This window comes from Ascidiella aspersa, chromosome 3, assembly GCF_963924565.1.
Source record: "Ascidiella aspersa chromosome 3, kaAscAspe10.2, whole genome shotgun sequence".
Taxonomy (NCBI): Eukaryota; Metazoa; Chordata; class Ascidiacea; order Phlebobranchia; family Ascidiidae; genus Ascidiella; species Ascidiella aspersa.
In genome coordinates, this window is record NC_139449.1 from 15985212 (window position 1) to 16057300 (window position 72089).

Consider the following 72089-nt stretch of genomic DNA (forward strand, 5'->3'; position numbering starts at 1 on the left):
TGATGTAATAATCATTATTGTGATGTAATAAATATGGTTCTTGTCACAACTGAGTAGTTTTTTGCTTTTGATTTCTGTCTTTAATGAGTCTGAAGATAAACAATTGAAACTTGAATTATAGGCTTAAGTTTTCACTTAAAGTTCTTTAGTAAACTTAAGTGTGTATCTTTGATTGATACCGGGAACTCAATAGCAAGCCTACATTGTTAAAATAAAATTCTGACTCGCACCTTTCTTCCTGGCAGCTCACTGTTTGAACGTTTACTATCATTACAAGTTAATTTTTTAAGCTAATTAATTCGCATTCTAGCAATAGTGTTTTTATTTCTGATTGTCGTCTTCGCGACCCCCAGAGAAAAGGCAAACGACCCACCCGGGGGTTGTGACCCCCAGGTTGAAAACCACTGCTTTAGGGGGTGGGTGTCTAATGTATATTAGGGATTCTATCATTTTTGAAAGGCTAACAGAGGATGAACTTCAGCTGGATGAAAGTATTTGGGTCAAAATGCAAGTAGGCAAGTTTGAACTTGTAGTTGGTTTGTGCTACAGAAGTCCAACAAATCACAATGGCCATTACTTGATGAACATTAGTGAGAAATGTGACAAATATAAAAATGTTATTGTATGTGGAGATTTTAATTTTAGAAATATTAACTGGGATTTGTATCATTAAGATGCAGAAGGTCAAGACTTTTTGGATATGGTGTTGGATAATTATCTGTTTCAACATGTAAAGTCACCCACAAGGGGAGACAGTATTTTAGATCTTGTTTTTTCTAAGGAGGAAAATATTATTCAGAATATTCAGGTTCACGACACATTTAGTAATAGTGATCACAATATGATATCCTTCCAAATACCTGTTTGCACTATGAAAAGTGTTTCAAATAATAAATTTAGAAACTATAAAGTTGCTAAATTTCCTCAACAACTGTTGAACTCAAATGGAATTTGTTCTGCCAAAAGATAAATGAACTTATGAGTTGTTTGTTCCCCTTAGGAATAAGAAGTCTACTCATAAACCAAGATGGTGCAACAAACAGATTGAAAGAGCGAGAAACAAGAAGCTACGGAAATGGAAAATATACAGACATACCCATTGTCAACTTGATTATAATCAGTATAAAAGAGCCACTAATAATCTAACTAATATGATTCGAAAATATAAATTTAACCTCGAGAAAAAAATAGCCATGAATATCAAAGAAGCCCCCAAGGATTTCTTCAAGTATGCTCAAAGTAAATTAACCATAAAAGAATCGATAGGGTCCCTCTTCAACAATCAAGGATATGAAACTAGTGATGAGTCCATGGCAAATATATTCAACGAATTCGTCTCATCTGTTTTCACAGATGATGGATCAGAGGAGCCCCCCAATTCTTCACTAAAAATTAGCGAAGAAAAGCTTAGATCAGAACTTAAATCTTTAAATGTTAGCAAAGCCCCTGGAGCGGATGGCATACACCCTTACATGTTAAAGGAATTAAGTGACATCATAACACCTCCTTTACTCAACATTATCAATCATAGCATAGAAACAGGTGAAGTAGTCAAAGATTGAGGGTCTGCTAATATTTACCCCATACACAAAAGGGGCCTAAGAATATGAAGGAGAACTAACAACCTATTAGTTTGACATCTTGTGTAAGTAAAATTGTGGAAAAATTCTTTAAAGAAGCCATTTGTGACCACCTAACGAAACATAATATTTTAAATACATCCCAACATGGCTCTGTATTTGGAAAGTCTTGTTTAACTAACCTCCTCACACATTTGGAGCATGACACTTCCCATATCGACGAAGGTCACTCAGTTGATACAATATACTTAGACTTCTCTAAAGCTTTTGACAAAGTTTCACATAAATGTTTAATAGTCAAACTGAGAGAATCTGGCATTGAAGGACAGGTTTTAAACTGGATTGCTAATTGGTTAAAAAAACGACGTCAAAAAGTTGTTATTAATGGAAAAAACTCCACAAATGGAAAAAAGTGTTGAGTGGAGTCCCTCAAGGCTCTGTTTTAGGCTCAATTCTATTTACTATCTTTATAAATGATTTGGATACTAAAGCCACAACACACCAATGTTTTCTAAAACGGACAAAATTTGTGAAGAGTTCACTTTTTAGCATTACACTCACTATATAGAAAAAAATGTTTGGGTAACAACCAGGGCGCCATTCCGGCAATATGCATAGTTACTAGTTAGTTTGCAAATTTAACTTGTGATGTTTTGTCTTGTATTTTTTATAGTTGTTTTATTTGTTAAATATATATTAGCAACAGTATGGATAAGAGGAAAATAAGTGATCAAGAAAATATTGTACAAACAAAAAAGATTCGTCATGAGGAAAAAGGTGAGCAACAGTAGTGATTTGTATTATTTTGAGCAAAATACAATAAACCATCTTTAATACTACCAGTCTCAATCTATAAAAATCATTACTCAAACAAAATGTTGGCACAAACCAAATAGTTGAAATCAAGGCTGGGGAGCCGGAACTCCGGAATCAGACTTTTTTGCTTGAGCTAGGACAATTTTTTTTCCATTTGCGGAGCGTTGGAGCTATTTTTAATATTTTTGTTGAGCTGGCGACATTTTTATTCAGTCGGAACCATTCTAGAAATGTATAGAGTGGAAGGTATTAAATTTTTATTGCTTTAGCTTAAAAGAATATTAAATTTCTCAAATAAAAATCACTAAACAGTTTAATGTGACAAATGTAATTTATGTGCCTGTGCTAAAGGTCCTAAAGCAATTTTAAGAATACATCTATGTAGCCGAAGTTGGAGCCAGAGCCTTGTTTTTGTGTTTGGTGGCTCTTGAGCTGGAGACTGAAATAATGCTGTTTTACTGTGGCTCCCCAGCCCTGGTTAAATTTACTTTAATTAAAGCCTGTATATTAATTAAAAACTAAATTTTAATTTTTTGCCCTGACTAAAATTGTTCTTCTGGATAGATAGTAGTATAAATCTTTAATTAACCGAAATATCAATAGGCTTTGTGAGAAAAAGGAAAATCACACCATTTTTGATAACAAATATTGATGGTTTTTCTGCATGATTTGTTTTCACCTCTACAGAAAAATAACTATTTGGCTAAAAACTATTTTTTGTATTTAGACGAAACAAATCTCCTGTACGGATTATCTTCTTCTGAATTTTCTCAGTGGAAACGTCCATCATTAGAATGTCTTGATCCTTCAACAGATGTAATCATATTCCAGCAACTAGATGTAGACCATTACTTGGATGACAAGCAAGTTGCTGGCATGCCAATAATTGAAAGTGGAACTGCCCCTGTTGTGAGAATGTTTGGTCTTACAACAAAGGGACACAGTGTTGTTTGCCATGTACATGGGTTTTTGCCATATTTTTTTGTCAAAGCAATGACTGGTTTCAAGGTAGGCGTTATACTTTTCTGCAGCACACTTTGTGCCTTGCAAGATTGTCAAGTTTTCAGTTGAACATTATGTAAGTTTGCCAAATGACCTATTTGCTTTACAAATTGGCATTTATTGAAACATGCAAGACATACAAGATGTACACTATCCATGAGAGAACTGATAATTTTAAAGTATTTACATACTACCATTTTAATGGACTAACATGTAGCTAGCATGGTTGTAAAGTTAGGCAGTTTGGCAAAATTCAATGCTATGTAAAAAGTTAGCCATTATTTGCTTTTATTTTTTAGTCTTCCACTGGCTAAAAAGTTTGACATCTCCTGGTATGCATTTGTTCGCACAAAATTTTGGGCCCGTGCACAATTTTTTTAAAAAAAGTTTAAAGCAAAAATTTAAATGTTACAAATTCAACCTCCAGTCGTCTCAGTGCCCCAATTAGTGTTAGTGAGCTACATACAGAAAAAAGTGCCCAAGTTACTTTTATTTTTAACTACATATTGCCCTCATTGGAACTACATACCGCCAGAGAGAAGTATAAATAAGTTAGTCTACCTACATGTGTTTTTAAGCTTAAAAATTAAAAAAAGCACTTTGCAAGTTAAAACTTTCAAGCTTACTGTTTTGTTAAAACTTTACAACACAAAACTAATACACAACCAAAAACTATGTTGTCTGTTATGTCTGAAATCGGTCGACTAAATGAAAAGCCTGAATTTATGTCATTGTAAAAAGGGAAGACACAAGCCACATGCTTTATTTTAATCAAAATCAAAAAGCTGTGGACTCCTAAACACCAGTTCCCAACGTTCCATTTCTATGTAAGTTTGCTGAAGCTGCATGCTATAGCTGATAATTTAAAAACGTGATTGTTGTTGTTGTATTTGATGACGATTATGTGATATGTCGCATCGCTAAGAAGATCTCAAAAAGTTTTTCTTGCCTATTTGGCAGTTAAAAGTTTAATAATTTGGGCACTTTTATGTTTAATAAATTGGGCACTTTGGTGTTTAATAGTTTGGGCACTTTGAAAATACTGGATTAACTTAATAATTTAATTCTATAAATGTTGATCTTAAGGAAATACACTGTGAAGAGTTTCGACAATGCCTGAATGACTTGGTATTAAAAGAAATGCGTGGCAATAAGGAAGTAACAAAAGCTGTCTTCAAGGTGGAATGTTTTCAAAAACAAAGTAAGCTGCTGTTTAACTTTGTATACTCATTTTGTATAAAGCTGTAAATTAGCAGCGTTTAGTTTGGCACAGGCTGATTTGGACAACTAGATTTATTTTAGCTTTTTAAGATTAGACCATTTCAGTTTTTCTCAAATTAGATTAGAAATAGAATTACTGGATTTTTGAAAAACAAAATTTCAATTAGAATTGGAACTAGTTAGGAAGAATCTGTTTTTTTGTGGGCTAAGTTTTATACATTTTAGGATGGCCTATGCTTTTTAAACTCAAAAAATCACTTCCATGTAATTCTGACCTAAGGTTTTAGTTTGAATTTTTTGTGTTGAGAGAGTCTAAAAATTCTAAAGGACAAAGTAGCGTTTTTGCTACAATCCGAATTACATAAGAACCAGATTTAGAGCACACAAGCAATTTAGAAATTGGATTAGAATTATTCCAGTGAGAGCCACATAGACAAATTAGGACACTGGGTTCTGAACCATCTTTTTGCAGGCTCTGATATAGACTTGAAAAATCAATCATTGTCCCTTGTAAAAGACTTGATTATCCATTATATATATTTAAATAAATTTACATTTAATCCTAAAAAGTTTCAATTTCATGTTTTACTTGAACAATCATTAAGACTGTAGTACATACTCCCTTTCAAATAATATGATTCTCCCTTCAAATAATATGACTCCCTTCAAATAATATATGATATGGTCGACAATACAAAAACTAAATATAAAGGGAGGGTAAATGATGGATCTTTAAGTTTTTCACATGGCAGACTCATGTAGTTTATTTTAAGTATTGAAGGATCACACTGGTTTAGAATGTTAACCATTTGCAAGATAATTTTCTGCTTTGCCTAATCAACTTGAACTTATACATTATTGTGCAACTAGAATCAAGTCTAAATACATTTAGATTACCCTTCAGCAATCTTTAAATGTGACAAAACTATAAACCTTACTAACAGAAACGTAATGTGAACTGAATAGCACAAATCCATGCAAATTTGTTTTAATGTCAATGCTACTTTTCTTAATATTACCAGCATGATTTTTTATCTCTTCAGCAATACCATAATAAGTATTTAGACCATTTCTGAGTCTTTCTTTAAATGACTTAATATTTGTGGTTACATCTAATTACCTTTAATGCTTACCCCAGTGCACATTTATTCAATAGGTAGTTTTAAATAGATTGCATAATGTATTTTTTTCTTATTTGTTTTAATATAATTATTAGTACTAGACCTAATTTAACACTACCTTGGTATTTACCTGAAATGATGTTTTATAGACTCCCTTTTAAACTGAGCGTAGATAGGTTTACTAGTTTTCTGATTTATAAATAGTTAGGCATTACCTTACCTTCAAAAAGAGCCCAAAATTGTAGAAATCCAATGGGAAATGGGTGAGATATTAGCAAAAACACGAAATATATATTGCCACAAAGTGACAAAATCATGGCAATTTCAAAGTGTGATATCTTAAAAAGTATTTGACCGATTTTTATAAAATTTGAAACTTATGGTTATTTTGTCATTTGAAAAGGGTCAGGTTAGAAATGTCATTTAAATTGGTTGATTTAATATGAAATCACTCTAAACTTACTTAATTTTAACAATATGTCATGGATTATTGCTTAATATAAAAATAAATACTTGATTATTGTTCCAGATATGTATGGATTCAGTAGCAGTGGGTTGGGTACATATTTAAAAATCACAGTTGCTGTTCCAAGGCTTGTTGCAACTACCAAAAGAATGTTGGAAACTGGATTTCGAACTAGTACTTATCCTGAACACTGCTACCAAGCATTTGAATCTTTTATAGATTTTGAAATCAGGTACATTTCTATATAATATATATATATATGTTTTAAATAGTTTAAACAAAATTGAACAATACTCCAAAATAGTTGTATAAAGGACTTTTTTTAATAAGTGGCGATCACTGTGGTGAAACATTTATACTGCTTGCTTAAAATTCAGTGTTATGTCATCGATTTTCGGGCAAGCAGGGCTACTCTCGTTAATTAAACAAAATAGTAATAATTTAGAAAAAAAATATTGGATTTAACTATTCTGGATTTGTTAATGTGATTCAAAACCGTATTTTAGAAATACGTAGATATTCTTCTTACATTGCTAGTCATTACCCATATTTTTATCATCTAGAATATTTTAGTAATACAGTCCTTTTTTACTATTATATATTTTTAAAACATGCTATTTGCTTCAACAGATTTATGACTGACACCAACATGGTAGGGTGTAATTGGATTGAACTCAATGCAGGAAAATATCACATTCGAGAAGAAAACAACAAAACTTCCTCTGCACAAATTGAAATGGATATTATTTGGGACTCTTTTATTAGTCATGCGCCAGATGGCGACTGGCAAAAAATTGCTCCACTGAGAATTTTAAGTTTTGACATTGAATGCGCTGGAAGAAAAGGTTTGTCAACTCCAAAAGCAACTACTTTACAATTATATGACATTTTAAGTTATATTATTTCAATTTTGTGTAGGTATATTTCCTGTGCCAGAAGTAGACCCTGTAATTCAAATTGCATCAATGGTAAAATGCCAGGGCAGCAAGGAAGATGCATTCATCCGTGTCATATTCACTTTGAACAGCTGCTCAACGATTGTTGGTTCACAAGTTTATTCATTCAAGAATGAAAGTGACTTGTTACAGGTCAAAAAAAAACTTTTGTTTATTGGTTTAATATTTAAATAATTTTGTTGTTGAGATCAACTTTGCTAGTTTAAAATCATGTTGTAAGTTATTTAAAGAAAAGTCTACAACATTTGGACCACGCACCTATTTATGTAGCCCTAACAGGTTATATCAAGTAATTAAACCAACAAATTGTATTTTGTTGTTTTAACAGGTTTATTGGTATTGAAGGCATGTATTATTTCACATTACGTTCGCCAATTGATCAAACTGCCATTTAATTTAATTTATCCTACTGCGGCTACCTATTGTTACATCTAGTTTGTTTTTAGCTATTTTTTATAAAATAAGTTCTGCTTTGTTACTTTAAAATGGCAAGCTGAAGGCATATAAAATACTAAATTTTGGAAAAGAATTAGTTCAGCTTGTGATACTGGCTTCCTGGCAATTTAGTTATGCTTTGCAGTTTGTTGTGCACTATAAAGATAACTTTGGTTTTTATTTTATCCATAATGGCAAAACAGACTTGCTGCTGGTTAGTAACTTTTATTCCATACAAGTGTTCTGTCAATACTTCCTTAATTAAGAGATAACTATTGAATTTGACAAACAAATTTTTGACATGTTCTTGTTGACTGCACAACAATTTTGTTATCCACAGTATACTTTCAGAATTCAGTCTGGCATACTTTTTTGAATTATCTTGTGAAAGTACTACAGTAGTATATTTAGTATAATATTTTATCAACTTTTTTGCAGGCATTTTGTGATTTTATCACTGTAGTGGATCCTGATATTGTCACAGGCTATAATATTCAAAACTTTGATTTGCCTTATCTTATTAACAGAGCAAGTCACCTTAAAGTTGTAAAATTCCCATTCTTAGGAAGGTTAGTCATTGTGTGCCAATCATACATCAGCCAAATAACCAAGACTTGACCTTTTTTTTCAGAATTAAGTCAAGTGTAACAAAAATTAAGGAAACTAAGTTCCAGTCAAAACAAATGGGAAGTCGCGACCTTAAGCAAATTAACATGGAAGGAAGAGTTCAGTTCGATGTACTTATGGTAATAATTTTATTATATGAGGTCTCTAAGAGATACAGTCCACAGCAATGTTTAACATGGAACCCCGCAGCCCACATGGGACCCACATTGTACTCTCTTTTTTTTGGTTTGTTTCTATGTTTAGTACCATCTAACTGTTGTTTTTTTATGTTGTCTCATTTATGTAACGAAATGGGCGCAATAGAGAAAGGTTAAGAAGTACTACTCTACAAATATTTAAGCCCTAAATTTAAAAATTTTATCTTGGAAACTGCTCATGATAGAAGGCCTTGTCTTTTATTTTTATATTATGTGAAGTTCCTCAATTTGTAAAAGTCTAAAAACATTGGTTTTGGTCTTTAAAATTAAGCATGGAACAACCCTTGTATTGCCAACACACAGGCGTTGTTACGGGAGCAAAAGTTGCGATCATATACTCTTAATGCTGTAAGCTTCCATTTTCTTGGCGAACAAAAGGAAGACGTTCATCACTCGATTATCACGGAGCTACAGAATGGAAATGCACAAGTGAGATGCACTGTCTGATTTATGAAGAGCTAGCAACTTTTATAAATGTATTACAATTAAATAAATATAAATGTGTTTTCAAACAAATGCAGTTCCTAAAAGTACATTTGAGAAACCACTGTTTTTATATATATCTACATAATAAAAGAGAAAGTTTGTGAGACGTAAGATGTAAGATGTGTGTATGTGTGTGGCAAGATGTTCGCACAGTCGGTGATGATTATAATATGAAATTCGAGCAGCATTGACGTTGCGCCGCTTTAGTTCAGTGGTAGAGAACTGGTTTCGTGAACCAAAGGTCGTGAGTTTCAGTGATTTGTCACTTACCAAGATTGTGTTTAAGCACGTATCCCAGGCCCCAAGCGTTAGTTAATTTAATATAGGTATATTTAGAAGTTTTTGTGTTTGGCGGAGTTTAAGTAAAAGATAGTCCAAAAAAAATAAAAGTAATTATATTTCCTTAGTAAGGTAAAATTTTAATGTTTCCAACTAAGACTATTATGTTTAGGAACTTATTGATGCCTGTTTACGCGTAAAATTTAGGTAGAGTTCACAAATTTACGAAGAATTGAATTTTTATTTTTAAGCCGTTTATTAGCGATAGTGATTGAAGCCAAAGCCTAATGACTTCTTACAATGTGTTTACCCACGCAATACTTCGCAGAGTTCGCGAAATATTGCGTTTATTGCAGTAGTTAACAGTAAGCATTTGTTTTTTCAATGAGGATTTTTCTCACGTTTGACGCAGTTTAGCGCCGGGATTGCGTATTTGCTTAACATGACGCTATCAAGCAAGTCTAAGCAATTGCTGCTGCAACCTAAAGTTTTACGTTTGGGAGTTATTCTCAAGTGACAAATGTCACGGGTTTTCGTTACTTAAAAGATGTATTGCATGCTTAGCCAAGTGTTGTGCGCTATAGTTAACCGACTTCACATCACATGATTTGAAATTTCTATTTAGTGACACTCAGTTCAAACGTTTAGGCATAAGCAAATTTGTTATGACATTTAAAAAAATATGTTTGCATTATTTATGTCATATACGAAGATCTTACGAATAACCGGTAAATATTCTTTTTAACCTTGGCAACGCCGGGTATTTCGTCTAGTATTATATTTTAACAGTAATTGATAAAAATTACTAAAATAAAGTGTGTATAAGCCTTATTGGTTAAAGGAGAATGATAACCGACTTGACTAGGTTAACCAATACATTTTACACAGTCAAGACGGCGCCTTGCTGTATATTGCTTAAAAGATGCCCTCCTACCAATTCGCCTGCTTGACAAGCTCATGTTTATCATCAATTATATGGAGATGGCCCGTGTAACTGGAGTTCCACTCTCCTACCTTCTCACAAGGGGTCAAAGCATCAAAGTTATTTCACAACTCCTGCGTAAGGTAAAACTATGGAATACTTCCTGTAATTGGATTTACTCCTCCGAAGTTAAAAGTTGTGACATTTGTAATAACTGATTAAGTTATACATTATAGTAGCCACATGTTTGACCAAAATTACAATAATGGGTCTTCATTTGGTTCATGTCTCAACTGCAAATGCATGTCTCAGACGACAAGTGCCGACCTCCTGATGCCAGTGATTCCGACCAGCAACAATGATGAGTTTACTGGTGCCACGGTTATTGAGCCAATCAAGGGTTACTACAATATACCAATAGCTACCCTCGACTTCTCATCACTGTACCCTTCGATTATGCAGGCACACAATCTGTGTTACACTACGCTACTGAGAAAGGTATCGTACTTTTTTGCTTAATGCCGTTCTATTTTTTTGAACAATGTAAAACCACTAAAAATGTACACATTTCTTTTGCAGAATTGTAAGGAACGTGAGAAATTGTCTTCAAACGATTACATTAAAACGCCATCCGGTGACTACTTTGTAAAGTCAAGTGTAAGGAAGGGGCTTCTTCCAGAGATCCTGGACAGTTTACTGACTGCTCGAAGAAAGTACGCCCTGATTTGATAAGTTATTTGTATTTTGCTCTTAAAAGTGGGAAGTTAGGTGTCAAAAACTGTTGTGTATCGTTTGATATCCTTATGAGTAACTGACGTCGTGTATGTTGTTGGAGAAAAAAGGTACATTGCTTCGGGCCGTTGACCCTGTAGGTTTATAATATTTATAATTCGCTAACGTTACTGCGTCAAAACTATCACATAAAAATACCTTTGGAGTTCGGAGGAAGATTGAGTGATGTACAATGATCTAGGTGTTTTTTACATAGCGATTTTCATTACGGTGTAACGCACCAAACTTCCCAAAATAAAATGTTAAAAAAACTATTCCTCTGCCTAGATATACAGCTGCTCAACGATTGTTGATTCACAAGTTAGGAAAAGGACAATAACACAGACGCGTATTGTTTTTGTTGTGTAAAATAGGCCATGAGCTTACGGGGGATGGTGCCCCCCAAAAAAAAAAAATTAAATAATAATTGTCAACAAAAAAAAAATTTTTTCATAAGGCATGATATATTAGATCGATTTAGGGTTATATGGGGGGTTCTGAGTCCGAAAATGCCATTACTTTTTCTGAGTTGGCTCTAGTTTTTGAGATATGGCCTTTTCCTATATACCATGAAAAATGTATGCTAGTGAGCAACGAGTTAATAAAAGCTGAAGCCATGTGAAGCAGCTATTTAATTTTGCCTTAATGTTGAGATGTCTGGTACAAATGTCTCGCTTGGGAGGTAAAACAGGCCTTAGAATACTCTCTCTCTCTCCCATAAAGCAGTAACATACGTGAGCCTAAGAATCGCCATGATGATTGATATTTTTACATGAATGACGTGCCAGGTTGGACCGAAACAAGAAGAAGTCATGCCACTACCCCAACATTGACTCTGCTTTACGGTCAGTTGCACACTGCCCTGAAATTCCTGTTCCCGTTTTTATGTCCCTGCCAGATTTGATTTCGGATAAAGCTACGATGTTGGATGTAGTGGAAGACGAAGATGGCAATACTAGCAACTGCAGTGACACCGACTCTTCAACATCTTCATAAATGCAATGTAAACCGAAGCCTTTTACTCAAGATCAGCTAAACGACCTAGTTCGTGATTTAGGTTTATCTAAAGAAGTGTCTGAAGTCCTGTCTTCTCGCCTCTGTAACATTTTTGATTCGGCAACAAACATAACGTTTTACCGGGTCAGAGGAGAAATGTTAATGCAGTTTTTATCCTAAGAAGATTGTTTCTGTATTGTAATAACATCGAAGGACTTCGTTTATCTATGGGTCTACTTGAATATAAACCAGAAGAATGAAGGTTATTCATTCACAGCTCCAAAAAAGTTTGAAATGTGTGCTACTTCACAACGGAAATAAGTTTGCCTGTGTTCCAATTGGCCTCATAATCGTTTTAAAGGAGCACTATCAATCTACCAAAGTGTAAAGATGCTCCTGAAGAATTTCTTATAGTGAGCATAACTGGAAGATATGCATAGATTTGAAAATGGTCAACTTTGTCTTAGGACATCAAGGTGGCTACACCAAGTATCCCTGCTTTATTTGTTACTGGGATAGTCGGGTCGCTGTTCAACACTGGATTAAAAAGTAATGGCCTAGAAATGTGAATAGCTTGTGCATGGAGAACTGTTTTTTTTTCACAAATTGTCGTCTTTCTTGTGTAGGCTTAGGCATACTGGTGGACGGTGGTATAGGAAGATTAGTCTCACAAATTGCAATATGTTAGGAGACTCAAGGAGAGTCTGATAAAAATACGAATAAATGGAGCAGTTTTTGTATTTAATATGTGGAAAAGAATAGATATATGTAGCACTTCTTCATCTAGGTAATCACATTGTGTCTTTATCTTTCGCTCATTCTTTGTTCTACGTACAACCGAAAATTTTACTTTTTTTAGAGCTTCGATTAGTTTTTTTGAGCTACGTGCGAAAAAAGTATCTCGATTAGTTTTATTTCAGCTACGAAGGGCCAAAACTGCCAAAATGAAGTTATTCCAGCTACAGTGCAAATAAAAAAGTGCCCTAAATACACTTTTTCGAGCTCCGAAGGAATAGAAAAGTTCCCAGATTACGTTTCATCTGAGATACGTTATGCAAAAGTGCCTAAATTAAACCAAAAAACAAATACATTATGCTATGGGCTCTTCGTGACTATTGCATCCAATTGAAATTAGCTACAGGCGTTAAATTTGTATCTGGTATATTTTTGTTTCAGTGCAAAGGCAATGATGAAAGTGGAGACCGACCCCTTTAAACGCAGCGTGTTGGACGGTCGCCAGCTGGCGTTAAAGATCAGCTGCAACTCTGTGTACGGCTTTACCGGGGCCCAGGTCGGAAAGCTGCCGTGCTTGGAAATTTCTGGGGTAAACTATTAATAAAACGATTCTTCGTCAACCAAATATTTGTTAGGTATTTACGACGGTTAACTCTACCTTTTGGTTTCTTGACACCTTAGAAAAACAAACGCGACAGGGAGGCACTTTGTGCATTATGGACATCTAGAGCCATGTATCTTTTAGAGTGTTAGTTATACAGTACACATTACTAAACTTGTACCGATCTAGAAATCATTCAAGAAACGACATTCTTCGTTGTCACGAAGTTCATATTACGTTCGTGCCAGTTTTGCTTTAAATGCATCTTTGTGGTAGTAGTGAACAAATCCTATAAAGTTTAACAAGAACAGGTCAAAACAATGTCCCAATATTTTACTCCCAAAGAAACTAGTTTTATCTATTTGGCAGACGCTCTTGCTGATTGGTAGACACCCGCCCGATTATCGAGTGCAAATTTTAATTCCATATTAACCCCGATAAATGTGTAACAACTTGAAAAAGGCTTCACCGCTGTATTCCTAGTTAGGCGTGTATATCATGATTGACAGACTTACATAACTTAAGATTCGATTTATGAATTGGTTACAAATCCTAGTACTTTGGTTACAATCCTAGTACATTTTTTTCACAGAGTGTGACTGCCTTCGGTCGACTAATGATTGACCAGACCAAGCAGCACGTCGAGTCGCAATACACAGTTGATAATGGTTACGAACACAACGCTAAAGTGATATACGGAGACACGGACTCTGTGATGGTAAAGTTCGGAGTTTCCACAGTAGCTGAGAGCATGAAGTTGGGGCATGAAGCTGCCAAGTTCGTGTCTGAAAAGTTCGTTCAACCCATTAAGCTCGAATTCGAGAAGGTATTTTATTTAATTAACGGTTTTAACTTGTACAAACCTGTTCGATTTCCACTTTAAAAATACTATTTGTTTTTTTTATAGCTATTACAGATATAGTCGACAAAATACCTTTATCAGCGTTTTTAGCAATGTTTGTGACCAAACGGAAACCAGCTACTACTCGTTCTTAACAATATATGCTCGAAAACACACAATGCAACCACTTTGACACAGGTGTATTTCCCTTATTTGCTGATCAACAAGAAGAGATATGCTGGTCTTTATTTTTCATCAAGTGCTGAAAAGCACGACAAGATGGACTGCAAAGGAATTGAGACCGTACGAAGAGACAACGCGCCACTGACTGCCAACCTGATTAACACGTGCTTGCAGAAACTTCTTATCGACAGGTTTAGTTTTTTAATTTTGCAAATGTACACGTTGTCCAAAATAGATGTTTTTTTTTATCCGTTAAGTTATACTCAATCTTCCACTTACTAAAAAATCGTTACTACTTGATGACTGTGTTGATTGCTGTAATAAGACTTGTCATTTTTCCATTGCATTTTGGCAGAGATCCCGATGGCGCGGTTGACCACGCGAAACAAGTGATCTCAGATTTGTTGTGCAACAGGATCGATATATCACAGTTGATTATCACTAAAGAACTTACCAAGACTAAGGAGGAGTACGCAGCGAAGCAGGTAAGTTAAATATGGTTATTCAATATTCATTGAATATTATGAATAAATCGTTATTTTTGGTCCGAAAAACTTGTTTGAAATACTATAATCGTGTTTTGTTGAATCATAACTTTAGAAACTTTTGTTTTGTTGAATCGTAACTTAAAAAAAATCAAAATGTTAGAATTAAATGACCAAACGGACCACTGGTGTAAAACGATGTTGTTGTTGGGATAAACGTGTGTCATGTATAATATTGAGAATATTTGTTTAGTTCTAAAGAGTTCATCAAAGCATATTAACACAGCGTTTATAATCTAATTAAGCTACAAACAACGCGAGGTTAATCTGGGCAGATGTGGCGGCCACTCTTATAGCAGTGTGGTATCCAGGGGTGGTGACCTTAACCTAATGAAACCAAAATGAAACGCAAAATGCTATCTGTCGTTCCTTGTTTACACCTGGGTCGACCGTATACTGGACATTTTTCTCCGTGGAACTCCTTTCTATATTCGTTCAGGTGGGCTAATCGTCAAGTGTGCATTCGATAATTAATCAGTGAATACAATAGTTTACTCTGTACGCGGAAGAAATTTTGCAATTAAACAGGAGTTTATGTGTACAAAATAAAAAAGACAGTAACAATTTACAACACTAAATCAAGCCATGATCCCTTTTTCTCGCTTAAAACGTCTAAGCGCAGTTAATGGCTGTCGAGTTTGCGCTAATATCCGGTGTTGGTGTAACAACGGCCTATTTACCTGAAGCAAAAAAGTGGTCAAACTTTGACTGTCATGCGCCTTTCAGAGTCCCCATCTTTGTGAAATGATAGTAACCTCAAAAATTATTCTCTATAAGCATGTTCTAATACCGCAAGTGTGTGCAGTTGATGCAATTAGTTTGCCGTCAAACGCAGTTTGCATTTTAGCTGACTTGGCGCACAGCGGCGGTACAGGTTTTGCGGTAATCGTGGCATTATACTTCGGTGAAACGATCTTGTATTGCAGCTGGCGAAATAATTTAGCGTAGTGCCGTGCTTAGAACTTAGGAAACTGTGTTGCTGATAGTGTAATTGTGGATGTACCAAAATCGATCACACAGATTTTGCGTTCGTTGATTAGGTTTTCAACTGAAGTGCACTAAGCGGTTTCACAGCTGGCGCCTGACAAGTGTCGACGACGCACCTATTCGCTTTGGGTCTATAGGTTCGCTTTCTCTGGACGTTAATTGACCGTTTATTTTTAGGGTATCCCTTTTTTATGACGCCAATAACGTCAGCAGAAAAATAGGGTAATTCCCTAATTTATAATTCCGGCACCCCCTCTGGACTTCTGGATGCGCCCCTTACTCTTAGGGCCTACCTACACAGCGCACGCGCTAGCGCAAATACGCAGGCATACAAACAATCTACAAATAAATACAGTTTGTATTTTTTTTTTTTAACTAAAGACAGGTTTATTATCATGTATACCGGCCATGTTCAAATGGCGGATCGCGATCCGGTTCCGGATCTTTTAAACGTTTTGTGCGGATCTTCTAATGTAGTCTTGAAAAAATAAACTTTCTACAGTGTCTTATGTGAATACCAATTGTCAGTGTTGATGAATTTTGTAAAAAATCCGGCATAGAACGAGACTCACAAATGCTAATCTTTGTGAGCGTTTGAGGATATCAGTAAGCGACAGAAAGTCTTAATTCGATGCTATTGTAAAACCTGAAGTCTAAAACAGGGGTCGGCAACTGCGGGGGCCGGATGCGCCCAGCCAATGTAATTCATTCGGTCCACCGCCTCTTTGACAAACTGGATACGAGTCCATTTCAAATACTTTTTGACTATTTTAACTAAACGTAAGTGCGAACAATTTTCGCGCTTTGCGCGAATGATCTTTCTACGTCCAACTTGTTTACGTTTTGATGCTGTCTTTTGAACTAGATCAGCGCTTCGTTGCCCTTAACGGAAAACGTATTCAAAAATATTTGACATTTTTTAACATTTTTTATTTTATGTAATAAAAACGAAATTTAAAAGAAATGCCGGTATACCTAAAAAAAAAATCGCGCTCGCTTCGCTCGCCACGTGCAACCCTACTTGCAAAGGTTAACAAAAACTAAACAAGGTTAACTATGAAAGTTATCGCGTTTCTTCAAAGTAGTTTTATTACACTTTTCATTAGTAGTATGGATGACGACGTTTGGGCTCGAGTTTTAAACCAAACAAACGCCTTTATTCGCGCTTTGCGCCAACATTTTACTGCCTCGTTAAATGTAATTAAACACACTTTTAAGTAAAAAAAAAGATCCGAGGTCCGCCTGATTAAAAGTTGTTCTAACATTTTAATAACACAACTCTCAGTAAGTTGTTTCTAACATTTTAATAACAATTCTCAACATTTTGTGCGGCCAACAAAGATCTTTCTGAGTTTGGTGTTGAACCGCTACTAGAAAAAGGTTGCCGACCCCTGGTCTACACCAACTCATTTTTTCTCACTGAAACAATATTGGTGCTGTAGCACACTTCACTTTTGACTTTTACAAAGTTATCAATATTTTGTAGGGTACATTTACATAAATAAAGCACCATAAAAATTAAAGCGTGTCCAATATGTTTACTATTCGCATTTGGTGGATCATCATATTGTCAGGTTTGACTGTGGTGGATCATGGCAGAAATCATTTGAACAGCCCTGATGTATACTATTATACAATAGTTGTTCCACCCCCAAAAGTAACTATTTGCAATATTTATCTCAACTACATATTATATAAGAATGACTAAAAAAAGTTTAAAACAATGTTTACACATCTTTACGGTTACGCCTGGGGCATTAAATATGACCTTTTTGAAAGATTGTGGAAGGCGACAACCTTCTGAAATGATATATTTAAAAGTTATTTTTTGATACAATCGTGTTTTCTATTAATATTTGTCAGGCCCACGTGGAGCTTGCAGAACGGATGAAAAAAAGGGATGCGGGTAGCGCCCCACAGCTCGGTGATCGGGTACCATTTGTGATAGTTTGTGGCGCAAAAGGGCAGGCTGCCTATCTGAAGTAAGTGAAATACATTTCATAAAAGTTATCTTTGTTTTTTAATCAGGGTGTTTTGATTTTGGCATCAACATTTTAGTTTCACATATACTGATTTTTTTGATTTTTTTCACATTTACTGATTTATTTACTCAAGTAAGATTTAATATATTTTATGTACAATATTAATAAAGCCGGCTGCCACAACTTTAAACTTGGATGTTGCGATTAATACATTAGCTGTAAAAATTATAAAAAATAAATATGTCCTTATTAATTTTTTAAGCGCAATTGTCTTAATTAAAGTAAGAGCACGCAATAATCTTCTTTCTAAATGCAGACTTTACTACCTAGAAAAACCCATTGAGTTTTACGACAAAACGCAACGCAGCTTATAAAACGATACCGATTTTCAAAGGACTCTGTATTCTCTATATTTCGTTTATTTAAAAGCTTTTTGGAAGGACCCGCGGGAACATGGCATTTCAGTTGTTATGAAATTACTTATTGCGCAAAAAATTGTTGCCAAAAAAACATTTTAGGAACAAGCCATGGACGGTATTTTACTGCAGCTAACAGCATCGTTTGTCGTATAACAAATATAATATACGAATGTTAATTGCAACCAAAAAGGTTACGCTTAAGAAGCGCACTGTTTCGAACAAAAATCATTCACTAAGGTATGAAAAACAAGATGCCACCCATCTGTCGAAATGCACATTTGAAGTTTTTAATACTTTTCTGGCTGATTTTTGTTGGAAACGGTGCGCTTCTTGTGCTTATTAAATTTTATGGTTATATCGTCGGCGGAATGTGTTTTGTTGGAGGGCAAGATTCTGTTGTTGAAAAAAACATACAGATTAAAAAATAAACTAGACGGATAGTAAGAACAAAATTACAATGTTTTTTGTTCTTTTACATTTTCTTTAAACGGAAAAACTAAGGTCAAAGCCGTCTGCCATCCTTTAAGCCTTAGATGCGAATTCTTCAAAGATTCGTTCACGTAGGCGACCACGATTTGTAGGCGCTCACCAACCACAAACTCTCTCTTGTGTGCGAATTCGGAAAGATTTGTAGCGTGTTTTTCAGTTATTGTATTCGCAACACGCGACTTGCATCTCGATGGCGTCCGTCGTTTTGCGTGTGAGGTCTATTAAACTACGCACTACCAAAAGATTGTGATTTTTAGCGCCTACGATATGTACGCGTTTTACACTTAGCAGTAACCAGTCTCACCCATCGAATTATAATTTCTTTAACTGTCCTAGTAACTGCCGAATGTCTTTCTAGGTCGGAGGATCCAATTTACGTTTTGGAAAACAACTTGCAAATTGACACCGAACATTACTTAAAGCACCAGCTTTCTCTGCCTTTACTGAGGATCTTCGAGCCCGTCTTGGGAGAGACCAAAGCACAGTCGGTTTTATTAAGTATGTGTCGTGACCTCATTTCATTAAAGTTTATGATCTGGACGTAAACATCAACTTTTTACTTAAAATATTATATTTAACTCTGTCCATAGACAATCCTGTAAGACTGTGGACAGGTAGAGTACTTCACTTAAAAAATACACCAATTTGTGCCAAGTCTGATATGATAGTACAAAACTGCAACGTTTTTATTTCAAGTTATGTATTATTATCGTGGGTACGGTTATTAAAGGAGTGCCATTGTAAACTAGAAAATGCTATATGTACTCCTATATGTACTGTTAGCCACATCGATTGAAAAACACGGTTATGTGTGTTGTGATACATAGAAAGCATGTTTGCGTCTAAAACGAAGGTTATATTCACGGTGATACGTCTTGTGCGACTGATGGCGTTAACGCCGTCAACAAAATTATGTCGCATTAGCTTAATGTGGCAGAAATAGTATGTTGTTGCTGACAACTTACATTTTTGGCATATAGTAAGATTCCTTAACTGTCCTTGGGAATCCCTTGTATCTTCGTTAGAAGAACACTGCTAATCACTATGCTTCACAGAGGGGGATCACACTCGAGTGAAGAAGGTAGTTGCGTCTAAGGTTGGAGGTCTTATGGCGTTTGCAAAGAAGAGAAGTACTTGCATTGGATGTAAAGCTATCTTGCCACATGATGGTGCGGTGTGTAAGCATTGCGAGCCGAGGGAGTCTCAGATCTACCAGAAAGAGGTTTGTGGACCGTCTAGAGCAGAGGTTCCCAACGTGGGCGGTACCGCCCCCCTGTGGGCGTTGGCGAGTTCCAAGGGGGCGTTTTGAGTCTTTTCATGATTTGGGGGGCGCTGAACGCACATAAGGGGGCGTTACATGAAAGTACTTATATCAAAATTTTATGAAAAGTTCACATAAAAATAGTAACAAACAGCACTGTAGGACGTAGGTAACTTTTAACCTTAAATGGCAACTTCCGTACTGCGAACTTGTAGTAGTTTCCCGACCATTGTTACGTAATAATTGGCTTCCTTATGTAAAGCTGTTGGTTGTTGTTGCGTTTCACCGTTTTATACGCGGCAAAATGTTTGTATATTTAAAGCAGGGGTCGCCAATCTACGGCCCTCTACCCGCCGACTGTTTGACAACTAGACACGAGTCCATTTTAAATACTTTTTGATTATTTTAACTTAGTACGGGCGAAAAATTTTCGCGCTGCGCGAATGATCTTTCTACGTCCAGTTTGTTTACGTTTTGATGCTGTCTTTGGACTAGATCAGCGCTTCTTTACCGTTGGGACGTGGAAGGCTGCCAAGTGTGTCGCGGACAAACGGAAAACGTATTCAAAAATATTAGACATATATTTTTTAACATTTTTTATTTTTTCACCAATGTAATAAAAACTAGCAGGAAATTAAAATGAAATGCCGTTATACCCCCAAAATATGGCGCTCGCTTCGCTCGCCAGGTGCGCCCGGACTTCAAAACATTAACAAACAGTATTACACTTTTCATTATTAGTATGGATAAAAAAATTCGAGGCCCGCCTGATTCACAGTTGTTCTAACATTTTTCTTAGTTAACATTTTGCGCGGCCCACAGTGACATTTATGAGTTTGGTTGGTTCCCGCGACTAGAAAAGGATTTAAAGTCTTGGTGCAGAAAGATATGATTTTTTCCTGGTAATAACATAACCTGGTGAAATAATGTATGTATAAATTCCAATAGTGAATGTATGTTAGACAGCCTTAACTATGACTGAAAGCTTATCGAAACGAAAGTGAAGACAATATGATGTTAGACAACGATTAGTATTATAACACTCTACTGTAAAGCAAGAAGAGGTGGGCGATATGAAATAATACTGAGCCCAAGGGGGCACTAGTGTAAAAAAGGTTGGGAAACACTGGTCTAGAGCAGTGTTTCTTAAACTGGGGGGCGTGTGAGGTTCACAAGAGGGGTGCGAGAAATTGGCAAACTCTGTATGAATTATGATTAAACATTATGACGAAGTGATATTTCCCTGCTACTAATACTCGAATTAAACATTTAGTATCCAAAAAACATTACATCCTTCGCATTAATGCAACTTACATGGAAATAAATTGCTGTTCTGCTTTATCTCTTTTGATTTTGAAACAAGGTGGGGTGCTAGTTTTGTTAAAATTGTAAAAGAGGGCGTGTCTCAAAAAGTTTAAGAACCTCTGGTCTAGAGGACGTTAAAGCTTTAAACCAGGGTGTTTTAAACTGAGGGGCGACCCCGCCCCTGAAGAGCTTACCCAGGAAAGGGGGCACTATCTCATGTCCCCTAAACTATCTTTTTGCCACATTTTATTATAAAGACGTATTTTTTGCCCTTTGTTGCCTATTTAAAAACTAGTTCGCCCGAGATCTGCAGGCTTCTTTGTAATTAGTTGTTTTCTGACTTGTAACATCATCTTTAGAAAATGTCATGCCCCCAGGCCATGCCCAAATATTACGTCTGTAACTTACCCCTATACAGTTCATAATTATGATATAACAAACAACTTATAACGTGATATAGATGCTGATTTACATAATACCATTGCCAAAATAATGTTTGGCTAAAGAAAGCCAACGATGTTTATATTGATGGGGGTGCGGCCTAAAAAGTTTAAGAATCCCTCCTTAGACAGACCGACATCATGTATTTAATGTTGGATATGTCAGGTCTGAACCTAAAAAAAACAATTGATAATCATGTTTGTGGTAAAATGATGAGTATACCATACAACGGTCATGTTTAAGTGGCGGATCGCGATCCGGTTCCGGATCTTTTTAACGTTTTGTGCGGATCTTCTAATGTAGTCTTGAAAAAATATAATACTTACTTTTTGACTATTTTAACTATACGCCTGACCAAAAAACGTTTGAATAATATACTTTAAAACATCTCCTGTGCATATTTTAAAATGTGTTTCAGGTTATTTAAAAAAAAATTCGAATTGATAAAGTTATCAAATTCATTCGAATTGATAAAGTTAACCTACTATTTTAGATTGCCAAACTCTCAGTTTTAGAAGAGAAATTTTCTCGTCTGTGGACGCAGTGTCAACGATGTCAGGGTTCCTTGCACGAAGATGTAATATGTACCAGGTAAACGAACTGATTTTCATCGACATTTTATTAATATGTTCATTATTATGCTTTTTTATTATGCTTTTTTATTATGCATATATTTCTTTGCAGTCGTGACTGCCCGATCTTTTACATGAGAAAGAAGGTGCGACTTGACCTTGGGGCTCAAAGCGGAATCATGAAAAGATTTGGTGTTCCATCGTGGTGAAAATTTAAAATCTCGTGCTTTGATACATCTTGTTACTCTCAACTTTATTAAAAAAAATGGAGAAGTCGTCCAAGTTTGTTACTGAAACTTTAAGTTTTAGCGTAGAAAGTTAAAAAAAAATAACGAAACCTAAAACTATAATTTGAGTGCATGCTAGCCGCATTATATGAAGACTTTAAATTGCCATAAATATGAACTAAAAGTATAAAAACCCAAAATAGCCATTTTAACAGGACAGTTTTTGTTGAATTAAGTTATTTCTGCAGATTTTGTTAAACAAGTCTCTGATATACTTACATATACCAAATTTTGCTATCGGCAGTTAATAACATTGTAACTAGAAATATAGATGTCACACAACCCAAAAAATTTAACATTTGAAAGTACTCGAGGCACCTTCCTTTCCGCTTGTAGGTATATTTTTGGGCACTGTAAAAACAGCAGTTTTATGAGCGCTGTTAAACAGCAGTAATCACCATCATGATGTTGGCATTAAATCGTCCTTTTCACGCTCCCAATCTCTAAGCTTCCAACATGTTATCAACGACGTAACTAAATGGTCATGTCATGCCTACATTTTCCCCAAAAGTTCTCTAATACTGCTTGCCTAATAGGGTTCAGCCTTTCTTTCAAGCCATTGTCGAAAAAAGCTTTCTGATTTATTCTAATGAGCCTTTGAACTGGCATCAGTTTTCTCAGCCCTAAATGTTTCTTTCAGATATGCAAAACCTATTCCGCCTGGATCCATAGTTTTCAGTTTCACAATATTTTTCAATTGGCTAAGCCTGATATGAACCGGGTGCGGGTATACCGTTTCAAGATCAATTAAACATATTTGCTTTACAGGTTAACATTATAACTCCCAATTTATTTATTTTCTTGTGGAGGCCAAACTTTTACAAAATTGTGATTTACGTCCTGGCGGCTGTCCAAAAAGCATGTGTGTTTTTTTTTAGCTTAACGGGAATTTTAAGAGAGGAGATATCACTTTAAAAAATCTCCAGAGATTTTCCAGTTACCTGAATAATATACCAGTTCACAAGTAGCCTACTTCCATCGTTTTGTATGTTAAGCCATGAGCCTGAATAGCCTCTAAATCGAATTTTGTTCGTATTGTAACTCGGTGGTTCCAAACGGGGATGCGCAAGGGTGCAAAAATACTGTAATATAAACATTTAATAAATTAAATACATAACCAGTCCAAGACACAAATCGATTCATAATTAGAGTAAGTCAACTTCAAATGAAGTCCTTGTCATAAAAATAAAGCGTTAAACTATTAAAATTGGTAAACTAGTCAGATTATATGAGCATTAAATAAATTAAAAAACAACCAAGACGCAACATTACCTAGTCAATTTTTACATGCAAAAATTAGAATAAATAACCTAATTTCGGTAAAAAAATGATCAATGAAAACATCTTGCTTTTATTGTCATTTCACCCAAAAGAAAGTCAAGTCAAGTTATTTTAAAACAGTGACTTTTTCATTTAAGTGCACTTACGTCAAGTTATTGATTTAAATTATTACAACACTTCCAAAAACAATGAAATTTTTAAGGATTCAATGTTTTGCTCTATTGTCTTTCTTCTTTAAAATTTATGTTAATTGGGTTTATTGGTTCAAAATTATGAACGGGTCCTATTTTTTCGCTATAAAATAGTGTGGCATTAAGTTATTTGAAGGTTTCTACGCCTATAGCGACAGTAAGCCCGTTTATATGCACCTTTCGCGGGCAGATTAGATTAAGGTTCATCCGGATTAAAAAGTAATCCGCTCCAGCGTCGCAATTACATGGCGCGAAATTCAAGCCAGCTTAAGTGTACAAACTGCACTGATATGCATTATTACGTAATATTCCAGTAAACCTCTGACGCACAACCGATTTTTCGGTTTAGGCTACTCCTCGCGGTAGCAATCTATTGCTGCTTGTTCGTTTTTATTAACCTAAAATTAAAAAATAAACAAGAATTACTTGAGTTAGGTTTGCCGATTTAGTACGTTTTTGACTGTATAGTGGTTCAGTTTACCTGGCACGCAGAATGTAAGTGCAGGAAAGTTAAGCTTATGTGTGCTGGTCAACGCTGTATACAAGACAGAGTGGACAAAAGAAGGTTATAAGATGTACCAAACATGACAAACTGTATTTGGCGCTGGCCTAGAATCCTACCACAGCGTTGAGACAATTATGAAAGCAATGTACAATATTTAGGTGAGGGTGGGCCAAGTATTATTTAAACCTACCCAAACCCGCATCTTAACCCAAATAATGTTCGATTTTGTGGATTCTAGACCAGCGCCTCTGTCACAAATTAGTATCTAACGAGTGTATGTAATATTCTTTCCTTACGCCAGGGGTTCCCAACCTTTTACCAGGGGTTCCCAACCTTTTACTTTTGTAGTGTGAAGCGCGAAAGAAATTGCGTTTATTTGGTTTGTATTGGTTAAACCTTAATTTTCGAGACACACAAAAGCTGCTCGTGCTCGATATATTGGTTTTCATCGAGCTAATTTTGACAAACATGTTGTAAAAATTGAAACATTGCGTTAATCGTGTTTCAAAAGGGGTGATGGCACACAATGCAAAGGCTATATACTGCAAATAACATTACAAATTGGCGCAATAAAGTCGGAGTTCCCCCCCAATTAGTGATGCGCAAAAAGTTGTTCGTAGTTTGCGCAAAGCGCAAAATTTTTTGTAGTTTTGTTGTTAAAATTGGCAAAACACAGTTTGTGGAGAGGGTGGCATGCTGCACAACTTAGATCTTCTTCAACCATATCATACTGTTCTGAATAAACACCGCCCCAAAGTTCGCAAATCGCTAAATTATGATCGTGTTTCTTCAGTTACTTTTCTAAACATGTGTAATTTTGATGTTATGCATAAGACAGCATACAAGCAGATTTAGTAACTAAAGCAACATGGAACTGCTAAAAAATGATAAAAAGTTAAATATTGGAATAGAACTTGCGCCCCCCTAAGATTTGCTTGGCGCCCCCGGTTAAGAACCACTGTTGTAGAACAACTATTTTGATCGAATCATATTTTTGCCTATTTTTAGCTTACAACTAGCATTATTCAATGCTATTTGTAAATTAAGCTATAAATCAGTAGATGATATCTATCAAGAGCAATCGTTTGACATAATTAACGCCCACTGTTCAACAGCGTTGTACGCTTTACAAAGAAACCGTGCTCCTTGTCGACAATTGCTATGACCTGTCTTTTGAAGATCGTAATGGTACGAAACAACAGGAATAATTACGTAACAATGAATAGGCTTTAAGGAATTTTTTTGTAAAAAAACAGATAACAAAATATAAAGTTGTGAATCCAGGTTTTTGTGAAAAAAACGGAAGGTACTCGCGTACCACCTGGAAAACCGTCGCGTACCACTGTGGACGCACGGCGCCTTTGGACTAAATCAATTTCAATAAAACAGGCAAAGTCACACTAAAAACAGAACTAAACATTGGCACAACGCAATTTTGTTTGTTATTACGTCAGTAGTTCAAAATTTTATTTGTCACAATTTGACTCATGGTCTATTGTCAAAGGTGCTTAATTCTTTCATCAAAAACAGTCTCGCACCATACGAATACTTTCGTTACAATTATATATTAGTTAGGCCTTTATTATTTGGGCAACCTAGAACTTTGACATCATTATAAAATGGGTGCGCAAGACCTTTATCGATAGTGACCCCAAACTTGATTACTACAACAGGGCTTTTTGCCCTACATCCAAAAAATCGAAAGGGTACACTGCTATACAAAGTTTGAGAACCTCTGTTTTATACTTATAGTGACAAGTATGATTTCACACTTAACTCAAAATTTGACCTCTGTCAGCTTTTATAGATTTTTGTTCGTTTACGCTTTGTTAAATTTCGATAAACGTACAATCGTACATTAACAATACGGAAGATTTCGGTGGAGCTCTTCAACGTACTTCTCCCCTCCTTGCACGTTTAACAGCATTTGTGAGGTTTCATCAATAATGTTATATAAAAGTGTCCTGGTATCTTTCGGTAACATGCACAGGGGACTGCTTTCGGGGTCTTGGGGGTTGCTCTGGCTACCGTGATTGCGATAGAAGGGTCCGGAAATAAAACGTTTGTTTAGTAAACATGTAAGTCTTTTAAGGGGGAGGCGCAAAAATGTAAGTATGCTTTTCATTTGCCCATGTGTGTCGTTGACCAAATGCTCGTAGTTTACTATATAGCAGCGGGGCTTTCCTTTAAATGAAAATCCGTTGCAAAAATGGTACCAGTTTGCAATAACAGATTTAAAGGATTTTGCTTTCATCGATGCGTAGTGGTTCCAATCTAAATATACATAAAGTTAAGTTTCGCACCAAATATTTAAACTTGATTTGCATGAACCAAGTAAAAAGGGTAATAACCGCTGTGAAAATATGCCTCACAATTAGCATTTCGAAATATTTTAATAAAAGCGAAATTCGTTAGGAAATTATACATTGTACAATAACAATGGTTCTCAACCGGGGTGCCGCGGCACTCTATACGGCTGCCATTTTTAACGCTCAAGGGTTCCCAGATGTATTTACAATTCTTTTAGGATTCGTATTTTTGCTCTATTGGTAAGCTTCTTGACAATTTTTTGTGTACGATAAAAGTACCAATAATAATTAAAAAGGTTTTATCAACCTTGTTGTACAGTTAATGTTCTGTTTTAATCTCGTTTATTGTAACGTTACAGTTAACCGCGTCCGCTCGCAAACTATTTGCAATTTTTGTAAAGTGCTGCAAGCCAAAAAGTTTGCGAAACACTGTGAAACACTGTAAAAAATCGATAGTGACATTTATCGTCTCTATTTTTAATAGCCACTTGTATTGTTAAAATGTGCAACGATACGGTGAAAATTGTCAAAGTAGGCCTACACGAAAAAGGCAATTTAAGTATTATCGTAAACAGTAACTAAAGGTTTTATTTTTCAGTAAGTACCTTTTACACAAAATAAGAATTTTGACCGGTCAAGGTAACGATAGTCGTTTGGCTTAAAATAAAAAAAATCACGAAACACTATTATGTCCCCGACCAATTTACAAGCATCCTAGGTATTCTTATTACAATTATTGAGGCAAAAGCACTTTACTGAACAACCGGTACTGTCCAGATTAAACAGGTTATTTAACAGTTTTAATACTATGTCGCCCTAAACGTGTGATGAAAAAATGCAACTTGGCCTACTGGCGTTTTCGCTGTCCATGTATGACGTCAAATCCAAATTATTTTTGGTCTATTTAAACCCAATAAATTTTTAGTCGCGAAATGATTTTTTTGTTTAGACCAGGGATCGGCAACATACGGCTCTTGTATTAACGAAAAAGTCGTTTTTAAGACGTCACCATTAGCCTACTCTTGTTTTCAACAAATGGCTCAGACATGGCTCAACTTTGAACTTTCTTGTTACGTTTTAGTGTTTGCGTTAAGTTTACTCAATGGGCTGTATATAATTGCAAACACAAATTAATAGGCCAGCATTTTAGGGCCACTTACTATTTCCCATAAAGTCAGCCTTGGTTGCGGTTCCTGTATGACTACCACCCATACGCCGGTTAAACTCGGAGAGAATTGAACGGTAGGGATTGCGTAAAACCAGTACTACGTCATCAAAAGTGCATCCAACCTCCCTTGCATGTTCGATGTCATGCACCTTGATCCCAAAAGCCATGGTGTCATTGCATGAGCTGCGAATATTTATTAAACTGAACTCTGCGAATTGCTGGTTTAATTTAACCTTGATAAAATTAAAACGGTGACGTAGTAGAACAAATAAACCTAAATGTAGCATTTAGTTTGTCACAAAAGGTAACATCCACTAATTATCCCCAGTTGAATTCCTGCGCAATTTGCTGCCAAGGTCTTGCCGAAGTATGTAAGTCAGCAGTTCCCAAACTGGGGTCCGCGGACCAACTGGGGTTCGTTCAGCAGTTTCAGAGGGTCAGCAAGAAAAAATAGTATTAAAGTTTTTCAAGATTAGACTTTAGCGATTGTTTTTAAACATCATCTGTCATCATTATTAGTCTTTAGTTATGCTTTATTATTCGATCATATAGCGTGTTTTACGATGTCTCTTGTGACATCATAAGCATCTATTATGCTTTACTACCTCCTATCAGCAAATCATAGGGGCCGCGAAATATCTAAATACTTGCAACGGGACCACCAGGCAAAATATTTAGAAAAGTTTGGGAACCTCTGATGTAAGTTATATGTGACAAATAACTCAAAATGGGTTTTTACACTTCATTTTAAACCGAAAAGCTCAATGGCGTAATTTTACGGTACTCTTGTTCAATCAAGTTCTTGATTTAACGCAACACATTATTTTTTGCAGTAATGTGTGCAACTTGGTTATGTGTTTAAGAGTACCGTTAGTGCGAGCAATAAAGTTCATTAACGGAATTGGCGTTATGTCAAGTGCCATCAAGGTTCATGTTCGGAATATACTAACCATGCGGTTCTGTTATAAAGCAATTTATTTTTATCTGGTTTGTTTTTCTGCAACTTAAGAGTTGTATCGCGGTCGTTGTAAGGCATGTGGAGATAAACATTTGTTTTATAAACATTTGTTTGTATTGTGTTTCATTCAAGTAATATTTTTCATGGAGCACAGCCTTTTTACATTTACCCCTAAATGTAGACATACTGAATGTCGCATAATAGTTGGTTTTCTATATAGGCATACAAAAAGAGGATATTTAAACTTCGCAATTTGGCATTTAAAACGGTATTCATTTTGTGCGTTACCAACAATTCAACACTCACGCGAGTGTTATTTAAAGACTACAAACTACATGTACTTGTTTTAAATTAATTGCGCTGTGACTCCCGTGTTAACGTAAAACCGTATTTGTGTTGCTTGGTGCGTTTTGTTCCGAAGTAAACTTGTGTTACATCAACACGTTGTTTATGATAATATGGAACTGTGCGCTTTTGTAATAAACGCTTTAAAAGCAAATACAGAAGGCCCACAAGTGACCAAAGCCGAAAGTAATAGAAACTCGACTATGATGAACAACCGAAAGCCTTATGGCTCGAAGGGAGTCGATCATTACTTTTATTTCCAATCGTGGAGTACAATAAGGGCTACCAAAATGTCCCGAATTATCACATACCAAGCTTCGCCGGGAAATCCCCCCTTAAAGAGTTTTGGGTCCATGTAAAGACTTCCGGACCAAATTCCAGTTGTCACGTGGAATAGGTGTCGTAGCCAAGTGTTTCCAGACCCAGGAAAGCTTGCCAGTGCCACTTTGCGGTTGTAAAACTCATCACCTTTTAAGTGCGAGGAAGTGCTACTCTTGAAGTACGTCTCGTTGCAAACTGAAGAAAAAAACAAGAACATGTAGCATCATAAGTAATAATTAGTGGATAATTTGGAATTTATTGTATTGTGTATTTATCAAATATGTTACGATTTATGATTTGTCACTTTTTCACGCCTTTTACCAAACACTCGCTGTCATTCTGAGAACAGAGCATTCGGCTGTTTCACACATGAATAATGTTATATCGTGACACATATTTTCGTTATAGATAAAAGTATTTCACCTGCGTGAACGCGTTATTGTTGCAGTTCCCGGCTGCCAAAAAGGTTTCGGGTTATAAATCATTTCCGCTTTCTCGTGTCGCCTTCTCTCTTTCATGCAAACTTTCAACTTGTATATGCGAAGCTTATATCAATATATAACCAGTCTTGTCTAGTCAATACAGTGAGTGGTTGTGCTTGCCGGCATTTGCCGGCTCGCCCATAATAGCCAACACAAACTGTGTGGATTTGTAATCAGACTACAGCAAATACCTTGTAATAGTGTGGTTGATTGGTCGAGGCAAATTAGTATAATGAGACTTGCAATTAAACAACTCATGCTTCAAACACACCGTTGGAAATAACCACTGTCAAACAATTTAAGGTTCGTGTACTGTAGTATAGCCTATACTTAAATTGATACTATAAACAATATTTAATTAAAATATTATTTCAAAGCAGAGGCTCTCAAACGGTGCGTCATTTAAATCTTCCAAGGACGTTACACAATGATTCAATCAGCAGCTATCAGGAAAGGTAAGAACAGCGCCTTTGGCAATTTACAATCCATGTTTTACGATAACTGCGAAAAGCGAAAATACATATCCCATACCGTATGTGAAACTTCGATTTTCCGAACGTGTAGCGCCATAATAGTTTAACGTTTCGAGCAAAAGAAAAATATCATGCCATTTTAAACGCATTCTTAGCATTATTTAGAACTCTTACCAAGGTGATACGATATGCGTAGCATTGATGTTTTGGCTATATGTTTTTTCTTACATTTTCTGATTTTCACATCATTGGCAGAACTGTCTCGCAACCACCAGTGTGACACAAGACTATGTCAGGTGTGCCTCGTGTATTTGGATAGGTTTTTTTACAAATGGTACTGTTTAAAATTCTGCACTATTAATAATGTACGTTTTTGACCGTCGAACAATATTTCTGGTAAAACTTACTTTCCCAGATTTAAAAACTCTTTTTCAAACTATTTTACCTGTAATCTCAAAATGCTGTAATTTGGAAATACTTTTTTTTTTGTAAACAACACATTTTTTTCAGGCCTACGGCAACAGGGAGCTACAAACTTTGCCACCAATATACAAACCATAACCCAAATGTATTGCATTGAAACAGGGCTTCTTCATTTTTGTCTGACACACGCCGTGCCTTTTTTGAGACCATTTTTTGAATCCTTGACTGTTACGGTAAAAGGCGCATTTTCGAGCTGCTTTGTAACACCAACCGCTATTTGCTTACTTTAAGGGGAACGTAATAAACAATGTTCAAATATATTATGTAAACAACCTTTACTTGGCAACAAAAGCTTTTCTTTATTAGATAATTATGTGGACTTCTTTGATAGTCACTATGTAATTCAGTCACCCCACCCCTAAACCCTACTCTACCCTTCATGTTAGAAGAAAAATGCATAAAATAATTATCGCCAATTATTGTGTCAAACAATTCTGTCTTAAAGTAAATCATAACATCCCTAAAATGTATGTTTTAAGAGTTTTGTTCAATATTCCTAAGAGCGTGTGAATTACGAGAATAATCATCTTACCGCGATTAGGAAGCCGTTCTTTCCATGTCTGTCCAAGATTTGTCCATTCAACATTTTTAGACTGAAGCTTTTTAACAAACTTTTGCTTTTGTTTTTGTTGATTTCGCAATGCATTGCGCCATTTTTGAGTTATTTTGTGTTGTACGCCCACTTCACTTTCTTTGCGAAGCAATGTTATATATCCACCATTCATACTTTTATTACTATTCTGACTTATAATAATTCCAGATTTTGTATTATTTCTGGTCGAATTTATAGTCTCATAGTAGTTAAATGGCAATAACTTAGAAGTTCTTGGATCTTGATAGAATTTTATAATGCAGCAAGAGACCAGATAAAACAAAATTCCCCATGCGAATATTTTACCTTTTTGCAAACAAAGGTAACTACGAAATTTGCGAAGCATATCGCAAAAAACTGTATTTTGCATTTAAGGATAACCTAAACTTAACTTTGAACAACTTGGCGAGGCCATATCACCTCCTGTAAAAGACAAAAATACAGGAATATAATGATAAATCAATGATTCTTAATGTTTTTCTTGTAAACAATAAATATAAAGAAAATAGTTGAATAACTCACAAATAAATCTCGAAAAGACTTTAAAACCGTAGAGCCCTTATTTTAAAGAAGAAACACTAGAAACCTAGATAAATTAAAAGAATAGATTCAGGTATAAAAACTAGCGCTTTAAGCAACAAATAACTTATCCCCAAAATCAGTACAGCATATTTTTGAATGGAATTGTCCCTTGACAGCGAGCGCTAACTAAGGGTCCCGACGGGTTTATGACAAAACCATCGCATATTTCGAATTACTGTAAATCGGGAAGGGTCCGAGAAATGTGTTTATCAAAAATGAAAACGTCATAATTTATCACCTCACAGACATGCTCTTAAAAGTAAATTTTATTTTCATAAAGGAATGCAATCGTTAGTTTTATAGCTAAGCGTTTTGTAGAAATTCTTTATTTCTTTTAGTACGGAAACTCTTTTCAGTACTCTTTCTATAGCTTTCTCACTTACGACTGTAAATTAAAACATGAGAACTTGGAGGTGTTAACAGTTTTTACGCAAGAAGCACCTAAAAACTAAGAATTGTTATATATCATTTTCTTTTTATAGTCAACCGGAAAATACCATATCGGCAGCAGAGCCTATTTGTGGCGCACAACAGCTATGAAGCTAAAACTGCAGCAAAAAAGATAGGGCAAATAACCAATAACTTTATTACTTCGTAAAGATTGTACGTAAATATAAGATTCCAGCAGTAAGACTAAAAATGCAATTACATGAACGTTGGAAAAAAACAAGTAAATATAAGACCAAAACTAGACTAACAACTTAAGTCGTTACGCGACCAACATTAGAATATGGCCTAAACTCGTCAGAAGTCAAAATAGGAGTTAAACAACTTGTTACCTAGCCCCTCTTTCCATTACTAACTGCACACTTAATTTACACCCTTAAACCAACTTTAAACTCCACTCATTCCCAAACCCCTCCAATCCTAACAAACGGCAAACAATGCGGAGCCCTAACAAAGATGCCAGAACGGTCGGGGACAAAACTCTTGCGTCTAACTACCCATGCACTATCTATCTATCCCTACGGTTTTAGATGTTATTTAAGGAACTTGCACGTTTATTTTATTCAGGTTGTTTTTGGACTTAACGGCGAAATTAGGTCTATTCAGTCGTAGATATTTTTGTGCATTTGGTTTCAGTATTGCTCTAATTCCTGTGTTGTATTTTCAAGTGTGCGTTTTAGAACTTCTATAAACGTTCCCTAAAACTAAAAATTACATAAAACAGCTTGCAATGATTTTGGATTAATTTAAAGCGTCTAGGTCAGGATTAAAAGCATGTAGTTTTTCTATTTTTGTACCCGCGTACTGCTTTGTCTAACCAAACCATTAATACTATATTTGATATTGCAAAATGGTTTTGCAGATCAATTACCATTATTTGGCTAATCTGCTTATTCGTTTCATTAGTTCATCTGATTGACTAGTATAACCTCTAAAGCAGTGCTTTTCAAACTTTTTGCTGGAGTGGAACCCTATGGAAACATTTCACAGGCTCGAGGAACCCCAGTGCAATAATTCTACTGGCTCGAGGAACCCCAGTGTAATAAACCTATCTCAATTAGCTACACAATTTAGAAATTGCGAAACCCCTGGCCTGTACTAGCGGAATCCTTAGGTTACGCGGAACCCTGGTTGAAAACCACTGCTCTAAAGAAAAATCAGCAAGTAACGAACTTACGGGTACCGGTATGTCGCAACTCGCAATCGTATTGTTTTGCCCGGGGCATTTTATCAACACGAATGTCAACTTTGCTTTTAAAAGTAGGCGCTTCTGCATTTATTTGTTCAATTAACTCGTTTTCGTACATTGTTACACAATAATAGCTGTTGGACGATTAATACTCTAGTGACCACAGAAAATACGATAACTGTGTTTAGGAAAATATGACGTGGCCATGGCATACGTCTCTAGTATGAGTAATTAAGCCTATTTAGTATTTGTAACATATTTTAGCCCAAAGGCGGCCTGTATCTGATCGCACCCTCGTAAATGAAATGTTTGGCAACCTTAAGGATAAAGGCGTTTTATAATGTGTAGTTTTTCTATTGAAAGTAGCCTAAAAACACCTCTGCAATCTTAAACTGTAACAAAACGATCTGTGTGCTGTTCTTAAAGTTACTTCTATGACGTTAAGATGTGGTTTTGCGACGTCACATTTTGACTGACTTTGTGACATCGCCAATCTTAATGCCCTTTTAGCAAAATCATGGATCCTCGACTGGCCCGCGGCAAGGTTGGGTTTTTCCCCCTGAGGGGGGGGGGGGGGCGCCAAGCAATTCTGAGGGGGGCGCGAGCTCGACTTCAATATTTTAACTTTTTGCAGTGATTTTAATGGTTTCGTTTGGGTTAGGCATAATTCCTACATACAAACTCTGTTTTTTGGCAACTTTAACATTAAAACTGCAAAAAATTTTTGCGCTGCGCGCGAATCTTCTAATTTCCTTTCAGACAATCCACGGTATTACCGCCCTATTAAATTAACTTATAGACAAACGATAAAAGCTATCGCCCTTTCGACTATTTTTCATCCATATTTTATATATGATAACAGGCTATAGCAACAGGGGGAGTCGAACTTTTTTTGCGCGAAACTATATTGTTTTTGCAATATTGCTGTTGTATTGTGTGTAGTTACATCTTTTGAAACACGATAACGCAATGTTTAATTTTTGCGCTTGACGTTTTTTGAGCTCGACACCATACAACTCTTACAACTGTGGAGTAAATGCCCCTCGCATTTTTGTCAAAATCAGCTTGATAAAATGAATGTGTCGAGCTCGCGCAATTTGTTGTGTGCCCAATGCGAAACGCCTCGTCGGTTGCAGTGTAGCCAATTCGACCAAATAAAACTCAAAATGTTTCGCGTTTCGCGCGACCAACAACACCCTTCACTATTTTCCTGTTTTATTAGTGATATTTAATTGCAAAATGTCGAAATATTTTCATAAGGGGGCGCAAGGCATGAGAAAATTACCAAAGGGGGGCACGGCTGAAAAAAGGTGAAGAACCACTGGTTCTAGGTAAAAATTTGTCAAAATTATTTCAAGTCAAAAACAATTAAAAATGCACATAAATCGTTTACAAAATTAAAAAAACTATTATCAGCTTTTTTATAATTGACTTTATGTTAAAATGTTATTAACAAAAGTTTTTTTTTGAGTTATATTCAACGACATCATAATTGTGTTATGTATACGTGGGCTTCCAGAATTATCCACCCTGTCCAAGTTTATCGCATTAGGCTCAGCTACGTTTTTTATTATACAGTTGTTTATTTCTGATTTGGACAAATGTATTGAACAGTATTAGCTGTCTGTTTTCTCTTGACAACATTTTCTAAAATAACCAGCGTCTTTGTTCTCTTCGGCAATTTTTAGTTATTTGACCTTTTGAAATGGCAAAAATATTAACTAAGGATTTTAATAATTTTGCATAAACCCGAAAAAATAGCTGATTTGTGTTCGACCGAGAGTCAGTAAAACATCAAAATCGTGTTATTGACGACGCCACGACACTAATGCTGTTGTTAAAAATTATCAATATATTTATAATAGGTCAAAATTTTGTCAAAAAAATATATTTTTAGGTCAAAAAATTTTTTTAGGTTAAAAAATAATCGCCCTACTGATGATGCTTTTATTAGCGAATTATATTTATCTCTTAACATCCAAACATCCAAACATTCTTTATTATCATTGATGTGCAACCGGAATTTTTTGTTTTTCACCATTCGGATTTTGTTATTCAAAAGAAAATACTGATTCTTGCCGATTTGAGTGAAAAAGTACTTTCAAATCCTTGTTAAATTCGCGACACTCGTTCTCAAACTTACGCTTCTGGGCAAATCCATGGGAAAATATCTTTGTAAATTCTAAATATAATTTCAACCCAAAACAAAGAATCTAAAAACACAAAGAAAACAAAGAGCCAAAGAATAACTAACAATCGTTATAAATTGACGTAGTAGACAAGTAGTGGGGGATTGTGGCAGAATGTGGCCGCGGCCACATTATAATGTAACACCTGAAACTGTCTGCGGGCCGCTCAAAATCTCGTCCCGCGGGCCGTATGTTGCCCGCCCCTGGTGTAGACAATACAAAGACTGTGTAAAAATTTCAACTTTATTTCGTCACAACTTTTGGAGATATTGCCCAAAACCAATTCCGGCGCGCCAAGTTCGCCCAGGTGTCGCGGCATAGATTTACGAAACGTGTCTGCTAGCACAGGGGTCCGCAATTCCTTTTGGCGCGACCCCTAATTACTAGTACCGAGGTCTCGCGACCCAAATTCTTCGAGATGGTTTTAACAAAATAGCTTTGCTAAAAAATAGCAACTATTGTGTTTCTATTTATTATGACAAATCTATGTTATGTGTTTTGTTAATTTTAAAAGAGAAAGGGTTCTGTAACACAACTGAAAAGATGCCTTGAGTTTTACTACTTGTGATGTCTCATTCGGATGACAAATATGATTTAGCAACCAATATGTGTTCTTGGGGTAGGGGCCCCACCAACTCAAACCCCTTTAACCCCCGTCCGCTACTTGGTTTAGTGCAATAATTACTGGCAAGGTGTGTAATGATTTTTTGGTGCTGCAGGGCTAAACTGGGTGCAACTCACCAAAAATGCACGACGTCTCGCAATCGTTTAACACTATAAGCTCAACATTATAAGGCGCGGATCTAAGGATTTTTCAGGGGACAATATACATTTTAAGACAGAAATCGGCAACCTTTACCAAGTCGCGGGCCAAACCAAACTCAGCAAGTTCTCAGCGTTTTAAATTTCCACTAACATTTTTGTTATAAAAACGTGTGGCCTTTAAGCACTTTAATATATATTCAGTGATATGTTTTGATTGTTTGGTTTAAATTGGCAAACTCTTTAATAATAAGGAGACGTGACGTATTGTAAACCAAAATGCAACATGTTAACCAAGGTCGTTAAACACCCTGCTTTGTCCAGCCTAACTCAATGCGCCAAGCGCAACCAGATTGCCTGCATCTGGCTTCAGAAGTAGAGAAACGACCAATGTCTGTTTGTGCTTGTAATTATAGCGTGTTCGCCTGGTAAAGTGTTAAATATTTCACCTCGATACTATTTTCCTTCCCTGGCCATTCTGGCAAATCCAGTCGGCATTTCGACTTAGCTAATCCCCATCGCAGTCGCTCTTGTGCTATATGGTGTCACGCTACTGCTGGATGAAAAACAACAGTCAACGATGCGCTCCTTACTGGCAACACATGTTTTTACTGCGCTGTAAGCCATTTTATTGAAAGCGAGCTATACTGAATTATGTGAATGTACAATAAATCTATAAGCGACCTGACAGTATGCTACGACAGTTTGTTTAGTTTGGATTTAGTGGAGTTCAGATAGTACGGTGGTCATGTCTCCCTGTTGAAATATACACAGTTACCAAAACTTTTCATTTAAAAAGATTGACGACCCTTGACGACACGAAAAATATATTTCCGCAAACATAAAGAATCGCGTAAAGCGTTTTATAATAGCTTGTTTATATCGTTAAAGTTCGTTAAAAACTGCATCCCGGTAACATGGTTAAGCAGTTTATGTTGGCCAAAATTTTAATATTGGTAGAGACATTAATGCTCATTACATACCGCGTTTAGGCTACCAAATAAAATTATTTATCTTATTGAAGTTTTGCATATTTTAATTTTAAGAGAACAACGTGCACACGACGCTTTGGTTACAGAAAACGGGCTAAAAAGGCCACAGGTCTACGAGACCTTAAACTCGGTAGGATTCAATTATAGAATTAAACTAGAAAGCTTCATCCAAAAGCCAAATGGACGCAGCACTTTCTGCTGCCATACAGAAGACTAGGCAAGGGACCTCGCAGATAAATTGAACCAACTCCCCGGCGTTAAATTTGCCGAGGCCTACGAGGATTCGACCACTAAGGTCAAATTAAGTTATATTCCAGCCCGTATTAAGTCGGAGCATGTCCGCGAATATTTTTCCAAGAAATTCGCCACATGTACAAGCATGAGGGAAACCCCCGACTCCATCAAAATTCACTGCGGCAAGCTAATCTTAGATCTAGACCGCAATCAACTAACTGAAAGCCCCATCCCAAACGAAGTCCAATTGGGCATTCATAAAGTTGGCGTATTCTACCAAGAACAACCAGAGTGCTGCAGGTATTGCAGGAAAATTGGGCACATATTAGAAGGGTGCCCCAAATTACAAAAGAAAAAAGAAGACATCTCAGAAAGGGAGAGAGTACAAAAAGAAGAAGAGGAAAGAAAAGAAGAAATGGAAAAAAGAAGAGAGAGAGTATGCTTCTTGACATAGAAGACATCCTCAGTAAAAGCAAGAAGTCGTAAGACTCCGCCAACCGTTTACGAGATCCGGCAACTTTGTCGAAAATTTCACCAGCCGACAAGTCATCGCCAGCAGGCCGAAAGCCCCCTAAAGGAACAGGTGTCGTCCGTTCTCCTTCTACAGCGGCCTCTGCAGAGACCGAACGAATATGAAGAAGACAGAACAGAGAAAGAAGAGGGAAATCAGGATCTCATGCTGATAGAAGGGGCGGATCTAGGGGGGGGGGGGCCTAAAACTAAAAAAATATGTACATTTCTTTACTTAATAGGCAGCTTATTTTCGCGGTTCCCTTGGTAGTATGGCCTATTTTCGCCAAAATAACACATATTTTTAAGCTTTGTAGTGGTGTACGAGCTTATGGCGCCATATAATGAATATTTCAAAAAAATGGTAAAATTCGTTTTGCGCACTCGCGCAAAGCGGCGCTTTACAGATTTGCAGAGACGGCTTTAGTGACCGTACGCTGACCTCGACTATATAACAACTAACTTAAATCCAAGTACAATTAAAAGCTTTTTTGTTGTTAAGGCAAATCTGTATCAGAACCAGCCTGCCGATATACTTCATCCGGCCCGCCGCCTCTTTAAAAAATTAGACACGAGTCCATATTTTAAATACTTTTTGACTATTTTAAGTGTGCAAATGCGAAAAATTTTCGCGCTTCGCGCTAATGATCTTTCTACATCCAGTGTGCTTACGTTTTGTTGCTCTTTTTGAACTAGATCAGCGCTTCTTTACTGTTGCGCCGTGGAAAGCTGCCAAGTGCGTTGAGGACAAACGAAAAACGTATTCAAACATAATCGAAAAATATTTTTTAACAATTTTTTTTTTAAATGTAACAAAAACAAGAAATTTAAAAGAAATACCGGTATACCAAAAAAATCGCGCTCGCTTCGCTCGCCAGGTGTGCCCAAAATAGTTAACAAACACTAAAATACATTAACTATAAAATCTATCGCGTTTTCTCAAAGTAGTTTTATTACACTTTTTTAATAGTAGTAGGGGGGTGACGACGTGTGGACTCGAATTTTAAACCAAGTATATGCTTTATAAGCGAATTTGCTACTAGCATTTACTGCCTCCTTAAAAGTAATTATAAACACGTTTTTAAAGTGCAAAAAAACCCGAGGCCCACCTGATTCCCAATTGTTATAAAGTTGTAATAACACAAAATCTCATTTAACATATGTTGGGCGGTCCGCAGAGACCTTTCTGAGTTTGGTTTTGGCCCGCGACTACTACACAAAGGTTGCCGACCCTTGTGTAAGGATTTGAATAACCTATCCAATGTTAGGATTAACTCTGCATAGAGTTTTTTCTCATTTCAGCAACCTTATTTGGCAAAACCCAACTACAGTAACTTAAAAATTGAAAGAAGTGTCATGAAAGAACCACAGCTGACCGCAGCAGACAACGCTATGATTTATTGCGACGTGGCCTCGGCGCTTTTTCGGTGGCATGTGCGGTTGCTCTCGCCTTTTCGGGAAAAAGCAAGATGTGTAGACAATAGACATGGTAGCGTCTTTCAGCGATATTCTTCATACCGGGTCAAACTAGGAAACCGGCCCACTGTAGAGGCTTACTTTTTCGTGCTTTCAAAAGGTCCGTTTTTCGCGTTATTTTGCAGGAGTTAGTTTATTCGGCCAGCCGATGTTATTTTTACCTGAATTATGACGTCACGCAATGGTATACTTTTGTGACGTCATTTCTGAAAAAATTGTGACGTCATATCTGAAAAAATTCATGGCCCTCCCCAAACTGAAATCCTAGATCCGCGCCTGGCTGATAGGGAGCCATAATAACGCATCTCTAATAGTTAATAGTACCCCCGATCCAGGGGAAAAAAGCGCACTTGCGATTTCTCGTGAGGAAGAGCAACTTTGAGGAGGAGCAAGCCTGCAAGCACTCGCTCAAGGAGTGCTTGCAATGTAACGGCGTGGGCGATCACACCCCTGGTTGCACACACTACCAGGAGGGCAACTCCTTCCCTAGCAACTTTACCACAGTGTTTCAATAATAATGTTTCACACCCAAAAACTCAACCCACAACTTTTAAAGTAAACTAAAATGGAGACCACCTAAAAATTGCAACTTTTAATGTTAACGGACTAACCGATAAGACCAAACGCACGCCATTCTTTCCTACCTAAAAAAATCATCTATAGATATTTATCTTTTGCAGGAGACCCACTCGACACCACAGGTTGAGTCAACCTGGACTGGTGAGTGGGCTCCTGGTGTTGCTTATTTTAATTCAGCTCCCTCTGGAGGATCTTCCTCCGGAGGCGTCGCCATTTTATTTCCATCGTCCCCACTTATCCTTTTAGATACTTTTTCGGATCTCGCTGGAAAAATTATCTCTTGTAAAATTAACACTATTACCCACACCATTCATATAACCAATGTTTATGCCCCATCCGGTATAAACAACCGCCTAGCAAACAATCATTTTTTCGAAAACCTTTACCCCTATGTAACCTTCCCCCATCCCACCATCCTTGCTGGAGACTTTAACTGTGTCCTCCAGCCTAACCTTGACAAACATCCCCCAAAACAGACCAGCCCCATTAACAAACCCCTAGTTGCCCTCATAGAAACTCTTGCCCTCACTGACACTTTCCGCACCCTTAACCCATATGCTAAAACTTTCACCCGCCGCACCCATAACTCCCAATCCCGCCTTGACCGTTTTTATGTTACCTCCAATATTATCCCCGTTAACCATACCTTCACCCCTACCCCATTCTCAGATCATGACCTTGTCACCCTCACCCTTAATGTTCCCATATGCCCCCCCAGAGGCTTCGGTCTCTGAAAAACAACACCATAACCATAGCCCACCCGGAATTCCAAGCCCCACTTGCCACAAAATTAATTCGCCTCCAACCATTCAGCGAGATTATGACCCACTTAAGTTTTGGATTTTAGTCAAAGCCCAAGTTGCACACCTCCATAAAAAAATCGCTAAAAAATTAAAAAAAGAAAAAACTCGGGAAATAACCCAAAAACATTTGGAATTTGACAAATTACGGGAACGAATGAATCCCATTAACTACCCCCAAACCTTTGCTATATTCCAAAAATTAAAACGTGAGTTAAATCATTATTATCTCGAAAAATCCAAACAAGACCTCTTAAAGGCAAAAGTGTATAATGAATATTTTAAAAAAATGGTAAAATTCGTTTTGCGCACTCGCGCAAAGCGGCGCTTTACAGATTTGCAGAGACGGCTTTAGTGACCGTACGCTGACCTCGACTATATAACAACTAACTTAAATCCAAGTAATAAGAATATCAAAGCCCATACAGAAGTAGGTATCATTTTGGACGTTTCGAATAACTCTTTTATTCATTTTCAACATTTTAGATGTTGAAAATGAATAAAGAGTTATTCGAAACGTCCAAAATGATACCTACTGTTGTATGGGCTTTGATATTCTTATTACGTCTTACTACAACCTCCAACCATTATGCTCCAAAATCCAAGTACAATTAAAAGCTTTTTTGTTGTTAAGGCAAATCTGTATCAGAACCAGCCTGCCAATATACTTCATCCGGCCCGCCGCCTCTTTAAAAAATTAGACACGAGTCCATATTTTAAATACTTTTTGACTATTTTTAGTGTGTAAATGCGAAAAATGTTCGCGCTTCGCGCTAATGATCTTTCTACATCCAGTGTGTTTACGTTTTGTTGCTCTTTTTGAACTAGATCAGCGCTTCTTTACTGTTGCGCCGTGGAAAGCTGCCAAGTGCGTCGAGGACAAACGAAAAACGTATTCAAACATAATCGAAAAATATTTTTTAACAATTTTTTTTTTAAATGTAACAAAAACAAGAAATTTAAAAGAAATACCGGTATACCAAAAAAATCGCGCTCGCTTCGCTCGCCAGGTGTGCCCCAAATAGTTAACAAACACTAAAATACATTAACTATAAAATCTATCGTTTGAATATGGCCTAAATTTATCGAAATAGGTCCTAAGTTCATCGGAATAAGGCCTAAAGTCATCGAAATAAGGCCCAAATTCATCGGAATAAGGCCTAAATTCATCGGATTAAGGCCTAAATTCATCGGAATAGGCATTAGTCCTATTTTGGCCTTATTCCGAAATGTGTTTTATTCTGACATTGGTGTTGTTCTTATCTCGTTCTTAAGGCTGGAGTCTAGGCCCACCGCTAACAACTTAATTTGACCATAGCCGAAGTTATCATTGTATAAAAAGTTATATTCTAGAGGAGTGGATCTTAAACTGGGGTCCGCAGTCCATTTGGGGTCCGCGAGACAATTTTCTGGGACCGCGAAGCACCTAACAAAAAAATCAACACGACGCTCCTAAAAAAGAAAACTTTTTTGTGCAATAAAATTTTCAGGCAACTTACTTTTCCAAACCAAGCTCATTAGTTGTTCATTGACGTTATTGCACGCTTGAAGTGGAATTGTCCATTGTGACGTGTAGTGTTGCGTTGTGCTAGTGAGAATTACGTTTTTATAGCTTGCTGCGCTGCTACTGTGGGCTGTACGGTCACTGTATTAAAATTGTTCGTGTCAAATAAAGTGATTCGTTAATTAGAGGTTAACATAACTGATAGCAAAGAAGCAAGTGCACCCGTCCCATTGATACAATTAAAAACAACGTGTTATTTTGAGTTTATTTGTGTATCTTTTTAAGGACCTTGAGCAATTAAAAATTGCTGGGGGACCGTTGCGTAATTTTTTAACAAAAGTTTAAGAACCACTGTTCTAGAGATTTTACCGCACCTTGTTTATTTTGAGGCCGTTAAACCCGTGAACTTGTGACGTCTATGCGTGTTTGTTACTACACAAAGCTACTATGCGAAAACAATCCTATAACAAACCTAAGTGAGCTACCTTAACTTTGTTTAGCTCAGCCAGATTGTTACAATACCTAAAAATCGTGAATGTTTCGAATAATAATTGCGGTGGTGTGCGAGCATGTCTTAAGGTAACCAGCCTTTTTTATGCAGAGGACTGTTACAAAAACATGTTAGAATATGATTTAAGTATTACGGTTGGACTAATCTTCATGTTTCATGCTAAATTACATATAAGACTAATATATGAAAAAATACAAAAGTGGTTATGAAAAGCAAGAACATAGAAAAGAGAAAAAGTGCGATTGGTAAGCGAGGAGAAGTTTTTGGCGGAACTAGATACCAAGTCTAACCAGTGCCTACATAAAAAAAGTAAAAAGAATGCTAAAACTTTGCTTCAGTATTTTACCCAGATGATCTAGAAAAATCACTGCCTGATCCGGGATGATTCATTTTTCTTCACTGCTAAAAGAACGCCATTTTAACGTCGAAAGTAGCAAACAAGCTCAAATATTTAAATTTGTTAGCTAAAATGAGTTCATGTATGCGTTTTCTAATGTCAGTCCTTAAAAGAGTAAAGAACGAAGTGCGTTGGTATATGCGGTCATGCGGTTCAAAATAGGTTGCATTCAATAGCTCCAATTAAAAAAAAACAAGATTTTGGAAAAAAATTCACAGGTTTTCCATAGCTATGCTTTATCTAAAGCTAGAAAACATGTTAATTAAAACTTTTTGATAGGTGAATAAAATACTGTTATTTTATATTAATTGTGGCTGGAACAGTAAACAGAACGAAAATAGACCCATAGGCCCCTGACAGCCCCAGGTCCATGAAAACCTTAATGCGGTCCTGCCCCCACTCGCACTCCACCCAAACTTGTCACTTATGCCGATGATGTAACTCTCACCCTATCCCACCCCAATTCCTTACCCGTCGTCTTTGACACCCTGTCCACATTTGAATAAGTATCTGGCCTAGCCCTAAACCCTCGTAAAAGAAAGGCCACCTACACAAAGTTCCTACCTCCCGCTTCTTATAACCTCCCCCAAATTGACTGGAACCCCCTTACAATCTCACCCCTGAACATTCCCATTGGAGACAACACCCAGATCACCCAGGCATGGCAGACTGCATACAAAAAATTAAAAAACAAGGCCTCACAAATCACACACCGAACTTTCCCTTGACCCCAATTGCCTATTTTGCCACACCCGCTACGAATCAGATGCACACCTTTTCCATTACTGTCCCCAAATTCAACCCCTCTTAGCTCACGTTAAAAATCTTCATTTTATGTTTACCTCCGTCCCTACAACCTTTTTTGATTCCCACTCCCACATTTATTTTACCGCCCCCCCCTCAACCCCTGCTCCCCAACAATGACCTCATTACCCTCCTGAATACCATACTCCACCATACCATGTGGAAAACCTGCATCAAGAAAGTCCTTATCCCAGACCCATAACCCACCCCACCCCAACACCTAATATCCTTTTTTTAAACTCGATTCGATCCCGGTGCCAAATTGAACATCCCAAACCCAATTCTCAGTATCTTGACCTGTTCGTAAAACTAACTTCCCTCCTTTAGTGCCAACTGACCCTCTCCTCTCCCACCAAGCTAAAATTGACCCATTCCCATGTTTAACCAAAACCGTAGGTTCTCTCACCACTCCTGTTTAACTCTTATGTTTGGTTTATTGCTGATTTTCTTTGCCACTCTATTTCATTTAATTTAAACATTTGTTTATACTAGGATAATGTAACCCTAGCAAAACTTCATTTTGCAAAGCGCCATTTTGCTTTTCGTCGGTCATTTAGAAAAAAAGAGAAAAGCAAATTCAAAAAAAAAAAAAAAATATATATATATAGACTGCTTTTAAAATATATTGGCTTTCGCGACCCAAACTTAATGGTCCCGCCACCCAAATTTGGGTCGCGACCCCGTATTTGCGGACCCCTGTACTAGCAGACAGTGTGTTTTAAGTTTAATTTTTGTGCAGTTTAAGCCGAGAAATTTAAACGATAGCGGGTTTTCAGTGCTTTAAAAATTAGTAGGGATAACTGTAAGGTTTAGTACGTACGCCGTACACCTTTTGAAATTTCAGTCCTGGTTAGTGGTTACCAAAGAGATTAGGTTATAATCTCTTTGGTGGTTACCAATGAGATTGCCTACTTTTGCCACTGGGTGCGACTTAACTGGCTCAGTTATTCTCTACTACTTTATCACACATTAAACAGCTCGTTGCTAAAAAACAAGGGCAGCCGTCGTAAAAAAAAACTAATGTAATTTGTTACTTCTTTTTTTTTTCTTTTTTTTTCAAGAAAAATTTTTTTTTGAAAAGAGCAATTTTTATATATCGGGGGTAAATCTAATATTCATTTTGCTAAAACATACAAACAAGGTTGAGAACCCCTGTTTTAGATGTTATTCTGTCGTGCATAACACTATATACCGTTATGTGGGGGTGGTACTAAATACCGAATGGTACCGAATGGTACCGAATGGTACCGAATGGTACCGAATGGTACCGAATGGTACCGAATGGTACCGAATGGCACCGAATGGCATCGAATGGCACCGAATGGAACCACATGGGATCGAATGCTAACGAATGCCAACCAAACTAAACGTCTGTTTTCCTCCTAAATCTGATTTAATTTTACACTGAAGCATATCTTGTCGCACGAGCGTATTTTAAAACGTATGAGGCCTAAGGAGGGTTGCAATGAACATGGTACCGAATGAAACCCAAAATAACCAATTGCAACTCGTAGAATAATCACGATCCCATTGGAGCCCAAAAGATTCCAATAGGACCTAATGTAGCTCGTTCGACCCAATGAAACTCGTAGGAGAATTACCGTACTAAATACCGAATGGTACCGAATGGAACCGAATGGCACCGTATTGAACCCAATAAAACCCATTGTAACTCGTAATAGAAACACTAAATACCGAATGGTACTGAATGGCACCGAATGGCACCGAACGGAACCCAATAGAACCGAACGGAACCCAATAGAACCCATTGTAACTCGTAATAGAAACACTAAATACCGAATGGTACCGAATGGAGCCGAACGGAACCCAATAGAACCGAACGGAACCCAATAGAACCCATTGTAACTCGTAATAGAAACACTAAATACCAAATGGCACCGAATAGTACAGAATGGTATAGAATGATACCGAATGGAACCGAACGGAACCCAATAGATCCCTTTGTAACTCGTAGGAGAATCACTAAACAGCATTATAATGACTTAACTGAACATATAGTGTTAGAGTAAAAAAATATTTTTGATTTCTGGTATTTAGTGTTTCTATTACGAGTTACAATGGGTTATATTGGGTCCCGTTCGGTTCTATTGGGTTCCGTTCGGTGCCATTCGGTATTTAGTGTTTCTATTACGAGTTACAATGGGTTTTATTGGGTTCAATACGGTGCCATTCGGTACCATTCGGTACCATTCGGTATTTAGTACGGTAATTCTCCTACGAGTTTCATTGGGTCGAACGAGCTACATTAGGTCCTATTGGAATCTTTTGGGCTCCACTGGGGTCGTGATTATTCTACGAGTTACATTGGGTTATTTTGGGTTTCATTGGGTTTCATTCGGTACCATGTTCATTGCAACCAAAGAGGTTTTATTCCGAATATTAGGCTTCGAAAAAGGGATTTCGCTGTAAATTTCTTAATCAGGTGAGTGAGAGACCAGTGTTATTTTATTTGGTGTGTTCTATAGTAGCTACATAGAGATTTTTATAAACTTTCTCAGTTCGGATAGTTTTCAAAATCGCCCTTGATTTCTTGGCTACGCGTAAAATGTCAACATTTTTTTGACGAATATTAGGCTTCGAAAAAGTCATTTCGCTGTAAATTTCTTAATCAGGTGAGTGAGAGACCAATGTTATTTTATTTAGTGTGTTCTATAGTAGCCTCATAGCGATTTTTATAAACTTTCTCAGATCGGATAGTTTTCAAAATCGCCCTTGATTTCTTCGCTACGCATAAAATGTCAACATTTTTTTGACGAATATTAGGCTTCGAAAAAGTCATTTCGCTGTAAATTTCTTAATCAGGTGAGTAAGAGACCAATGTTATTTTATTTAGTGTGTTCTATAGTAGTTACATAGCGATTTTTATATACTTCATCAGTTGGGATATTGTTTTAATTCGGTCTTGATTATCCAGTATTTCTTTAAATAATCTTAAGCTTTAAAAAATAAAATTAAGTGAATATGCACTACTTTTCACATCATTAAATTTGTATTTTATTGCTTATCAATGTATATACTTTAAAGAAATGAATTGCCAGTTCTATTTTAGCGAACTACTTATATTTTGTTTTATCTTTCAATTTACAATGTGTGTACTATGTGGTAAACAGCGAAAAAAAAATTCAAAAAAAATTCAAAAAATTGCAAAAATTTATTTCGCCGAAATGACAATGGTGTTATATGGCTTTATTATGTTGTTCGTCTTAATGCTTCATGGTATTATACATTATTCTGCTTTGGATATTGTTGCCTTGTTGGTTTTATTGTGTGTTCCGTTTCTAAGTTTTGTTTTCCTAAAAATAAATAATTTTAGGTTAATTGATTAGAGGATGTTTTACGACCAGACATTTCCGCCCAAATTTGTGCGGCTGTAATAACGTTATTTGTAGAATTTGCACGGCTAAAAATGGAGTAATATACTGAAAATCGTTACCGCGACGAAAGTTTTGTGGGTTTAAGCAATTTTTCGCGGCTGGCCGCACTTTACGTTGATTTTACATAAAATGCGCGGCTATGACACCTGGGCGAAGTTGGCGCGCTGGATTGGTTTTGGGCAATATCTCCAAAAGTTGTGACGATACAAAGTTGAAATTTCTACACAATCCTTATATTGCTTACATCTTTCCAGCAATCACACTTTTAACTTTTGGAGATATTGCCCAAAACCAATCCAGCGCGCCAACTTCGCCCAGGTGGCTATGACCGCGGCTGAGCGGGAAACAGCCTGGGGGATTTATCCTCTTACTTTCCAACTTGGTTTTATGATAGCTTTCTATTCAGACTAATTGAAATATTAAATAACCAGAAGTCCAGAACATAAAACAACAAGTATTCTGCACCAACGTTTTTATCTAGTAATTCTAAAGGTTTAATAAATAACATTCCACAGTCGTTAAAAATAGTTATGTAAAGCAAAATGAGTTTTATTTGCCAATACTGCCATAGTATTAAAATGAACAACGAAGAGAACCCTGTCTGTTTTGACCAGGGTTTCCCAACGAAGCCAACCACCAGGGGGCCACAAGATTATATTAACTATTTTGGGTAGTATCTTAAATTTGTAGTTTTTATTATAAAACCTCTTTTATGACATTCTGTAATGTTTTATATCTTACACTGGACGTTCATCATTCTGGTGAATATTGCTATATAGTCTAAAAAAATAGTCCGATTTATGAACCATGCTCCAGCCAAATGAAAACAGCTTTATTGTTGAGCGAGTTGGCTCTGTATCTTTTAAGTAAACGGGGTGATTTCTAATATTTATTGCAAAAACTTTAAAAACAATATTAGTATATTTGGGAGAAATGAAAACACTTTTTTAGATTTTCTGGCCCCTTTCCTATGATAAATAAACAAAACAAACTCTGTTCTTTTCAACATGTTTACTAGTCTTAAGTCTGTGCTGGATAGCTGACATAATTACAGGGATCGTACATATGAGCATAAAATGCGATAAATTAATATGAAATTTTTACCTTACAAGCAGTATTGTCAGATTTGCTTTTAGGCCACATTTCAGAAATATGGCTTTTTTCAACATTTTAACCATGACTTAAGATTTTAGTACAAGGCTTACTAAAACTTTTTTTTGATGGTCAGTAGGCACAAAATTGCAGGGGAGCCTATTCCTGACCATTAAAATATTAAATCATTAGTACATTACATTATGGTGCATTGTTCTTAACATTATTTGCATGATTTAGTTATGTTATACTTTAGGGTGAGTACATGAACACCATCAAATATTTTCTTGTTGTGTGTTTAACAATAATTATATTCCATCTGTCCAATATTGCATTATGAAATGTTGTGAACAAGCTATCACATGGCCAGAGCACACCACTTTGTTTTGTTTAATACGAGTTTTGACGTGCGAACGATCTTCATACATCCGGTTGATTACATTAGTGCTTCTTTACCGTTGCGGCGTGAAAAGCTGACAAGTGCGTCACAGACAAACGGAAAACGAATTTAAAATTTTTTGACCTTTTTTAACATTTTATTATTTTTCGGCAGTGTAATAAAAACTTAAATAAATTTAAAAGAAATACCGGTATAACAATAAAAATCGCGCTCACTTCGCTTGCCAGGTACGCACGACTTAAAAACTTAGCAAATATTGAATTAGATTAACCAATAAAGTTATCGCGTTTCTTCAAAGTAGTTTCATCACACTTTTCATTAGTAGTATGGATGACGACGTGTGGACTCGAATTTTACACCAAACAAACGCTTTTTTTGCGCTTTGCGCCAACACTTTACTGCCTCATTAAATGTAATTAAACACGTCTTTAAGTGCAAAAAAACGATACCCGCCTGATATACAGTTGTTCTTACATTTTAATAACACAATTCTTAGTTAACATATTGTGCGGCCCCAGAGACCTTTCTAGTTTGGTTTAGGCCAGCGACTAGAAAAAGGTTGCCGACCCCTGTACTAGTTGCTGCCGGTTAGCATCTCCTCCTGCTTGTCCAGAAATGCTCAAGATAGGTTTTTAATATTTTTTCAGGTTGATGAAATATTCAACAAATGATTTAAACATAATAAGAGCCAAATTTGAAAATTCCCAATATTCCCGGGTCCTTCAAAATTCCTGGAAACTTTCCACCCCTTTACAACCCTATATAAGTTGTTTGATTGTTATAGAAGAAAAAGTGTCCTATTCTATTAACATGGAGGATAATTCTTGTAAATTTGTAAATAACATTGAAATATGCTTTGCATTGTTTTGTAAAGAACTTGATGCCAAACATGACTTGTATGAGAAAATAGTCAAAGTAAGTAGAGACATAACAATTGAAAGCAAACGAAGCATATTTCTTCTTCATCGAATTTCAGTTGGAAACTTGGAGGGTAATTTTGATCTGGTACAAGCTAAAGAAAAGCTAAGCCTTGTTGTAACCAAATTTAAGCAAATAGCCTATTTAGTAAAAGGTCTTGAGGCTTTACAGTTCCTTAAAGCATTTTCTCCTGGACTTCAAGAATTTATTGAAGCAAAAGCCCTATTGACTTTTCTTGAAACGTACCGTGATGTAGAAAATAATAACATTTCCAAATGTATTCTGTCTAAAGATGATATTCAATGCATGTTGACTTTTCAACTTGATACTCATGATAAAGACAATAATTTAACCAAAATAGCAGTCCCTGTTCCGGTGGAAGAGTATTTGCTAGGTATTGCCGATGTGACTGGAGAATGTATGCGCATGTGCATCAATGCCTCTACAGAATATTTTGGAAAATCTGATTTTTCATCTAGCTTATCATATAAATTGTGTAGCTATGTACAAGAATTACATACTGACTTTTCACTCTTTGTTGAATTGCTGGACATATCTGCAGGACAAAACAAAGTTTTTGGTGAAAAAATGCGTACTATTGTTAGCAATGTGAAAAAGTGTGAAGATGTATGTTATACACTTAAAGTTCGAGGCAAAGAAATACCCCAGTCTCTTTTGAAAGCGGCATTTATTGCAACTTCCAAAGATGGATAACGTATGTTGCTTAAAAGGTAAATCACATTGTATTTTTATTCTCTGTCGATTCTTAGCACAACTGCAATATGTTTAATTTATTTAAGTAAACTGAATATTAAACATATGACATGTTTCAGTAGATTTTCTATTACTTTTTGTCAAATTAGATAAAATCATCTAAAAGGAAAAAAAATTAAACAACATAATTTTATTTTTATAAAGTTGTTCCATTGTCAAAGTTTTTCAGGATATTATTTTTTGACTGTATTCCATTATTTGTGTCTGCCTTTTTTCTCAAAATCATGCGCCAACACTCTGCAATATATTTGCCGAACAATTTTTCAATGTAAAGGTTAAGTTTTTAACATTCAGTGCTTGCTAACGATCTTGAAAGCATCTTCAATGAGTTTTGTAAAAAATAAAATTGACTTCAGAAGTTATGTCAATACAAAAAAGATCCTCTGGCAATTTTTTGTTTATTTCATTCTGTGGATGTCGGATATCTATACATGCCTTTTTCAGGGAATACAACATTACCCCCCACACACAGTGTTCCCTCTAATTTTTTTACCACGTTTTTCTTACCACGTCACTATTTTTAGTCTGTTATAATCCGCGCTTCATCTGTGACCTTTAGCGACGCAACACAAGCTAAGTCACTGCTAATCGGGGGCATTATGAACAGTTCCTCGCTCGCTAAGTTAATGAGCTCGTTTTAGCAAGGGATGAGCGAGCGGGAATCTCGCAAACGCATTTCGTATTACAAATGGTCCTTGCCAACACCTCGCTATAACGAGACGCACGCGCGAGAGAATGCTCAAAATAACAAGAAAAAGGACGACTGAATCAGCAAAATTGCCGCAGAAACGTAGTTTGGCGCTTTGTTTTGGAAATCGTAAGCTGCTTTTGAATGCTTAATTTATTATGAAACAATTTTCAAGGTGAACCGCATGAATTTATTTCCTAATTAGTCCTCTAGATTATAGAAAAAGGTTTTGGGAAACAACATTTGGCGCTGGTCTATAATCCTACCACAACGCATAATATTTGGTTAGGGGTGCGAGTTAGCGTTTGGGTTAGGGTGTGTCAAGCAAGTATTATTATTAAATGATGAATGTAATAAGCTTGATACACCCAAACGCTAACTCACACCCTATTTTATAATTGTGGTAGGATTCTAGACCAGTGCCCAACGTTTATTATATACGTCTAAAAATGTAAAATAATTATTTTAAAACTTTTTATTCATTTGTATCTATATTTAGTTAGCTAGCTTCTGTAAACATTTTGATAACAATTCCCTGGGATGCAACAATTACAGCACTAACACTGGCATTTTAAAACTGTAGTTACAACATGCTGCTTGTGTTGCACCCTTCTAACTTTCACCAGTAAATTGTGCTTGGAAATAAATTTACAGGCTCTGTGTAAAGTTCATATTCACTTCAAAAGAAGAAAGACATTCATATTTACTTACGAGTGTTGAAAAACTATGTGTTACTACTTTACCGAAAAAATAATAAAACTTGGGAGACACTGAAAAATACAGTCCTAACAAGTAATTATCTATATTGATCATTCCTGCGTTACTCGGTGGGAATTTCAACGCCTAAGTATTTAATAGTGCCTGATGGTCATAGAAGGCCACTTTGTTTGTTCCATGGGTTTGTGACAGTTTTCACGATTTGTTCCGATAAAAAAGGCGTTTGATTTGGACATGTTGACCTTGCAGCCTGACATTTCGCCGAAGTCGTTGATAATCCGAAAGACTTCTGTAAAATCCTGATCACTACCCGATAGAAATATTGTAGTGTCTTCAGCAAATAGGGACACTTTAAATTCTTTGCCATTTATTGTGATGCCATTTTGGCGGCCCTGTTTTAACGCAGCGGCAAGGCATTCAATGCACAGGATAAATAAAGTTGGAGAGAGAGGGTCTTCCTGGCGTACGCCACGTTCAACGTTAAACGATTTTGATAAAAACATTCGATCAATTTGATAATCTTGTCCCCGAACCCGAAAGCAGCTAAGGCTGTATATATGAAGTCCCAGTTTACCGTGTCAAAGGCCTTGAACATGTCTAAAGACAGTATCGCGCCAGGTATATCGTAATAGTCGGCGCAGTCAATGATAACGAACAAAAGACGAATATTAGTGCCTATGTAACGTTTTGGAATAAAACCATTTTGCGCAGGCGAGATAATGTCGTTTAGTACCCCTCGGATCCTGGTAATAACTACTTTTGAAGCAATTTTGTAGTCTACATTCAAAAGCGTTATCGGTCTAAAATTTCCCGGTTGAAGATGATCTTTATAAGCTTTTGGAAGTAGAGTTGCCACTGCTTCTGACTGAGAAGCTGATAGCCTACCTGTATTTACTGTATGTCGCCAAGCTGCCATATAGACGCATTTGATATTGTCCCAAAAGGTGATATAAAACTCTGCTGGAAAACCGTCTAGCCCAGAGGATTTATTTTTACCCATGTTGCAGAGAGCAGTGAAGAATTCCGCTTCTGTTGTTTCCGCTTCTAATAGTTTTGATTGTTCTGCCTTAATTTTTGCGAGATTTAGTGTTTTTAATTTTGAGGCGATTAAGGTTTTGTTCAATAGATCTCCGTTTTGTTTGTAGAGTTGCTTGTAAAAGTCAACTAGACCGTCCAAAATGTTGTTTTGTTCAGTTATTATTTTATCATCTACAAAAAGTCTGTTAATACCCTTTTTTTCGCAATGTCTTTTTTCCAAATTTAAAAAGTATTTTGTATTTTTCTCGCCCTCCTCTGCCCAGCGAGCCCTACTTCGCGTTATGGCGCTTTTAGTTTGGCGCAGCATTAGTTGGTCGAGTTCCGATTTAAGTTTGGACAATTTTTCGTGCAAGGGGCCTAATTCTGTTTCAGAGTTCTTTAAAATAGCGTCTTGCGTCTCGCCAAACAGTTTTTCCAAATCGATTTGCTTAATATTTAGCCTTCGTTTTAGTTCGGCCGCATATCTAATAGTTTCTCCCCGAACAACTGCTTTCAAGGCGTCCCATCTTACATGTGGGTCGGTTTCGCCTATATGGTTTTCTGCTTTATAATAAGTGATTACCTTTCTTATTTTATCCTTGTAACGCTGGTCATTTAATAGTGATGTATTAAATTTCCAGTAGCCTCTACCGCGTGGTGCTGGGTTAATGTCAGCCCCTAAAGTTGCTATATTATGGTCGGACATTATACCGGGGACTATGTCTACATTTTTAACGTTTTCGACGAGAGATCCGTCAATTAAAAAGAAATCTAAACGCGATGAGGCCGCTGGTAGTTTCTGAAGCCTTGAGAACTTTTTAACGGTTGGAAATTTGTGGCGAAAAATATCTGTTAGTTTGTAATGTGTCAAATATTGCAAAAGAATTTCTCTTGCTTTTCGGTTACGATGTGTTTTACTTCCACTTTGATCTAGGACATTGTCCAGAACTAGATTAAAGTCCCCTCCCATGATTATTGGGGCATCGGAAAAGCTGTCAAGTACGGCGAATAAATTGATGAAAAATTTATTGGTCTACCCTTGTGCCTGAGACGGAATAGGATAAGTTTTTGTCGATTAGTATTGTCACCCCTCTACTGCTTGAGGTGCCGTGCGCCAAAAAAGCTTCCCCTCCCCATTCCATACCCCATAACTTTTCGTGCTTAGCACTACCATGGGTTTCCTGCAAAAGGGCAACGTGACACTTTTTACGACGTAAAAAATTAAAAATCGATTTTCTTTTCATAGCAATGTTTAGACCTCGAACGTTGTGTGAAATAATATTTAAAGACATAAAAATAGAATTTAAACGCGTTCAACACCAATATCTATGTCCCATTCGTACTCCATGCCACATTCACATCTAAACGCTTTATTGGGACCCATAAGACAGGAATGCTTTTTCCCGCAACTACAGTTGACTATCTTATACTTGCAATGGGTATTACTACACGCTTTACACATGGTAACCTTAGGTGGCGAGTTAACAGTAAAACAATTACAGACAACAGAGTACCTTTCGCACTCAAGCACATCTTCCTTCGTCTTGTATTCTGGCTGGAGCTCATCGCAGCACGGCATACGTCTCAATGTCCCTTCGCATGAAGGACATTGACATGTTTCTTTACCCTCTTCGACCAGAAATAACTCGTCCGTGCAGCACTTCATTGCTACGGAATACTTGTTGGAACAACTCCAGCAAACGAAAGTTTTCGACTGAGCCGAAACCCAAGCTTCAGCTTGGCAGCCAGGGCATGTCAGCGAAATTCTGGTCGCACATAGGCTAATAGATTTGCTGTTAGGAAGCTCGTCTGGGCTTCGTTGCAGCCTTTTCCTTGACCAGTTGTTGGAAAGCTTCGGTGTGCTTGACACGATGTTGGCGTTGTTTTCAGAGTTGAAGTCCGGGGAGTTCTTATCAGCATCGTTTAGAATGCTGCTTACGGCTGTTGTAGAGTGTGGATTGTTATCAGCGTTGTTGACGCCAGCGCTAGATTGGGGGGCATCTGCGTTATCGTTTGTCTCTCCGTGTGCTTTGGCTTGCTTGTGCTCTTCTTGTCTTTTTACCAGCCGAGGAAAATCTTTTGACGTTTGGGACAGTTTGCTTGTTTGTGACCTTTCTCGTCACAATACTTGCAAGTGAACACTTGCCCATGATATGTTACGTAAAATTCACAGTCCGCCATCCTAATATAACTTGATAAAGGGTTTTCTTCCACGTCCGTTGAATTCATTGTCAAGATTCTCATTCCGGTTAGCAACCCAACCTTGTCCTTCCTCTGTGTCACCTTTTCAACTTTTCCATATTTTGCCGATATTTCCTCTGCTATGAGTTCACTGGGGAAACCCAGCCAACTGCGATGTTAATCTTGTCATTTTCGTATAGTTTAACAAATTTTACCGATTCTGCTGCGCATAGCTTTGTTTAAAGTTCCAAAACATTTTGTCTATTGGTGCAAGTTACGTCCACGTTATGGCCTCGCATTTCTGCAATCCCAACTAATTTCTTCAGCGGATAATCCATACTTTTCATAAGATTCAGAATTTCGTCTCTTTTCAATAAATTAACTGTCCTCATACTTAAGCAATTCGGCCTCTTAAAGTTGGCCGCATTTTTATTCACTGCCTGAGCGTAACTTGCTCTGCTTGCCATTTTTCGCTCCGCACTCCACGAGCGCCAGACTTGGAATGTCGTTAGCGAGCTCGCTTAGCTTAGCGAGGTGAGTTCATAATGGCACCCCCGGTCCTTCGACATCGTGGGAATTTCACATTTATTCGACACAACACACAACATTGCTTTTTTAGGTATACTATAATTTTGCATTATAGGTCTACATTGTTTTACCAAAACACTGAGCCTAAAATTTAATTTTTAGAAAATTCTAACTTTTTATGCTTTAAAAAACAGCGTAACAGTTATTTTTTACAAATAAAAGCTTATCGCAGATAATTGCAATAATTTTGTTTGAAAAAGTTAAGGTTTTACGACGCAAGGTTTTTCATATAAAGCAAGTACTTTGCCACAACACAAAACATACAGTGCTAAACACTAGAGATTTTGAGCTAAAATATATCTCCAAACTATAGGACAAAGAAATTCGTAAAACGAGAAACGCTTATAATAAGATTCGCGCGTAGCGCAAAAAAATTCCAGTTACTGAGAACCATGGCCTGGTGTCTAACCCTTATCCACAACTTAGATCCCCGTCCTTGTTTTGACACTCTAAGCCCAAATCCGTCGTAAAAGGTGCAAATATGAGTTAAATGAGCCTATAGACACCGAGAACTATTCAAAATTAGTAGCTCAAAGACCTGTCAATCACAAAATCACGAACCCAATTTCGCAGTTACTGAACTACACATGCGAGTAATTTTAATGTAAAGCATAAGGCATTGAATATAGGCAGAAATCACACCAAGCCATTAAATTACTGCACAAAATATATAGAATATTGCATCAGTACTTGCGACGCCCAATGAATTGGCCGGCGCTCTTTTAGGTTTAGTGGAAAGGGGCGCCCTCCGGTTAAAAACCACTTTTATAAGGTGTTACTTATATTGTTGGCGGCAAACAACATTTTTTTTGTTCCGTACGTAGCTTTGATAAAACTAATTTTGGTCTTTTTTGCCCGTACGTAGCTCTAACAAAACTAATTTGGACACTTTTTTGTCCGTACGTAGCTCCAATAAAAATAATTTTGGCACTTTTTTAATCGTACGTATAGATCGGATAGAACTAACTTGGGCATCTTTGGGGCTGTAATTAGCTCTAATAAAACCTATTTGGGCACTTTTTGTTCCGTACGTAGCTCGCATAGAACTAATTTGGGCATTTTTTTCGTACGTAGCTCGTGTAAAACTAATTGGCACTTTTGTTCCGTACGTAGCTCAAATCAGGGATGTGGAGTCGGTTAAAAATAACCCGACTCCGGCCAAAAAAATAAACCCGAGTCCGAGTGAAATTGAGCGATTTCGTCGAGTCCCGAGTCCGGCCCTGACCCTACAGCCTGTATTCCCCCAATTTACGCATCTAAAATAACGTAGATATTCAGCAATTCACTTATAAGGGTGTCGTATTATTCATTCACTCACAATATATGGTTGGAAAATATTCCACAATTTTTAAAATATACTCACAATTTCCAGTTGGCGGCTATATAAGTTTTAAAATTTTGGTACTGCGCATGTCGGACTCGGGACTCGGGTAGTTTTTCGTGGTCTTACTCGAGTCCCGATTCCGACTTTAGCAAAACAAACCGACTCCTCGAGTCCCTAGTCCAACCCGACTCCGCAGCCCTGGCTCAAATAAAACTAATTTGGGCACTTTTAGTTCCGTACGTAGCTTGGTTAAACTAATTTGGGCACTTTTTCCAAACTTTGGTTAAGCAAAAATGGGGTATCTAAGGTATTATATGTAATAATCTTTGCAAAATAGTGGTAATGTGAGCTTCAGGAGAACACTGAAGGTCGAGTTTAGTAAAACACAACTTTCATTTTTTTTTGGGGGGGGGGGCACTTTCTAATTTTTTTTGGCACTTTTTCTGAAAAAAGGCGCAAGTGTCCAAAATTTTGCGCAAATTTTTGAAATTTCTTTGAAACTTTAGAAAACTTCGTTTGGAGCTACTGATGAATAAACGTCACTTATTGGGTTTGGATAGGACGCCCATAGCTGTAAAAAGGCCTACATAAACACAAAATTAATTTCTTGAGTACCGTGATGTATCAGTATTCTATTCCAGTTACGGTGGAACGTATTCAGGATCAGGAGTGCCATGTTCAACAAGTAGATAAGCCAAGACTTCAGCTGCTTGTGTTGATAAATGTAAACCATATACAAGGGCGATCAGCTAAATTAGAATTTGCTCATACAAGATAGATATCATAATCTTTAATCATTCGAGACAAGATTTAGCCAATAAAATAAAAATAAAACAATTTCTGAGCAAAGTTGTTTTGACGAAATTCGTTACAGTTCCTGCAGTTTCGGCCAGTAACGTCACAAAACAACGTGAAAGCTCATTTTTTACGATAACCTTAATGCATCTAAATTAAGTGGAAATCGGAATTACTCCTAAATTGATCGGAATAATGCCTAAATTCATCGGAAGAGGGCCTAAATGGCCCAAATAACCCCCGAACCTGTGGGTAGGGGGTATGGGACGATCGGGGACCATCGATCTGGCATCGGCCGTTTAGGTGACTACTTTTGAACGCCCTAGTCTGACCGGCGTCGTCAGGGCGCCGCTGTTTTGGCACCGGATTTTTGGTCCTGTTAGGGGTTATTGGTGGGTAATGGGTAGGGTTATACAATGGGTTAGTGTTTGAATTATTAGGGGAGTTAGTGATGTACTTAGGGGTGGGGTTTGGGGGAGTTAAAGTATTGTTTAGGCCTGATTCTGACCTTTTAGGACTTATTCCGAATGATTTAAGAGATATTCCGATTTATACGTTATTGCGACTGTTAGGTATAAGTCCCATTTTGGTTTTATACCGAATTGTGTTCTATTCTGCCTAGGCCCTAAGGCAGGGGCGGGCAAAAATACGGCCCGCGAAGTGATTTTCACTGACCCGCAGACAGTTTCCGGTCTTACATGACAATGTGGCCGGCGGCAATAGCCTGACACAATCCCCCATAGTGATTGGTAGTTAATCTTTAGTTTTTATTTTTGCATTAAAATTAGAGGACTGCAGCCATAAGATCGAAACAGAACAACATCAACTTCGGAATAATACCAAAATAAACCGTCTAAATCGGAATAAGTCATAAACCCGTCCGAATAAGACCTAAATGGCCAAAATCAGGCCTATAAAACATTTTACCTCACCCTAAACCCTACCCTTAAGTACTTAAGTTACACACTAACTCCCCTAATAATTTCAACTCTATCCCATGTTGCCTGCAACTGAATGTTTTGTGGTGTGGGTCAAAAACCGAAGCACACCGCGGGCCATATATTTTGGTTCCGCGGACCGCGTTTGGAAGAGTAACTTATTTTGGGCTACTTAACCAGAGTAATTATTGAACTACGATTATATTTGTTTCAAAAGGCAGAGTTTAAACAGTTTAAAAACTATACTTAATTTTCACTCAATCCGTGAACTTAGTGCAGTTCTAAGCAAAAGGTCTACGACAATTAGGGTATCCAGAGAATGTATCTGCTGCCGAAACGTCAGTTTATACTTCGTTTACACCAGAAGAGCGATTTCTATCTATTGATATGTTGCCTGGTGGAGCTAACTCTATTTTTAAGTTTATCGCAGACTCGCATGGATCACAGGCACTTTTGTTGTTTCGAAAGTACCTACATGCAGGTGATCGTTATACGAGACACCGTTGTCATATTCGTTTTAACCATATATACGATGGGTAATGCACTCTCGTTTTAATTAATAACCCTGATGAGGTCAGCTGGTATCTGCTGCCGAAACGTCGGTTTATACTTTGTTTACACCAGAAGAGCGATTTCTATCTATATTGCCTGGTGGAGCTAACTCTATTTTTAAGTTTATCGCAGACTCGCATGGATCACAGGCACTTTCGTTGTTTCGAAAGTACCTACATGCAGGTGATCGCTTTGTTTAACTTTTATCCAGAAGTAAACATTAGGATTTTTGAATATTATATTTACATGCAGTTTAAATATTCAAAAATACACATCAAAAGCAATTTTGTATTGCACTATATATTATAGATTTTAACTAAAATTTAAGGTATATTTACAGGACTGCTTAACAGATTACGTTTGTAACCAAGTAAGCTACATCACAGATTACGTTTCTTACCAAGCAAATTAAAAGGCTTAAACATGAAAAAAATATGTTAATTGTGTTGTGTGGCACTTTCTTCATAGGACGAAATGTATTCGTTCAACAGCACCTGGTTATTTTTTGGGTATTTATCACATGAAATGGCTGTAAAACTATTCTTTCTGCGAAACCAGTAAAAATCAACTACTTGCGATTAAAAAAGAGAATATTCAACCCCAATATATTCCTTAAGTTAAACTATGCATAGTTGTCAATGTTTTTGTGCGAAATGTTGTACGCAATTCCAATGGAATCAAATATTTGCAAGCATTGCGTTTATTATTTAAACAATTTATTACTTAAGCCAGGGGTGCACAACCTGCGGCCGTTGACTATTACATGTTTAGGAAATAAAAGTGTTGGCGGCCGTTCGTTGATACCAACTCGTGTTTACTTAATGCCAAAATAGGAATTTTAAAAGTGGTATAACATTTTTTTTTTAATTTCCGTCTGTCTTTATTGTGTTTTACAGTCCATTTGCACTATTTGTTACAGCATGAAATTGTAATATTGTGCGACCCGTTACTAAAATAATATAAATCTATTTTCTGTTAACCCTTTAACCCCGCTTGTCGCGAATTCGCGACACACCACTATCTAAACCTTTTTACTGCCATAACATATACTTATTGCCGTAATTCCTGTTGTCGCGAATTCTACACTAACTGAACTCCCGTGTAGCGCCGTTCAATAACTCTGTCTGAATCTTATGCGGGGAAACCCTGATCGCGTTTTAGCACGATTTCGTCTGACAAGTAATTTGGTGGAAGCACATTTTCAGGCGTTTGAAAGTCAAAGATTCGGCGAGCATCTTTAGTTCTAAAAATATGTATGTGTTTGTATAGAGCATAGGCAATATGTTTTAAAGTGTTTTGAATAAATACTTTCATATGCCACTCCAGTAAGCAAGAAGTTCAGTTTGTCGCGAATTTGCACCATTAGGCATTGTTGGCCCAACAACAAAGACTACTAAATTCAGAAAAAGTTGGAATTAAATTAAAAGACAGGCAAATTTTTATCTTAGAGTAAACGAAAGTGATTTATAAGCGAAATAAAATGGGAAAAGTAGAAATATAGAGTAAAATATTTTAGTGGATGATGATAAGTTGACAACATGGTGGGATTTAGACTTTGCTGGAAATATATAAATTATGGAAATTGAGTGGGAAAAAATGGGTTAGAATACGAAGAATATATGTAAGTTAGTGTATTATAATCACCAAAACAAATCTACCTGCGATTGAATTCACTTATTTTATGTTTTTAGAAAATGACAAAAAAGCGTATTTTTCGGAAAAAACTTTTCCAAATACACGCAATGACGTAGGAGAGTGTGACAAAAGTGCGTTCAGTGATAGGAATGATCCAGATTGTGCACCAACTAGGCCTAGTATTTCACTGCACAGCTTTGGCAACATTTTCATTTTTCCCCACTTTGCGATATTTATAGCCTCGAATTCCTGATGTCGCGAATTCATAAAACACATTTTACATAAGAAACATGAATTTTTTTTTTTTTTTTTTTTTTCAAGTTAGGGCCAAACCAATGTAAAGAGGCAAAAACACATTTATTTTAGCTCATAGAAACAAATTCAGATTAAGACATAAATGCTGATATTTTTTAACAATAGGGGATTACTTTTATGTGCCCAAGTCCATTTCATTTGAATTGAAAGTTTTGACAATTTAAACCCAATAAACGATTTTTTTTGCGCTTTACGCGATTAGACCTTTTTTCAGGTGTTTGGTTTCGCACGAGTTTGTTAGAGAACTTCTTGTATTTTTGTAATTAATTGGTTTATGACGCCACGTTATGACGTCAAAAATGTTCTACTGGCGGCCATGAGAAAAATATAGACTATCAATAGAGCCGTTACAGCTAAAAGGTTATGCACCCCTGACTTAAGCAAATAAATCGTAATCATATAAAAATGTATATCTAACAGATATATATTTCTGAATTTTGTTATTTTATTTCCATTATAACACAAAGTTATTTTTAGGAACATCGAATTGCCAGTATCCAACAGCGACATGTCCTCATGCTGCACAGCAGTACCCCCTACGTTGGATCAATCCGATTAAATATATGCCATTGATTCGTTGGGCGAGACTAATATTTTTTTAGTTTACGTCGGATGTCACCTAATATGCCATCGAAACACGAATAATACCTCGGGTTCTACTGTTTCGTTACTTTTCTCAACTTTAATGTTTAATAAAATTTTAAAGCAAGCACAACGTTGTGAGTGCGTTTCTGGTAGTCTACACATTTACGTCCTTATAACATTTTCGTACAACGTTATAGGAAAGTCAGTAATAAATGTTTGTGTTTTACGTTTTAAGAAAGTTAGAATTGACGTAATATTTATCGTTTTACAAACGGTAATTAGAGTCTACACAATTACGTCCATACGACATTTCTGTGCAACGTTATAGGAAAGTCAGAATTGACCTAATATATGTCGTTTAAAAAACGAATGGGAGTATACACTTTACGGCAAAACAACGGTCCGGAAAAACGTTATTGGTAGTTTAAATAGCCCAATAAAAAACGTTTTCGCAACGGTAAATTGTTTGCTGGGGACATACCTTTGCAAGCAAAGATTTTCTGCTCTTGTTAAAATTAAAACCAAAAAAGAAATTTTATCGCGGATGTTAATCTGCTTATGATAGGAGCACTCGAAATAAGGCTACTGCCTCGGTTCGCACAAGTGACTGAAAAAATTGAACATCAGCAACGCTCGCATTAAATGACTGATTTTGTATTTGCATAAAGATATGCTACGGATTTTCTATAGTTGCAGCCCTACTTATCCTTATTCCGATTAATATTACTACAGATTCGATGTATTGCGTGGACTGGGGTGTATAGGTTTTGAGTAAACGTAAAAAGGGTGTACCATTCAGTGGCGTAGCCAGCCAAAAATTTGGGGGGGGGGGGCAAAAAGTTTTGAACTTTTTTGTTTAGCTTTTGTCATTAAATTAACTGCCGTAACAAACACAAATACCAATGCTAGCAAACCGTTTCGAGCAGCAACTGACTAAGTGTTAACGCAATACTCAAAAACCATTCAAGGAGCAAAAAGTGTCTGAAAGTAATAAAACTACATTAATGTATAGCAAACGTAATATTAGCTACATCGTTTGTGACGTAACAGTGCATGACTATCGAAGGCGTGGCATGTCTGTGATCGACTGTTGTGGTACTGCTCATAAATACCAAAAAAACAAATTAAAACAGTAAAATATTTATAATTTTTTTTGGAGGGGGCATGGCCCCTCAGGCTCCCCGCCCCTGGCTACGCCTTTGGTACCCTTCCGAAAAAGGTTGACAAGCACTGCGCTACAGCACCTGATTAATGTGACGTCACAATTAAGGCATTATATGACGTCATAACTGTCTAACACTAACATATTATATTGTTTAACTAAAGTCTAAAAGAGCGCCATAGACCTCTCAGTATCAGATAGACTAATTCGCTCGTATGGGCGACATTACTGACCTACACTCCTACAGTCGCCCTTTTATTATGTGACACCGACTACTAATCCTGGTTACCAGCAGAACGGATTTACTTCTGAAGTAAAGATTTCGATTTAATTTATATTTATATAGCGCCACCTACCCTAAACGCCTACCATGTGAAAAAATTGAACAAAAATGTCAATTTGAAAATGTTTACTACAATCTTATTTTTTAACTAATAATAATGCCGTATAAAGCCACTAGAATTGCGAGTATTATAAGCACCGATTTGCCTACGCCTTTTGTTTAAACACCTGTTTCCACAGGCGGTGTTCCATCCAATCCCTAAATATTTCTATTTAATGTCAAACGATTTTGCCTCACCAAAATTTTTACCTAGATAACCTACTCTTCTAAAATCCTTAACCTTTTGATTACATAAGTTTTCTTTTACTTTCAGATGCGCCACACAAATTCGGGTCTCACAAAAGTGTATACCTTTTCTATGTGACTACAGGCTGAAAAGGTAGCATACTATTCAGTTTCGAAAATAATATTTGATATAATAGGTACGTTACAAATGTTAACAAATTCATTACTGAACTGTTTATAATTGTCTTTAATGTTGATAGAACAGACAGTAAATCACTTACAAGTAAATTATGGTTGCATTTACGTTGGTCAATAATGATAGGCGGCAGGATTACGTCAAAAATATATTAAAAAGGCACAACAATTTTCTAGTGACGATTTGCATCTGTCGATATTTAGGCATCGTCAGAAATGCTTTGTACGATGGAAGAAAGGCAAAGGAGACTGGAATTTCGTTTAGTGTTTCCAAACGTTCTTACTGTCGGAGCTATGCTTTCTGTAAAAGATATACGTAAAATTTTGTATTTATTCTGACGTATAAATATACTTTAAATATATTTTCGCTAAAACCTCTACACGCCAGAGGTTACTACATAATCATAAATAATTGCTCTCTGCTTTTATTAGGTAAAGTCACTTCAAATTATTTTTGTTATATATTAATTAGTAGTAAAATCGAAGTTCATTATTTTAAAATAGTCTCCCGCACTAACCTGTGATGGAATCTTCGGAAAAACGCGTTACTTCTGGCGGTGACGACAAACTTTCTTCGTCATTCGATGACATCACAGCCTATATTAGAAAGGACTATTTTAATTAAAGTGATCACAAGGAAACGCGATCCGGAGACATAAGACCATACCACATAAGTAAAATGGCTGTAAACTTTGAATAATGTCTGACCAATTTTTTTAATTAGCATTCAATTTTAATTCAGCACGCTACAGCATCAATTGAAGATAGCGCTAAATGCAGCTGTAGCAAAGACCAGGTCCCTACTGATTTGGTGAGGCACGCGTGTACTAATGTTTCCATATATTTCCGGCTCATCTGCTCCAATACTGCTGCGCATTCATACGTACCCTAGGGAACATTAAACTTAATACGAAGGTTTCAACGTTTGTGCCAATACCGGAATGCCTAAAATGCGCTTACCAACAATCGTTTGAACCGGTAGATCGGGATAAAGTAGCTACACGTTTGTTAAAACTATAGACAACCTCTTACCAACAAAATAAAGTAATAAAAAACAGTTGGTGGTGGCGGAGCCCCTAATTACAATTTTAAAGTATATTGCTATTTGTTTGATTTACAAGCTGCACACGGTGTGACATATTATATTAAAAATGCACAATTTTATATTTAGGCCTTATGGCAACTTAGACATAAACAATTTGTTAATAAAACACATAAGGGCCAAATACAAACAAAACGTGTTGTTTATGACGTCGCGACGCTTCCTTGTCAATATCATTGCGCTTATATTAAATAGTAGTCTTAATATGTTACCTTGCTTTCACTGCCATTGTACGCTGATGAGAAGACGATCCTTTCGAGCGAGGGTTGAGTAGGAGACACAAGACTGTCTGTTGGCGATGCCATCGTAATGTCGGTGCTCGCAAGGTAACTTTGAATTGCGACATTGTCGTCTCCAAAAGAAGACAACATTTTGGGTGATGGTGCTAAAACTGAGGGCGACTGCTGCTCCCCACATAACATGCGCTGTAATTTGCAAATGTATGTAATGGCGTTGCGTAAAATCTCCACTTTCGGTAGACGTTGATTTGGATTTGCGCAAGCACACCTTTTAAGGGTTTCGTATGCTTGATTAACTCGTTTTAACCTACGACGCTCGCGTAGTGTTGCTGCCCTCCGTCGGTCATGAGGTCCACTCTTTCGCTTACAAGCCTTACATGCCCATGTTAGACACTGATGGCCGTTCGGGTGACTGGTGTGATTGTAGGACGACGTTTGATTGTGTTCTGTTTGGTCTAACACCGCATCTCCGTCTGCCATGCGTGGATTGTTTGAAAAATTGACAGGAGTTTGAACGTGAGGTGCAGTATTTAATTCAATCGCGTCATCCTGGAAGGAATTGAAGATGTTGGCATGATCGCTGTTATACAAAAAACCGCCCGAAAATGTTTGGTTAGCGCTGTTTTGAAGTTTGTTTGACAGTTTTGACATTGGAAACAAAATAGAGTCCTCTATAACGTTGCTATGTTGGGAAACTCGCGATTTGTCCGCAGAAGCAGATAGCAGTTCTTCAACGCTGGGAAGTGTCGGGTACTCCGATGTCTTTCTCGTATTATTATTGCCACTGTTTTCACTTAGATATTGCATCATTACTTTGATAGCATCGTTGTCTTCTTCGAAGTTTCCAAATGTTAGTGTCGGTTCAATGCTAGAGATAGGTGTTGCTATATCTTCTATTAAAGATGTTACATTGGGATAGGTGCACTTGGGTGTCGACAAGCTTGACATAGTTTGGTTACAGGAAGGAACAAGAAGATTCTCGAGGATCATGTCAAAAGACCCAGAGTCGTCGCGCTGCTCCTTTTTTATGGACTTTTTAACCAACGTTTCATTGAGATCACTTAGTTGACGCATGCTTGATTCTGAGCTCATATTAACGGTAAAATCGCTTGGAAACTGTTGTGGGCCGGTTGCCGAGCTGCACGAGGAAGGTGTAACGTCGTGGCACACTGCAGTCAAGCTATTGAGTTCCTCCAATATTGAAAGGCTACTTTTACCTACTTGTGGCTCCTCATCGCCATCTCCAGACTCTGTACCACCACAGCTATCGTCGTCATTCGAGGATTCGTTAAACTCACCCAATTCGGTTCTTGTTATTGACTCTGACAGAAGAACGTCGTGGTTGTTGCACATCATTTGACGCGGGGACGAACTTATTGAAGCCGATTGATGACGTGAATAATTAGCGATTATATTCGAATTTTCGTTGGCAGATGACAGACAATCTTCATTGGTGGCACTATTGGTAAACATTGGAGCAAAGTCAAACTCCTCAAATTGAAGACAAGTCATACTGTAAAATTCTGTAAACCAAGCATAAACGGTGAATAACAAGTTAAAAACATTATAACTGTTACACTATATTGCCATCTGGTTATTGTTCTAAGCCTGGATCGGTAACGAAAGATATTCTAATAAACAAAAATATTGCACGGTCAACAAATCAAAATTTAAAAACAAACTGACAGGCGTATAGCCGAAATTTCATATAACTGTGATCATTTGCTAATTCTTTGAGTTACCGACATTTGTAGGATTCTTCCTAACTTTATGTAAACGCGATGCGCGTCTTTTTTATATTATATAAAACGACTTTTTTAAGTTCTTTAGACTGTGTTTATCATTCATGAAGTAACCACGACGAGTTGTTAAGCTCTACCCAGATCAACTAGAACTGCACGCATTTCGTTAGTATCGTTCTCAATTTATTGTATTTCAATTAACACGTCATAACCACTGCGGCGCATGCTTCTTCACTCCCTTGCGGTTCTCTCTCGTCTCCCGGGACGCTACTGCGTCACGTGACAAACTTTAAAGCTGAAATTTCTCTTTGGAATTCACGCGGACCTGAGTGCGTCAACGCATCAGCTCGGCTGGTCGCCTTGCCCGATCGGTGTCAATTATAGAGTGCCGATATTTGAGCTTATGGTTTTTTCAGCCTGTGCAATGCAGCGACTTTTTGTAATCGCCAATTGAAAATATATTGTATCTTAAAAGCACTTTAAACTTTTATATAATAATATTTTTACTACATTAAAACCGAATATGATATGTCAGTGTTTCTTCCATCGGTTTCGCGATCGTCACGATTAAATCGGTATAAAATAATACCAGACCCAAAAAAGACATTACATCATGGTGGCTGAATAACGCGATTACAAAGCCGTTAAGTTACGACCTATATTTACGCGTGCAGGTTATTTCCAACGAGTGTTTATTCTGACTAATCATTTCAAATCAAAACAAAACTCGTCTACAGGAAAGTTTGTCTGGCAGATTGCGTTTGTCGATAATATAATCACCGTGGCACGCAGACGTTCTTTGTTAAGTTTGCTGGATATGCGGAGTGTAAACTATTTTGAATGCTTCGGATATTTTTAAAATCTGTTACATCCGTCACATATGCATTTTAGATCCGTAACATCCCACCACAAAACTGTTGCACGCATCCCACAGACTTTTGACGGGATATAGTCGCTCTCACACCATCACGCTTTGTCATGCGATGTTCGCCACGACTGGCGGAATGCTGTGCTGAAAGCCGTGCTACTAGGAATGCGTCCTTTCAAGCTATTTATATTTCGAGGTGATACTTTAGCCGCTTTACCATATATACCATTTACCATATGTTACATAATGCCAAATTGTTTCTTATTTATTTTATTTTGGCCAAAAAAAAAAACACTTATTGCATTGCTATTTGACATAATGGAGAAGGAGAGAGTGGTAATATTTCCGGTCTTTATAGATGACATACAGCAAAATCATGAACATTATGTATAACGTTTTTTGATAAATTCAATACTAAATAAATAAGTCGACCGGCGTCAATTAGTGTGACAAACTATATATTATCCGAATTCCTTCAGCACATAAAAACCAATAGCAACCTCACTCAATGCGCGTAAAATCTTGTTTGATTTCTAGGGCGAGATAACAGATGATAAGTCTTTGCAGGGTGTAAATCCAAGGCGAAAATTCTCACTCGGACTGCCACGATCTGCCAAGAAGTTTAAGGTGCGAATAGAATCTATATTTGTGTTAGGTCTTAAACTTAAATTTCTCTTGTAAACTGAACTAATCAAAGGTATACACGTTTCAATTTATTTTAACTGCTCGATAAAATGTTATAATATACAAAATATAGGAGAAGTAATTGACTTATGCGCATTAGCTCAGACGCTTATTTCCGTCAATACGTTTTTTTTTTCATACACATTTCTATCTAACTAAAGCCATTATCATTAGATCACCCCTAAAAGAAAAACCTAACGTACGAACAAAATTTATCTACTTTTCAGAGCATAAGTTATCTTAATAACAGTATAAGTTTTTAAAGAATAATTCCACCTAGTTATTATTGTTTACTGCTAAACTTTTTTAGATTACACTATAGAGCGATATTTTTTTAACAGGCAAAAAACGTCGAAATTTTGTCAAAATTTTAAGTTTAATGGTTTGTCTTGGTCATATGCCAAACATAATATCTAAGCATTTTCAAGATTTTGCATAGAGTTGAAAGATAACCGATTTGCGTTCGAACGGTTTCCAGTAAAACATCAAAAACATATGACTGACGACGCCAAGACATTAAACCAGTACTTCATAGAACCATGCGATGTTTAAATCAATATACTTGTAAAAGGTCAAAATTTTGTCAAAAAAAGTAACACTTTTACGTCATAATTTTAACTTTATAGGTTAAAATTTCTTATTTTTTTGTCAAAAAATAATTTACCTACTTATCACCGCCAGGTATGCAACATGAAATTAGTTTTTCCTAATAACTTGCTGGCACTGTCAGCCGGGTAGCCGCCCAATGACATGAAGGCTACTGTTCAGCGTTCATTGTGCAACTTTAAACAAAGTTTAACATATTGTATTACAAACGTTAGTCAGTATCACATAATCAGTATCGGTTATACTTTTATCATAACATTACAACAACTCATTTTTGTCGTTTGTAATGAATAGACTCCTCAGGCATTGTGTGTCAAGCTAAATTATGTCAAGGCGGTTCTCCCGGGATGTTATTAGATGCCTTCGCTAAAAGCTTTGCTGGCACGTGACCCTTAATTTCCCTTTAATGCAAGATATCAAAACGTCATTTGTTACGCGGGAACGTCTTTATTGTCTTTGTACATTACACGTATAAAGTCCATCAACGTATAGTGCCAATTTTACCCGAAATAGCCTATGTGTTTTTCTTGCTGTGTGCAAATTAGATGGCACAGTTTGTTTATATTTATATACTGAAAACTGCAATCAAGCCAAGCTGAAAGCATACACATGATCGGAACTAGGATTGAAATGAAAATAATGCCGCCTTAATGGCCTGCGATTTTGTCTATATGCTTGGTATTACCACCTGACGGCCACTGCTCGATCCCATAGGAATATTAAATTGGCATAGGAATTTCACCGGATTGGCGAGGTGGCACGCGTCTGCAAGTGCGCACCGACAGCTGAAGTTAAATGCTCAATTTGATAGGCGGAATTTAATGTTTAAAGCCTGGCACAGTTGTCAGAGACACTAAATTTACCAGATGTTATTTTTCGTAAACAGTAGGACTATAATTTGAGGATTGTGTGAAGTTTATTAAAAACATATTCTACATTGACACACTCCTTAAAATTAAATCTTTCTTGTCGTTTTTAATTATCCGGAATTCATAAATGTCTGGGCTTTCGTAGGCCTGTATGTAGGAATGGCCCATGAGCATACGCCTAACCTTGATAGGCCTACTCGGGTTCTGTAATACGTTCTTCTATTGGGATATTGCAACGGAATAATGTCATTCCTAAGTGTATAAACGTTTTAGTGTTTAGTTTTAATAAAAACGTGGATCGTGTTTTTAATGTTGATAGACGAATTTTAAGTTTGTAGTGGCTCAATGATTGACTTATCGACATTGGTACATGTTTACGAAACATTTGTTTTTAAACTGCCTCGACACACTTCGTAACTTATTTTTTTAATTCATCACGTAATGTTACTATACAGGGTTACCCTACGTCAATATTTTACATGACATGACAGGGAATTTAGGATTGCAACCTGTCATTTGGTGTTCGCTCTTAAGATCAGACAAACCAAGTTCGCTATTTTTGCTACCGATGTAACCAATATAAATTGACCCACGCCTGCTATGGAAACAACTGCGTCGAGAGGTGGTGTCGCAATAAAAAAAAACATTGCTTAATGGCATAAAACAAACCTAACAAAATATTAAAAATATAGCCTGTTCTGAGACACAATAAGAATACATGATTGAAAGACCACAACAATAATTAATTTTGCGCTTTAAATATAAGCAAGAGCTTTAAATGAATAAAAATGCGTTTACGCCCATTGTCGGTTTTATCAACAACTTATTCGGCAAGCTCATATTTATTAGCAGAATCTTTAACCGAAGATACGCTTAATCCTTTTGTTCACCTCTCCAGCAATATTTTAAATACGACACTATATCTGTTTCTAGTCGTGCAGCTTTTAGAATCTAGACAATCGAGACGTTCAATACCTAGCTGACAACCGTGACGTGTTTTCATTAGTTGATGCATATACTATAATCAGTGCGCCAACTACTCATCAAATTCGATTCGTTTTGAAAAAAATTCGAATTCGATTGAGAAACCGGACCGTGGAAGCTACAGTAATACGAACAACTTTCGATCATTTCTCCAATCCATCATTGAGTGAATTCCGCCACATTAGTTAAGTATAGATGATCTAGGAATTGCTACAGAATACACTCTGTAGCTCAACATCATAATAGGAGACGTTTTCCTCCATAGAACTTTATCTCTTCCTCCGCATCTTGAAGTTTTTGACTTCACCGAGGTATATTTAGCACTGCGTGTACACGTAAGTGTTCCAGTGAGATTCATAAGCAACCTTACCTCTTCAAGTTCGAACCTCACTGCAGGCTATAGTTGTTTTTCTAGCCTGACCTGCTTGCATCATTTATCGACAGATTCGGTGAGTCTGCAATGGCTTTCGGTGTACATCGATATTTGTGGATACCTAAAATCTCATGTACAATTCAGCGAGCATAGCATTTAGCGTTTAGGTCAGTGCT

General features: G+C 36.7%; 4 protein-coding genes and 1 pseudogene across 4 annotated transcripts; 3 read left to right on the plus strand and 2 right to left on the minus strand.

Annotated features, from left to right (window-relative positions):
• The first annotated feature begins 2255 nt into the window (after positions 1-2255).
• On the plus strand, positions 2256-22507 carry LOC146160398 (DNA polymerase delta catalytic subunit-like). Its single transcript, XM_083383445.1, has 21 exons — positions 2256-2357; positions 3124-3404; positions 4485-4599; positions 6270-6438; positions 6837-7051; positions 7125-7294; positions 8036-8166; positions 8229-8343; positions 8725-8850; positions 10075-10251; positions 10421-10606; positions 10688-10821; positions 13052-13199; positions 13804-14037; positions 14251-14426; positions 14591-14720; positions 17631-17749; positions 19016-19155; positions 19713-19879; positions 22158-22255; positions 22349-22507. Exons 1-21 carry the CDS (start codon positions 2288-2290, stop codon positions 22443-22445), a joined length of 3198 nt encoding a protein of 1065 aa, XP_083239571.1. The 5' UTR covers positions 2256-2287; the 3' UTR covers positions 22446-22507.
• LOC146160399 (uncharacterized) lies at positions 11533-12135 on the plus strand (annotated as a pseudogene).
• Positions 22508-25732: 3225 nt separating the features above from the next.
• On the minus strand, positions 25733-32037 carry LOC146160400 (uncharacterized). The gene is made up of 4 exons (XM_083385377.1): positions 31572-32037; positions 29592-29796; positions 27970-28160; positions 25733-26774 (listed from the first exon to the last, which is right to left on the minus strand). Exons 1-4 carry the CDS (start codon positions 31999-32001, stop codon positions 26359-26361), a joined length of 1242 nt encoding a protein of 413 aa, XP_083241503.1. The 5' UTR covers positions 32002-32037; the 3' UTR covers positions 25733-26358.
• A 17432-nt stretch (positions 32038-49469) lies between these two features.
• On the plus strand, positions 49470-51562 carry LOC146160401 (translin-associated protein X-like). The gene has a single exon (XM_083385372.1). It carries the CDS (start codon positions 50146-50148, stop codon positions 51124-51126), a length of 981 nt encoding a protein of 326 aa, XP_083241498.1. The 5' UTR covers positions 49470-50145; the 3' UTR covers positions 51127-51562.
• Positions 51563-64411: 12849 nt separating this feature from the next.
• Positions 64412-67305, minus strand: LOC146160402 (uncharacterized). Its single transcript, XM_083384404.1, has 3 exons — positions 65761-67305; positions 64965-65043; positions 64412-64747 (listed from the first exon to the last, which is right to left on the minus strand). Exons 1-3 carry the CDS (start codon positions 67297-67299, stop codon positions 64647-64649), a joined length of 1719 nt encoding a protein of 572 aa, XP_083240530.1. The 5' UTR covers positions 67300-67305; the 3' UTR covers positions 64412-64646.
• Between the last annotated feature and the right edge of the window lie 4784 nt (positions 67306-72089).

Excerpts from the sequence above, each read along its gene's own strand:
- LOC146160402 (XM_083384404.1), bottom strand. The coding sequence starts at position 67,299 with ATGACTTGTCTTCAATTTGAGGAGTTTGACTTTGCTCCAATGTTTACC. Across the intron at positions 65,044-65,760 it reads ACAATGGCAGTGAAAGCAAG|GCTGTGATGTCATCGAATGA; the intron begins GTAACATATTAA and ends TTTCTAATATAG. Across the intron at positions 64,748-64,964 it reads TTCCGAAGATTCCATCACAG|AAAGCATAGCTCCGACAGTA; the intron begins GTTAGTGCGGGA and ends TATCTTTTACAG.
- LOC146160398 (XM_083383445.1), top strand. The coding sequence starts at position 2,288 with ATGGATAAGAGGAAAATAAGTGATCAAGAAAATATTGTACAAACAAAA. Across the intron at positions 13,200-13,803 it reads CGTGCTTGGAAATTTCTGGG|AGTGTGACTGCCTTCGGTCG; the intron begins GTAAACTATTAA and ends TTTTTTTCACAG. Across the intron at positions 14,721-17,630 it reads AGGAGTACGCAGCGAAGCAG|GCCCACGTGGAGCTTGCAGA; the intron begins GTAAGTTAAATA and ends AATATTTGTCAG.
- LOC146160401 (XM_083385372.1), top strand. The coding sequence starts at position 50,146 with ATGAAATATTCAACAAATGATTTAAACATAATAAGAGCCAAATTTGAA.
- LOC146160400 (XM_083385377.1), bottom strand. The coding sequence starts at position 32,001 with ATGCAAAATACAGTTTTTTGCGATATGCTTCGCAAATTTCGTAGTTAC. Across the intron at positions 29,797-31,571 it reads AGAACGGCTTCCTAATCGCG|TTTGCAACGAGACGTACTTC; the intron begins GTAAGATGATTA and ends TTTTTTCTTCAG. Across the intron at positions 28,161-29,591 it reads GGATTTCCCGGCGAAGCTTG|CTCATGCAATGACACCATGG; the intron begins GTATGTGATAAT and ends AAATATTCGCAG.